Source organism: Aegilops tauschii, chromosome 3 (assembly GCF_002575655.3).
Source record: "Aegilops tauschii subsp. strangulata cultivar AL8/78 chromosome 3, Aet v6.0, whole genome shotgun sequence".
Taxonomy (NCBI): domain Eukaryota; kingdom Viridiplantae; phylum Streptophyta; class Magnoliopsida; order Poales; family Poaceae; genus Aegilops; species Aegilops tauschii.
The window spans coordinates 428,160,845-428,232,933 of NC_053037.3; the positions used below are offsets into that span (position 1 = coordinate 428,160,845).

General features: G+C 45.3%; 5 protein-coding genes and 1 pseudogene across 5 annotated transcripts; 4 read left to right on the forward strand and 2 right to left on the reverse strand.

The window, feature by feature from the left end:
* Positions 1-25,392: 25,392 nt before the first annotated feature.
* Positions 25,393-26,947, reverse strand: LOC109770519 (putative calcium-binding protein CML23). Its single transcript, XM_040402808.2, has one exon. The coding sequence runs from the start codon at positions 26,720-26,722 to the stop codon at positions 26,285-26,287; it is 438 nt and encodes a 145-aa protein (XP_040258742.1). The 5' UTR covers positions 26,723-26,947; the 3' UTR covers positions 25,393-26,284.
* Positions 26,948-27,169: 222 nt separating this feature from the next.
* LOC109770528 (probable calcium-binding protein CML31) lies at positions 27,170-28,050 on the forward strand. The gene has a single exon (XM_020329237.3). The coding sequence runs from the start codon at positions 27,221-27,223 to the stop codon at positions 27,689-27,691; it is 471 nt and encodes a 156-aa protein (XP_020184826.1). The 5' UTR covers positions 27,170-27,220; the 3' UTR covers positions 27,692-28,050.
* Positions 28,051-31,479: 3,429 nt separating this feature from the next.
* LOC109770498 (serine/threonine-protein phosphatase 7 long form homolog) lies at positions 31,480-33,497 on the reverse strand (annotated as a pseudogene).
* A 4,562-nt stretch (positions 33,498-38,059) lies between these two features.
* Positions 38,060-41,332, forward strand: LOC141042443 (L-type lectin-domain containing receptor kinase SIT2-like). Its single transcript, XM_073510745.1, has one exon. It carries the CDS (start codon positions 39,075-39,077, stop codon positions 41,142-41,144), a length of 2,070 nt encoding a protein of 689 aa, XP_073366846.1. The 5' UTR covers positions 38,060-39,074; the 3' UTR covers positions 41,145-41,332.
* Positions 41,333-43,501: 2,169 nt separating this feature from the next.
* On the forward strand, positions 43,502-45,809 carry LOC109770509 (L-type lectin-domain containing receptor kinase SIT2-like). Its single transcript, XM_040402637.3, has one exon. It carries the CDS (start codon positions 43,659-43,661, stop codon positions 45,720-45,722), a length of 2,064 nt encoding a protein of 687 aa, XP_040258571.2. The 5' UTR covers positions 43,502-43,658; the 3' UTR covers positions 45,723-45,809.
* A 2,465-nt stretch (positions 45,810-48,274) lies between these two features.
* LOC109770487 (lipoyl synthase 1, chloroplastic) lies at positions 48,275-51,562 on the forward strand. Its single transcript, XM_020329195.4, has 7 exons — positions 48,275-48,694; positions 48,850-49,031; positions 49,212-49,302; positions 49,388-49,545; positions 50,406-50,577; positions 50,663-50,773; positions 51,231-51,562. Exons 1-7 carry the CDS (start codon positions 48,407-48,409, stop codon positions 51,315-51,317), a joined length of 1,089 nt encoding a protein of 362 aa, XP_020184784.1. The 5' UTR covers positions 48,275-48,406; the 3' UTR covers positions 51,318-51,562.
* The last annotated feature ends 20,527 nt before the right edge of the window (positions 51,563-72,089 follow it).

The following is a 72,089-nucleotide window of genomic DNA, read 5'->3' on the forward strand; positions in this document are numbered from 1 at the left end:
ATAGCAATAGGAAATTTTCCTATGGCACTCTACTATTCAATTATTCATGCATTTTGTTGAAAGGAATGGAGCAAAGCATCCACCTGGACCTACTTTTCAAAGTCCTATGCATGAAAACAAGACCAAGTGAATTAGTGGCAGAATAACATTCTAACTGTACACGCTTTCATATGGTTTCACTTTAGTTCGGCCATGTTTCTTTGCATTCCTCTGCTCCTCCAATTCCTGTGAACCAAACACCCAAGTTGACAGATATCCTGTGTTCAAAAATGCTCTATTTCCCATGTGCATTCCTATCCTATTCCGGTGTTTTTCCTCCTATCCCTGCATTTTTAGAATCATGCAAGCCAAATGAGCCCTTACAGAATTACTTCAGTTATAGGTAGGTGTCGAAGAAAACTTTGTGTGGTTTGTCTTGCTCCTACCGCGACGTCGTCCACCTCACCTGAGCTGCTCCATCGACAGAAGCATCCACCAAACCAGACATCACGACTCCTGACCGTCTTTCATCGCCTCAAATCTTCTTCCCTGCCGCCGGCACCCACCGCAACGGCATCACCATCATCGACTCAGCAGATGAACCTGAGGAGTACACGAGTCCACAAGAGAGGTCGCACTCTTTTGTTTCTGCTTATGTTATGCATTGCTTAATATTACCTGCTACTTTATTGTCCTACTCACCTCTTAGACTCCAAGTCAGGTCCAAATTGATGTTCAAACTTGAGTTCTAAATTAGTTGTGGGGCACATACCGAGGCAGCAATGAATAGTATCTCTGTCTAATATCTGGTTCACCTAGGGTATGCCTATGTTGTTCATCTTAGGTGGGAAACAAATAGTAAAGCAATCATCATCTATTTTTTATTAAATTAAAGCAATCATCAGCCTGCTATCATTATTTTTGGATCCATCCACTGGTTGTTACCATTACTCTAGATTTCTGCATGCTCTCCTTACATAATCTCACTATCCTTTTTTGTATGCATGTCAGATATTGTACACAGTCATGCTGAACAAGTAGAGAAAAAGAGAAGAGTTTTGCGCGGCAATATAATGTCATGCAGACATCGCTCCATGGTGGGTTCAATGGCAAACCCTGTTGGAAATATGCCCTAGAGGCAATAATAAATTGGTTATTATTATATTTCCTTGTTCATGATAATCGTTTATTATCCATGCTAGAATTGTATTGATAGGAAACTCAGATACATGTGTGGATACATAGACAACACCATGTCCCTAGTAAGCCTCTAGTTGACTAGCTCGTTGATCAATAGATGGTTACGGTTTCCTGGCCATCGACATTGGATGTCGTTGATAACGGGATCACATCATTAGGAGAATGATGTGATGGACAAGACCCAATCCTAAGCCTAGCACAAGATCGTGTAGTTCGTTTGCTAAGAGCTTTTCTAATGTCAAGTATCATTTCCTTAGACCATGAGATTGTGCAACTCCCGGATACCGTAGGAATGCTTTGGGTGTACCAAACATCACAACGTAACTGGGTGGCTATAAAGGTGCACTACAGGTATCTCCGAAAGTGTCTGTTGGGTTGGCACGAATCGAGACTGGGATTTGTCACTCCGTGTAAACGGAGAGGTATCTCTGGGCCCACTCGCTAGGACATCATCATAATGTGCACAATGTGACCAAGGAGTTGATCACAGGATGATGTGCTACGGAACGAGTAAAGAGACTTGCCGGTAACGAGATTGAACAAGGTATCGGGATACCGACGATCGAATCTCGGGCAAGTAACATACCGCTAGACAAAGGGAATTGTATACGGGATTGATTGAATCCCCGACATCGTGGTTCATCCGATGAGATCATCGTGGAACATGTGGGAGCCAACATGGGTATCCAGATCCCGCTGTTGGTTATTGGCCGGAGAACGTCTCGGTCATGTCTACATGGTTCCCGAACCCGTAGGGTCTACACACTTAAGGTTCGATGACGCTAGGGTTATAGGGAAAAGATATACGTGGTTACCGAATGTTGTTCAGAGTCCCGGATGAGATCCCGGACGTCACGAGGAGTTCCGTAATGGTCCGGAGGTAAAGATTTATATATGGGAAGTCCTGTTTTGGTCACCGGAAAAGTTTCGGGTGCTATCGGTAACGTACCGGGACCACCGGGAGGGTCCCGGGGGTCCACCAGGTGGGGCCACCGGCCCCAGAGTGCTGCGTGGGCCAAGTGTGGGAAGGGACCAGCCCCTAGGTGGGCTGGTGCGCCTCCCACAAGGGGCCCAGGGCGCAGGAAGGGGGGAAGGGGGAAACCCTAGGCTCAGATGGGCCTAAGGCCCACCTAGTGGTGCGCCCCCCTCTCTCCCCCCTTGGCCGCCCCTCCAAGTCCCATCTAGGGCTGGCTGCACCCCTTTGGGGGGAACCCTAGATGGGGGCGCAGCCCCTCCCCCTCCCCTATATATAGTGGGGGTTTTGGGGCTGCCAGAGACACGAGAACATCTCTCTCTCGGCGCAGCCCTACCCCTCTCCCTCCTCTTCTCTCGCAGTGCTTGGCGAAGCCCTGCAGGAGTGCCACGCTCCTCCATCACCACCATGCCGTTGTGCTGCTGCTGGACGGAGTCTTCCCCAACCTCTCCCTCTCTCCTTGCTGGATCAAGGCGTGGGAGACGTCACCGGGCTGCACGTGTGTTGAACGCGGAGGCGCCGTGGTTCGGCGCTTGGATCGGAATCAACCACGATCTGAATCGCTACGAGTACGACTCATTCATCCGCGTTCTTGCAACGCTTCCGCATCGCGATCTACAATGGTATGTAGATGCACTCCCCTTACCCTCGTTGCTAGATTACTCCATAGATTGATCTTGGAGACGCGTAGAAAATTTTGAATTTCTGCTACGTTCCCCAACAGTGGTATCAGAGCTAGGTCTATGCACAGTTTCTATGCACGAGTAGAACACAAAGTAGTTGTGGGCGTCGATTTTGTCAATTTACTCGCCGTTACTAGTCTTATCTTGATTCAGCGGCATCGTGGGATGAAGCGGCCCAGACCGACCTTACACGTACACTTACGTGAGACAGGTTCCACCGACTGACATGCACTAGTTGCATAAGGTGGCTAGCGGGTGTCTGTCTCTCCCACTTTAGTCGGATCGGATTCGATGAAAAGGGCCCTTATGAAGGGTAAATAGAAATTGGCATATCACGTTGTGGCTTTTGCATAGGTAAGAAACGTTCTTGCTAGAATCCCATAGCAGCCACGTAAAACATGCAACAATAATTAGAGGACGTCTAACTTGTTTTTGCAGGGTATGCTATGTGATGTGATATGGCCAAAAGGATGTGATGAATGATATATGTGATGTATGAGATTGATCATTTTCTTGTAATAGGAATCACGACTTGCATGTCGATGAGTATGACAATCGGCAGGAGCCATAGGAGTTGTCTTAATTTATTGTATGACCTGCGTGTCAATGAAAACGCCATGTAATTACTTTACTTTATTGCTAACCGTTAGCCATAGTAGTAGAAGTAATAGTTGGCGAGACAACTTCATGAAGACACGATGATGGAGATCATGGTGTCATGCCGGTGACAAAGGTGATCATGCCGCGCCTCGAAGATGGAGATCAAGAGGCGCAAGATGATATTGGCCATATCATGTCACTTTATGATTTGCATGTGATGTTTGTCATGTTTACATCTTATTTGCTTAGAACGACGGTAGCATAAATAAGATGATCCCTCACTAAAATTTCAAGATACGTGTTCCCCCTAACTATGCACCGTTGCGAAGGTTCGTTGTTTCGAAGCACCACGTGATGATCGGGTGTGATAGATTCTAACGTTCGAATACAACGGGTGTTGACGAGCCTAGCATGTACAGACATGGCCTCGGAACACATGCGAAACACTTAGGTTGACTTGACGAGCCTAGCATGTACAGACATGGCCTCGGAACAAAAGAGATCGAAAGGTCGAACATGAGTCATATAGTAGATGCGATCAACATGGAGATGTTCACCGATGATGACTAGTCCGTCTCACGTGATGATCGGACACGGCCTAGTTTGACTCGGATCATGTATCACTTAGATGACTAGAGGGATGTCTATCTGAGTGGGAGTTCATTAAATAATCAGATGAACTTCATTATCATGAACATAGTCAAAAGGTCTTTGCAAATTATGTCATAGCTTACGTTTTAGCTCTACTGTTTAAGATATGTTCCTAGAGAAAATTTAGTTGAAAGTTGATAGTAGCAATTATGCGGACTGGGTCCGTAAACTAAGGATTGTCCTCATTGCTGCACAGAAGGCTTATGTCCTTAATGCACCGCTCGGTGTGCTGAACCTCAGCGGCGTCTGTAGATGTTGCGAAACATCTGGCATACACGTTTTGATGACTACGTGATAGTTCAGTGCGTAATGCTAACGGTTTAGAATTGTGGCACCAAAGACGTTTCGAAACGTCGCAGAACATATGAGATGTTCCGAAGACTGAAATTGGGATTTTAGACTAGTGCCCACATCAAGAGGTATGAGACCTCTGACAAGTTTCTTAAGCCTGCAAACTAAGGGAGAAAAGCTCAATCGTTGAGCATGTGCTCAGATTGTCTGAGTACTACAATCGCTTGAATCGAGTGGGAGTTAATCTTCCAGATGAGATAGTGATGGTTCTTCATAGTCACTGCCACCAAGCTATTAGAGCTTCGTGATGAACTATAACATATCAGGGATAGACATGATGATCCTTGAGCAACTCGCGATGTTTGACACCGCGAAAGTAGAAATCAAGAAGGAGCATCAATTGTTGATGGTTAGTAAAACCACTAGTTTCTAGAAGGGAAAGGGCAAGAAGGGATACTTCATGAAACGGCAAATCATTTGCTGCTCTAGTGGAGAATCCCAAGGTTGAACCCAAACCCGAGACTAAGTGCTTCTGTAATGAGGGGAACGGTCACTGAAGCGGAACTACCCTAGATACTTGGTAGATGAGAAGGCAGGCAAGGTCGACAGAAGTATATTGGATATACATTATATGAATGTGTACTTTACTAGTACTCCTAGCAGCAGCAGGGTATTAGATACCGGTTCAGTTGCTAAGTGTTAGTAACTCGAAATAAAAGCTGCGGAATAAACGGAGACTAGCTAAAGGTGAGATGACGATATGTGTTGGAAGTGTTTCCAAGGTTGATGTGATCAAGAATCGCATTCTCCCTCTACCATCGAGATTGGTGTTAAACCTAAATAATTGTTATTTGGTGTTTGCGTTGAGCATAAACATGATTGGATTATGTTTATCGCAATACGGTTATTCATTTAAGGAGAATAATGGTTACTCTGTTTGAATAATACCTTCAATGGTCTTGCACCTAAAATGAATCTCGATCGTAGTGATACACATGTTCATGCCAAAAGATATAAGATAGTAATGATAGTACCACATACTTGTGGCACTGCCACTTGAGTCATATTGGTATAAAACGCATGAAGAAGCTCCATGTAGATGGATCTTTGGACTCACTCGTTTTTGAAAAGATTGAGACATGCGAACCATGTCTATTGGTATATATGCATGAAGAAACTCCATGCAGATGGATCGTTTGGACTCACTTGATTTTGAATCACTTGAGACATGCAAATCATACCACATGGGCAAGATGACTGAAAAGCCTCGTTTTCAGTAAGATGGAACAAGAGAGCAACTTGTTGGAAGTAATACATTTTGATGTATGCAGTCCAATGAATGCTGAGGCATGCAGTGGATATCGTTATGTTCTTACTTCGCAGATGATTTGAGTAGATGCTGAGTGTATTTACTTGATGAAACACAAGTCTGAATTATTGAAAGGTTCAAGTAATTTCAGAGTGAAGTTGAAGATCGTCGTGACAAGAGGATAAAATGTATGTGATATGATCATAGAGATGAGTATCTGAGTTACGAGTTTGGCACACAATTAAGACATTGTGGAAAGTGTTTCACAATTAATACCGCCTGGAACACCACAGTGTGATAGTGTGTCCGAACATCATAACTGCACCCTATTGGATATGGTGCATACCATGATGTCTCTTATCGAATTACCACTATCGTTTATGGGTTAGGCATTAGAGATAACCGCATTCACTTTAAAAGGGGCACCACGCAATTCCGTTGAGACGACACCGTTTAGAGAAACCTAAGTTGTCGTTTCTTAAAAGTTTGGGGCTGCGATGCTTATGTGAAAAAGTTTCAGGCTGATAAGCTCGAACCCAAAGCGGATAAATGCATCTTCATAGAATACCCAAAACAGTTGGGTATACCTCCTATTTCAGATCTGGAAGCAAAAGTAATTGCTTCTAGAAACGAGTCCTTTCTCGAGGAAAAGTTTCTCTCGAAAGAATTGAGTGGGAGGATGGTGGAGACTTGATAAGGTTAGTGAACCGTCACTTCAACTAGTGTGTAGCAGGGCACAGGAAGTTGTTCCTGTGGCACCTACACCAATTGAAGTGGAAGCTTGTGATAGTGATCATGAAACTTCGGATCAAGTCACTACCAAACCTCGTAGGACGACGAGGATGCGTGCTACTTCAGAGTGGTACGTGATCCTGTCTTAGATATCATGTTGTTAGACAATACTGAACCTACGAGCTATGGAGAAGCGATGGTGGGCCCATATTCCGACAAATGGTTAGAAGCCATGAAATCCGAGATAGGATCCATGTATCAGAACAAAGCATGGACTTTGGTGAACTTGCCCGATGATCGGCAAGCCATTGAGATAAATGGATCTTTAAGAAGAAGACGGACATGGACGGTAATGTTACCGTCTATGAAGCTCGACTTGTGGCAAAGAGTATTTTCACAAGTTCAAGGAGTTGACTGCGATGAGATTTTCTCATCCGTAGCGATGCTTAAGTCCGTTGGAATCATGTTAGCATTAGCTGCATTTATGAAATCTGGCAGATGGATGTCAAAACAAGTTTCCTTACCAGTTTTCGTAAGGAAAGGTTGTATGTGATACAATCAGAAAGGTTTTGTCCTAAGGATGCTAAAAGGTATGCTAGCTCCAGCGATCCTTCCATGGACTAGAGCAAGCATCTCGGAGTCAGAATATACACTTTGATGGAGTGATCAAAGTTTTTGGGTTTATACAAAGTTTGTTAGAAACTTGTATTTACAATAAAGTGAGTGGGAGCGCTACAACATTTCTGGTAAGTATATGTGAATGACATATTGTTGATCCGAAATGATGTAAAATTTCAGGAAAGCATAAAGGGTTGTTTGAAAGGAGTTTTTCAAAGGAAGACCTGGATAAAGCTGCTTACATATTAGGCATCAAGATCTATAGAGCTAGATCAAGACGCCCGATGATACTTTCAAAGAACGCACACCTTGACATGATTTTGAAAGAGTTCAAAATAGATCAGCAAAGAAGGAGTTCTTGGCTGTGTTACAAGGTGTGAGTATTGAGTAAGACTCAAGACCTGACCACAGCAGAAGAGAGAGAAAGGACGAAGGTCATCCCCTATGCTTTAGATGTAGGCTCTACAGTATGCTATGCTGTGTACCGCACATGAAGTGTGCCTTGCCATGAGTTGGTCAAGGGGTACAATAGTGATCCGGGAATGGATCACATGACAGCGGTCGAACTTATCCTTAGTATCTAGTGGACTAAGGAATTTTCTCGATTATGGAGGTGAAAAGGAGTTCGTCGTAAAGGGTTACGTCGATGCGAACTTTGACACAAATCCGGATGACTCTGAGTAGTAAACCGGATTCGTATAGTAGAGCAGTTATTTGAAATGGCTCCAAGTAGCGCGTGGTAGCATCCACAAGATGACATGGATATTCGTAAAGCACACACGGATCTGAAAGGTTCAGACCCGTTGACTAATAACCTCTCTCACAAGCATAACATGATCAAACCAGAACTCATTGAGTGTTAACCACATAGTGATGTGAACTAGATTGTTGACTCTAGTAAACTCTTTGGATGTTGGTCACATGGTGATGTGACCTATGAGTGTTAATCACATGGTCATGTGAACTAGATTATTGACTCTAGTGCAAGTGGGAGACTGTTGTAAATATGCCCTAGAGGCAATAATAAATTGGTTATTATTATATTTCCTTGTTCATGATAATCGTTTATTATCCATGCTAGAATTGTATTGATAGGAAACTCAGATACATGTGTGGATACATAGACAACACCATGTCCCTAGTAAGCCTCTAGTTGACTAGCTCGTTAATCAATAGATGGTTACGGTTTCCTGACCATGGACATTGGATATCGTTGATAACGGGATCACATCATTAGGAGAATGATGTGATGGACAAGACCCAATCCTAAGCCTAGCACAAGATCATGTAGTTCGTTTGCTAAGAGCTTTTCTAATGTCAAGTATCATTTCCTTAGACCATGAGATTGTGCAACTCCCGGATACCGTAGGAATGCTTTGGGTGTACCAAACGTCACAACGTAACTGGGTGGCTATAAAGGTGCACTACAGGTATCTCCGAAAGTGTCTGTTGGGTTGGCACGAATCAAGACTGGGATTTGTCACTCCGTGTAAACGGAGAGGTATCTCTGGGCCCACTCGCTAGGACATCATCATAATGTGCACAATGTGACCAAGGAGTTGATCACGGGATGATGTGCTACGGAATGAGTAAAGAGACTTGCCGGTAACGAGATTGAACAAGGTATCGGGATACCGACGATCGAATCTCGGGCAAGTAACATACCGATAGACAAAGGGAATTGTATACGGGATTGATTGAATCCCCGACATCGTGGTTCATCCGATGAGATCATCGTGGAACATGTGGGAGCCAACATGGGTATCCAGATCCCGCTGTTGGTTATTGGCCGGAGAACGTCTCGGTCATGTCTACATGGTTCCCGAACCCGTAGGGTCTACACACTTAAGGTTCGATGACGCTAGGGTTATAGGGAAAAGATATACGTGGTTACCGAATGTTGTTCGGAGTCCCGGATGAGATCCCGAACGTCACGAGGAGTTCCGGAATGGTCCGGAGGTAAAGATTTATATATGGGAAGTCCTGTTTTGGTCACCGGAAAAGTTTCGGGTGCTATCGGTAACGTACCGGGACCACCGGGAGGGTCCCGGGGGTCCACCAGGTGGGGCCACCAGCCCCAGAGGGCTGCGTGGGCCAGGTGTGGGAAGGGACCAGCCCCTAGGTGGGCTGGTGCGCCTCCCACAAGGAGCCCAGGGCGCAGGAAGGGGGGAAGGGGGAAACCCTAGGCTCAGATGGGCCTAAGGCCCACCTAGTGGTGCGCCCCCCTCTCTCCCCCCTTGGCCGCCCCTCCAAGTCCCATCTAGGGCTGGCCGCACCCCTTGGGGGGGAACCCTAGATGGGGGCGCAGCCCCTCCCCCTCCCCTATATATAGTGGGGGTTTTGGGGCTGCCAGAGACACGAGAACATCTCTCTCTCTCGGCGCAGCCCTACCCCTCTCCCTCCTCGTCTCTCGCAGTGCTTGGCGAAGCCCTGCAGGAGTGCCACGCTCCTCCATCACCACCATGCCGTTGTGCTGCTGCTGGACGGAGTCTTCCCCAACCTCTCCCTCTCTCCTTGCTGGATCAAGGCGTGGGAGACGTCACCGGGCTGCACGTGTGTTGAACGCGGAGGCGCCGTGGTTCGGCGCTTAGATCGGAATCAACCGCGATCTGAATCGCTACGAGTACGACTCATTCATCTGCGTTCTTGCAACGCTTCTGCATCGCGATCTACAATGGTATGTAGATGCACTCCCCTTACCCTCGTTGCTAGATTACTCCATAGATTGATCTTGGTGATGCGTAGAAAATTTTGAATTTCTGCTACGTTCCCCAACAAACCCTCCCACCCCCTCTCCAGATTGTAATCCAGAGGAAGATATATGTTCTAAGGCGGATTCAGACGCAGCTGACGACTCCTATTTACCCCCCCCCCAGGTGTTTGCCTTAACTTGGCATGATGATGTTAGTCATATCATGCATATGTTGCCTTGCAGTGCCTACTTTTGGCATCATATATGTCATCTGCTTAGTTTAGACATGTTCTGTACTGCCACCTGTTTAGTTTCAATATCATATATGGGAATTATGCAGTCTCATGTCTTTTAGCCAGCCATAATATATGTGAAATGTGCAATGCCATCCTGTTTAACCAGGCATCATATATTTGAATGATATCTAGCCCATCCTTTTCTTCATTAAATTTCCATTTGTCGACAATGTTTGTACATTAAATTACTCTTCCTGTGAATCAGCCATTTGAGTGGGTGATGGAAAAATCTGGAGTGAAAACAAGGCCTTCAGAGCAGACAGTGCTACCTGTCGAAGCAGATCTCTTGCTGGGTCGTGATAGCTCCTCAGAGATGGATTCAGAGACAGATGACTAGTCATATTCCCCCACCGAGGTGTATGCTCTAACTTGGCACAGTTCTACTGCTCATATCATGCATATGGTGTCTTGCATTGCATAGTTTAGACATCATATACACAATATTCAACACCATGTTCTTAGTTCAGACATCATATATGCGAATGCCCTCTGCTTAGCATATAAATCACATATATGAATTAAATCATGCGATCCTGGTTACTAAGATAACATGTATGTGAATTATGTCATGCGATCATGTTTAGTTAGTCATCATATCTTTGAATTATGTTATGCTATGCCATCCAGTTTAGATAGACATCATATATGTGAAATTATGTCATGTTATCCATTTTAGTTAAACAATATACATGTCAACTATTTAATGCCCTCTTTTTTCCACACTATCTATTGCATCTGTATCTCATACAATGTCTGTACATTCAACTATGTTTCCTGTTTATCAGCCATTTGAATTGGAGCGGGTGATGGCAGTATCTAGCGGAGTAAAAGCACGGTCTTCAAATAAAACAGTGCTACCTCTTGGTGGAGATAGCACCCCGGTTGTACATGCATGAGAACCAGCCCTACCACACATAACTCAGACTCTCGCAGATTTTACCCCTACTTCGATGGACAGAGAACCAGTTTCACCCAATCTAACCCCAACCCCAGCAGATAGTAACCCAGTTCCTGTTGACACAGCACCATCTCCACCACAGAGCTCCCAAACAAGAGCAGTTAGTAAGGCAGCTCCAGTGCCCAAAGCGCCAGTACCACCACGGAGAACCCCAACTCCACCAGTTAGTACACCTATTCATGTGGAGGAAGCACAACCAGCCATTCATAGTTTAGCATCTATCGCATTTGATGTTGTTAAATCCTATGTGCATATCTTCCCATCATGGAAATATTATACTGAAGATGAAGGAAAATGCCAGTGGCAGGTGTTTGTCCAGGAGTTATGTGTAAGTAATGTTATTCATGGCAATTACTTTGCTTTGTCCCATACATTCTACCTGCATGATGGTTATAATATAGCAAATTTTCCCATTTTTCTCTATAGAGAAGGTACTCTGTTCATGTAGAACAAGTGCTTAAACCTGAAGAACAACTGTTCTCATTTAAGATTCCATTGCTATCGTGCATACTGCTTTGCTCTTGTATCACTGTATTTACTCATACAAAATTATTTTAAAATTTAACGATCCAATGGAAACTCCAATGGCACAATAGGTATGTTTACGCATGTTTCTTTAACAGGTTTGCTCTTATAAATAGCTCTGTTGATTTCAATTTCAATTGTGTATACAGTTGACTTCTCATATCATGCACACTACTAGCATCATAACATGGCCAATAGTGTTGTTGTACATGTAGACCCGTGGTACCCATCTGAAATCTTGTTGTGCCGTGTAGTTTCCCACGCTTTGTATTCTTTCAGTGCTGCTTTCTCTTGAACTGATATGATTTGGACCGTGTCTCTATTTTGATTTGGCAAGACAATACAGTGACCATAGGACATAGATATATGTTTGTTTGATGCTTTTATAATGTACTACTTGGCAATAGAAGACTTGGTAGTTTAATCTTGTCCACCTTACTAATGAACTGGTTCACCGAAATGAGTTTCATATACTAGTACATGCTAAACCTGTTATGTGTCTGCTTGCTTCTTCGTGCCTTATTAAGCAATGATAAAGGAAGTAATGCAGATAAGGTTCAGGATCGTGAGATCCTTGTTGGTCTCCAACATAGCTGATAAAACAGCTAAGGAAAACTATCTTGAAGACAGTGAGGCAACCCCAAAGTCCTGTCTTGGTTTACTGTTCAAGTTACTGGCCACTACCGCTTGCACAAGCTATTCAAACTCACTGTCTGAATCAGTTCAGTTTCTTGAGTCTCAACTACAAGCTGAAATACATCGATCAGCTGTGCCGCGACAAGAAGCGGAAGGACTGCGGAAGTCCCTAGAGCATTCAGATGCATACTTTCTCGTGCAACATCAAGCGTTGGAGGATTTTAGCGCCAAACAGGACAAAGCTAATAAGCTTGCTAAGCTTATTGCCAGCATGGTGGATACCCAGGATAACGTTTCTTGAGCTCTTGTGAAGTTGTTTCAGTTATGGACTTGTTTTGCTGCCGCGTTTATTTGCACTGGTGGCCAATTTTGACGGCCAGTGTATGTAATATGCTGCTTTGTTCCCTATATTGGCACTGGTGGCGAACTTTGATGCCCAGTGGATGTAATATATGTAAGAAAAAAGTCCATTTTACTACCCTGAAAAAAGTTGGTGGTTCACATAACCCCCTGATCTTTTTTTGGTTCCCTTACCCCCCTAAACCATCCCAAATCGGGCAAAAACTGTCCCTGGCTGGTTTTGCCCATACCGGATGCTGACGTGGACACAGTCAAAGGCGGTGTTTGGCCTGCGAGTGGGTCCCTCTCAGCTAGACACTCTCACTGAATGTTGGGCCCGGTCAAATATGACACATGGGGCCCACATCCCGGTTGCACGAAGATTAACACGGGACTAATTTAGCCCTAATTGCATCATTAATAGAAGGGGACCCACGTGTCAATGTCTCAGACTAACCCTAGTGATGAAGCGGACCCACATGTCAATGTCTCAGATTAATATAAGGGAACCTAAATTAATGATGCCACATCAGCGCGGTCCTGCTCCGAGGTCGCCGGCGTGGAGGGCTTCAGCGGCAGCGCATCGGCGCGGTCGTGCTCAGGCACAGCCATGCGCAGAGGAGGCCGGGGCGACGGTCTAGGCAGCTGCGGAGGTCGTGGCCTCCCATTGACCAGAGGCGGTCGGCCAGGGGTGTGGATGCGGTAGCAAGGGCCGGCCATGGACGTGGAGGTGGCGGCGCTACAGCGATGCAGGCGGCGCGGGGAGGCGAGGGACGGCCAGATCCGAGGGTGGCGCCCCCATCTGATCTGGTTCCGGCCGGATCCGGACTCTGCCGGCGGTGTGAAGATGGTATGGCAGCGAGCTTGTGGTGGCGGAGTGACCTGTACCTGAGAGAGAGATACAAGGGAAGAGAGAGGGAGAGGAAAGAAAAGGGAGGAAGGAGAAGCGGGGCGCTTGGGGTGGCACCTTGGAATTCCAGCAGTCACTGGCGTCGGTCGGAGGCGAGGCAGGGTTCGGGTGCGAGGGGGCGATGCTTGGGGAGGTAGGCGACAACAAAACACGGTCCACCTGATGGAGGCCCACCCACAGGTCAAAACCACCATTTGACTGTTGCCACGTCAGCACCAAGATGAGTCAAAACCATCCAGGGATTGATTTTGCCCGGTATAGGATTGTTTAGGGGGTGAAGGGAACAAAAATAAAAAATCAGGGGGTTATGTGAACCACCAACTTTTCTCAAGGTAGTAAAATGGACTTTTTCTATGTGTAATAGCTGTAATAGGCTAGCGTTAGTTGCTTGCTTATTTATTTCCTTATTGTCTTGTTTAGTTGTTTGCTTGTAGTCACTGTAGTTCTTTTTCCGCGTTTTTCTGGTGACCACAATAACCTATTTTTGGTAACTAGGACACAATAATCATGGCAACACACAGACTGTTGTAACCATGGGCCTCCTGCGGGCCGTAGGATCCGTGGGCCTTCTATGGGCCGTAGGATCCATGGACTTTCTACGGGTCATATGATCCATGGGCCTTCTACGGGCCGTAGAATCCATTGGTCTTCTACGGGCCATAGGATCCATGGGCCTTCTACGGGGCGTATAATTATTTCGCCAAACATGGGTCATACTATTCGTGGACCATAACGGGCCGTTAATAGGCCGTATTTGATAACGCTATGAAAACAGCCCAACGGGTTAACGGGCAACAAACGGGCCGAATGTAACCACGGGCTGAATTTGACCCACAAATGGAACAGGCCAATAACGAACCGTAACTAACCGAATTCTAGAAATGAGCCCAAGAATAAATGGGCCCTTAGAAGGACGAAAGTTAACATGGGCTGGAAACAGCCGATGGAATAATGGGCCGTTAATGGGTATAAAGCGATACACTGTTCATTATGGGCCAGTTTCATCTCGGGCCTTTAATGGGCCAAGAGTTACAAAGGGCCTCATATGGGCCGAAAGACATCATGGGCCATACATGGGTCGGAAGTTACAACGGGCTGGAATCATATTGGATGGCCCAGATGAAGCTACTGGGCTTCATTCCGATCGGCCGTAACGGGTCGGTAGTTAGGGGGTTGTAAATGGGCTATATACGAATAGGCTGTTAACCGGCTTTCCGTGGGCCGGCCCGTTACCTTTTGACCATGTCAAACGGGCCGGCCTTTTCACCGAAATGGGCCTCTGTTGGGCCGTGCCACGTGTCGACGTATCATAGGCGCCTCCTGTCCAATGAGTGGATGACATCTGTCCCAACGATGAGCCAACACGTGTTTCCTCTGGCCAATGAGAATTTTACGCGTGGAAAATACCCATTGGTCCAGGCTGTTAACGGGTTATCGGATCCAAAACCGGACCCGATAGCTTAACGGCGACCTGTTATGGTGGATGCCATGTGCCGGTCACCCTTGACGAAAGCACTTCTATGACACGTGATTTATCGTCATGGAAGTGGACACTTCCGTGATGATAATTTTGGTAATGTCATGGAACACTTCTACGACAGCACAGGTATGAGTATCTTGATTCTGTCATAAAATCGTCATGGATGTACATGCATGACAGAAAACGTGACCTACTGTGACAAACACGTATCATCATGGAAGTGTATTTTTTGTAGTGGGAGGGGGCGGCGCCCCCTCCTTCCCCTTCCCTCCTTCTCCTAGTTGGAATAGGAAAGGGGGGGCGAATCCTACTTGGACCGGGAGTCCAAGTAGGACTCCTCCCTATGGCGCGCCCGCCTATGGCCGGCCTCCTCTCCTCCCCCCCTTTATATACGTGGGAGGGGGCACCCCAAAGGCACACCAAGCCTTCTCTTAGCCGTGTGCGGTGCCCCCTCCATAGTTACACACCTCGGTCATATCGTCGTAGTGCTTAGGCGAAGCCCAGCGCCGGTAACTTCATCATCACCGTTGCCACGCCGTCGTGCTGATGGAACTCTCCCTCGTCCTCAACTGGATCAAGAGATCGAGGGACGTCATCGAGCTGAACGTGTGCTGAACGCGGAGGTGTCGTACGTTCGGTGCTTGGATCGGTTGGATCGCGAAGACATACGACTACATCAACCGCGTTACTAAACACTTCCGCTTTCAATCTACGAGGGTACGTGGACACACTCTCCCCGCTTGTTGCTATGCAACTCCTAGATAGATCTTGCATGATCATAGGTAAAAAAATTGAAATACTGCGTTCCCCAACAATTATGGCCAAGGCTTACACCAATAGGGCGGCCCTCTTGGCAGACACCTTGACACACCCCAACCAATCCACCTTCATCCAAGGACGTTTCATTCTGGATGGGGTGCTTGTATTTCATGAAGTCCTTCACGAAGTCAAAAGCAAATGGCAAAAGGCTGCCTTCCTTAAGATCGACTTCCATAAGGCCTACGACATGCTACATTGGCCCTTCTTATGAGAAGTCCTCCTTCCCAAGGGCTTCGATGACCGCTGGGTGACGCGCGTCATGCAATTGGTGTCTAGTGGCCGCACTGCCATCAACATTAATAGCGAGGTGGGTCCTTTCTTCCCCTCACTTTGTGGAGTCAGGTAGGGCAACCCCTTTATCCCCTTCCTGTTCACCATGGTGGTTGATGCCCTGGCCGCCATTCTGGTCTTGGCCAAGGCGGCCGGCCACATCCGTGGCATCATCCCGCATCTGGTGGCCCTGGAGGGGTCTCCTTCCTGCAATATGCGGATGACACGATTATCATGGTCGAAGGGTCTGACAACGATATAGCCAACCTGAAATTCCTCTTGCTCTGCTTCCAGCAGATGTCGGTTTTAAGCATCAACTTTGCTAAGAGTGAAGTTATGGTCCTGATAACCCACAAGTATAGGGGATCAGTTGCAGCCTCTTTCGATAAGTAAGAGTGTCGAACCCAACGAGGAGCTAAAGGTAGAACAAATATTCCCTCAAGTTCTATCGACCACCGATACAACTCTACGCACGCTTAATGTTCGCTTTACCTAGAACAAGTATGAAACTAGAAGTGCTTTGTAGGTGTTGTAGGCTAGGTTTGCAAGATAATAAAGAGCACGTAAATAAAATCTAGGGGCTGTTTAGATAAAGACACAACTAAGTTAGTTTTAGTAGAGAGCTTTTTGTCACAAGAAAGTTATTTGTCCCTAGGCAATCGATAACTAGACCGGTAATCATTATTGCAATTTTATATGAGGGAGAGGCATAAGCTAACATACTTTCTCTTCTTGGATAGTATGCACTCATGATTGGAACTCTAGCAAGCATCCGCACCTACTAAAGATCATTAAGGTAAAACCCAACCATAGCATTAAAGTATCAAGTGCTCTTTATTCACATACGCCATGACCCACTTATCCGTGTTTGTGTTTCTATCACTCACACAACACAGACAATAAGCAAACCATGAACATATTGAAAACCCTACATCAGGGATCCCTCACGCTTGTGCGGCACGGAGAGCACCATAGGACAGCACCAATAATAAAACATGCAACTCAAACCAATCACGATCATCAATGAACCCATAGGACAAAGGGGATCTACTCAAACATCATAGGATGGCCATACATCATTGGGAAATAATATATAGCGTTGAGCACCATGTTTAAGTAGAGATTACAGTAGGGAGAAGAGGTGTTACACCACTGCATAGAGGGGGAGAGAGAGTTGGTGATGACGGCGGCGAAGTTGTTGGTGTAGATTGCGGTCACGATGATGGCCCAGGCGGTGTTCCGGCACCACCGGGGGAGAGAGCGCCCCTCCTTCTTCTTCTTCCTTAACCCTCCCCCTATATGGGAAAAGGGTTTCCCCTCTGGTCCATGGCCTCCATGGCGGCGGAGGGGCGAGAGCCCCTCCGAGATTGGATCTCTCTCTCTCTCTGTTTCCTTATGTTTCTGCGTTCCCAGATTCTGGCCTTTCACCGTTTCTTGAATTCCCGGAGATCCGCAACTCCGATTGGGCTGAAATTGTAACACGACTTTATCTGAATATTAGCTTTCTTGCGCCAGAAGAAGGGCACCAACCGCCTTACGGGGTGGCCACAAGGTCCAGGGGCGCGCCCTCCGTCCTTGTGGGCCCCTCGAGCATCGTCTCACGTTGATTCTTTTTCCCAAAAATCACATATATTCCAAAAAAATCTCCGTAAGTTTTTATCCCGTTTGGACTCCGTCTGATATGGATTTTCTGCGAAACAAAAAACATGCAACAAACAGGAACTGGCATTGGGCACTGGATCAATATGTTAGTCCCAAAAATAGTATAAAAGGTTGCCAAAAGTATGCAAAAGTTGTAGAATATTGGCATGGAACAATCAAAAATTATAGATACGATGGAGACGTATCAGCATCCCCAAGCTTAATTCCTGCTCGTCCTCGAGTAGGTAAATGATAAAAAAATTGATGTGGAATGCTACCTATCATAATCTTGATCACATAATCTAATCATGGCATGAATATTAAGACACGTGTGATTCAAAGCAATAGTCTATCATTTGACATTAAGACAACAATACCTCAAGCATACTAATAAAGCAATCATGTCTTCTCAAAATAACATGGCCAAAGAAAGTTATCCCTACAAAATCATATAGTCTGGCTATGCTCCATCTTCACCACACAAAATATTCAAAGCGTGCACAACCCCGATGACAAGCCAAGCAATTGTTTCATACTTTTGATGTTCTCAAACCTTTTTCAACTTTCACGCAATACATGAGCATGAGCCCTGTATATAGCACTATAGGTGGAATAGAATATGATGGTGGAGGTTGTGTGGAGAAGACAAAAAGGGAGAAAGTCTCACATCAACTAGGCAAATTAATGGGCTATGGAGATGCCCATCAATCGATGTCGATGCGAGGAGTAGGGATTGCCATGCAACGGATGCACTAGAGATATAAGTGTATGAAAGCTCAAACTGAAAATAAAGTGGGGTGCATCCAACTTGCTTGCTCATGAAGACCTCGGGCATTTGAGGAAGCCCATCATCGGAATATACAAGACAGGTTCTATAATGAAATATTCCCACTAGTATATGAAAGTGACAACATAGGAGACTCTCTCTATGAAGAACATGGTGCTACTTTGAAGCACAAGTGTGGTAAAAGGATAGTAGCATTGCCCCTTCTCTCCTTTTCTCTCATTTTTTGTTTTTTTGTTTTTTTTGGGCCCTCTCTTTTTTTGCCTTTTTTTATTTTTTATTTTTTCGTCCGGAGTCTCATCCCGACTTGTGGGGGAATCATAGTCTCCATCATCCTTTCCTCACTGGGACAATGCTCTAATAGTGATGATCATCACAATTTTATTTACTTACAACTCAATATTAAAACTCGATACTAGAATAAAGATATGACTCTATATGAATGCCTCCGGCGGTGTACCGGGATGTGCAATGACCTAGCGTAGCAATGACATCAAAACACGGACAAGCCATGAAAACATCATGCTAGCTATCTTATGATCATTCAAAGCAATATGACAATGAATGCTTGAGTCATGTATATGATGATGATGGAAGTTGCATGGCAATATATCTCGGAATGGCTATGGAAATGCCATGATAGGTAGGTATGGTGGCAGTTTTGAGGAAGATATAAGGAGGCTTATGTGTGATAGAACGTATCGTATCACGGGGTTTGGATGCACCGGCGAAGTTTGCACCAACTCTTGAGGTGAGAAAGGGCAATGCACGATATCCAAGAGGCTAGCAATGATGGAAGGGTGAGACTGCGTATAATCCATGGACTCAACATTAGTCATAAAGAACTCACATACTTATTGCAAAAGTCTAGAAGCTATCGAAACAAAGCATTAGACACATGCTCCTAGGGGGATAGATTGGTAAGAAAAGACCATCGCTCGTCCCTGACCGCCACTCATAAGGAAGACAATCAATAAATAAATCATGCTCCGACTTCGTTACATAACGGTTCACCATACGTGCATGCTACGGGAATCACAAACTTCAACATAAGTATTTCTACAAGTCTACAATTACTCACAAGCATGACTCTAATATCACCATCTTTATATCGCAAAACTATTGGAAGGAATCAAATATATCATATTCGGTGATCTACAAGTTTTATGTAGGATTTTATGACTAACCATGTGAATGACCAATTCCTGTCAACTATCTAAATAGATATAAGTGAAGCAAGAGAGTTTAACTCTTTCTAGAAAACATATGCCCACGCTCTAACAAATATAAGTGAAGCAAAAGAGCATTCTATAAATGGTGGTTTTCTATGTGTAGGGAAACACGCAATCCAAACTTCAAATGCTATAAGTGAAACTCATGAAGCATCTATAAAGCCATACTCAAAAGATATAAGTGAAGTGCAAAGAGCATTCTATAAATCAACCAAGGACTATCTCATACCAGCATGGTGCATTATTAAAAGAAAAATAAAAAGCACACGACGCTCCAAGATTTACGCATATCATGTGACGAATAAAAATATAGCTCTAAGTAAAATTATCGATGGTCGTTAGAAGAAAGAGGGGATGCCTTCCGGGGCATCCCCAAGCTTAGTTGCTTGGGAGTCCTTGAATATTACCTTGGGGTGCCTCGGGCATCCCCAAGCTTAGGCTCTTGCCACTCCTTATTCCTTCATCCATCGTGGTCTCACCCAAAACTTGAAAACTTCAATCACACAAAACTTAACAAAACCCTCGTGAGATCCGTTAGTATAATAAAACAAATCACCACTCCAAGTACTGTTGCAAACTCATTCATATTTTATTTTTGCATTGTAGCTACTGTATTATAACTTCTCTATGGCTTATACTACCGATAAAATCGATAGCTTCATCAAAACTAGCAAAACAATGCATCAAAAACAGAATCTGTCTTAAACAGGACAGTCTATAGTAATCTGAACATCAATTCTGTAACTCCAAAAATTCTGAAAATTAGGAAAAAATAAACAATTTGTATAGAATTACTGTGCAAAAAAATTCAGAAGCGTTTGATTTTCCAGTAAAAAGTGTAAATTCACGCGCTACAGCCAAAGTTTCTGTTTTTGCACTACACAAACCAAACAAGCAATCTAATCATCCTAAAGGCAAATCTTGGCACGTTATTTTTATAATACAATGAATTTATACAAGGGGATATTTATTTTTGTTGAAAAGTTTCTGTAATTCAAGATTTGCAAAGTTTCCATGGGCATGAACAAAGTTCAAGGAGCTCCCCCACTTCAACGGCGCTCGTCCTTCTTACTTTCACTTTTCTTTTTTGAAAAGTTTTAGGTTCCCCACTTTATTTTTTTGTTTTTAAAATTTATAAAAGCACTCAACAGAAATAAATGACTCTCTAAAACTTCCGGGTTGTCTCCCTGGCAGCGCTTTCTTTAAAGCCATTAAGCTAGGCATATAGTGCTCAAGTAATGGATCCACCTAGATCCCAAGGTATATCAAAGCCAATTTTAATTAGCAATGATTTCTGATTTAGTAGTGAGCACAAAGTAACATATATCATGCAACAAATAAGTCCAACTCTCTTCCTATGCATCGGCATGTCATAAAAGAACAATTCATGCACATCAAGTAAAGGCCAATACATAGCATAAGCAGTTTCTTGCAATTTTATTGTATTGGAAACATAGAGAGGCGGAGATGTAGTTCCTCTCTCATAATAATTGCAAGTAGGAGCAGCAAGCACATGCATATTATATCTATCAAAATCATCATGTGCAATAGTAAAATGCAACCCATCAATATAACCCTTAATAAGCGCAAACTTCTCCGATATAGTGTAGTTGGGAGAATTCAAAAAGATAATAGGACTTTCATGCCTGGGTGCAATAGCAACAATTTCATTCTTAACATAAGGAACTATAGCAAGTTCATCTCCATAATCATAATTCATATTGGCATCATGACCACAAGCATAGAAAGCATCAAGTTCATCAAAAAGGGATATTTCAAACGAATCAAAGGGATCATAGCAATCATCCTTCGGTAAGCACGAAGGGGAATTAAACAATGTATGTGATAAAGAGTTACTCTCATTAGAAGGTGGACATGGGTGATCAATCCGCTCTTCCTCCTTTTGTTCTTCGCTCTCTTCCTCATCTTTTTCATCCAATGAGCTCACGGTGTCATCAATTTCTTCTTCCATAGTTTCCTGTAAAATATTAGTCTCTTCTTAGACAGCGGAGACTTTCTCACATCAATATCGGCATTATATTCATAATTCTCATAGAAAAATTTCCAGGCCTATAAACATCATCATCAAAAGCTTCATACTTTTCAAACAAAGATTCAATTTCATAAGCACCCTTAAAAGCAACGAATTCTTCTTTCGTTCCACATCATAGTAATCATATATACCATTAGCATAAGAACCCAAGGTTTCATTATCATTAAATTTGCATGAAAAGGGAAGGTGTGGAGCCTTCATCCTAGAGCAACAAGTAAAATCATATCCCAAGCATAGTTGCCGAGCATACCAATGCAACATATGAATTTGATCCCATAATAGTTTCCCTTTTTGAGTCAAGCGATAATCCCTAAAGTATTCACGTTGATCCATCATGTCTCCCATTACATAATTTAATGGGGTTTTCTCAGGATTATTAAAGTAGATATCTTTCACATAATGAGCATCGAGGGTTTTAGGAGGTTCCCCATCTGCATGAGTAGCAAGTACACCTAATTTTTTTGGTATTTCATGTTCCATATCCATAACTAAAGATAGAGAACAACTTAGAACAGCAAATAAAATCTACTTAGTTATAAAGCAAACAAGCACACACGAGAATATTCACCCCACGCTATTGCTCCCCGGCAGCGGCGCCAGAAAAAGGTCTTGATAACCCACAAGTATAGGGGATCAGTTGTAGCCTATTTTGATAAGTAAGAGTGTCGAACCCAACGAGGAGCTAAAGGTAGAACAATATTCCCTCAAGTTCTATCGACCACCGGTACAACTCTACGCATGCTTAATGTTCGCTTTACCTAAAACAAGTATGAAACTAGAAGTACATTCTAGGTGTTGTAGGCTAGGTTTGCAAGATAATAAAGAGCATGTAAATAAAATCTAGGGTCTGTTTAGATAAAGACACAACTAAGTTAGTTTTAGTAGAGAGCTTTTTGTCACAAGAAAGTTATTTTTCCTTAGGCAATCGATAACTAGACCGGTAATCATTATTGCAATTTTATATGAGGGAGAGGCATGAGCTAACATACTTTCTCTTCTTTGATCATATGCACTCATGATTGGAACTCTAGCAATCATCTGCAACTACTAAAGATCATTAAGGTAAAACCCAACCATAGCATTAAAGTATCAAGTCCTCTTTATTCCCATATGCCATGACCCACTTATCCGTGTTTGTGTTTCTATCACTCACGCAACGCAGACAATAAGCAAACCATGAACATATTGCAAACCCTACAGCGGGGATCCCTCACGCTTGCGCGACATGGAGAGCACCATAGGACAACACCAATAATAAAACATGCAACTCAAACCAATCACGATCATCAATGAACCCATAGGACAAAACGGATCTACTCAAACATTATAGGATGGCCATACATCATTGGGAAATAATATATAGCATTGAGCACCATGTTTAAGTAGATATTTCAGCGGGGAGAAGAGGTGTTACAACGCTGCATAGAGGGGGAGAGTTGGTGATGACGGCGGCGAAGTTGTTGGTGTAGATTGCGGTCACGATGATGGCCCAGGCGGCGTTCCGGCGCCACCGGGAGAGAGGGGGAGAGAGCCCCCCTCCTTCTTCTTCCTTGACCTTCCCCCTAGATGGGAGAAGGGTTTCCCCTCTGGTCCATGGCCTCCATGGAGGCGAAGGGGTGAGAGCCCCTCCGAGATTGGATCTCTCTCTCTCTGTTTCCTTATGTTTCTGCGTTCCCAGATTCTGGCCTCTCACCGTTTCTTGAATTCCCGAAGATCCGTAACTCCGATTGGGCTGATATTTTAACACGATTTTTATCCGGATATTAGCTTTCGTGTGCTAGAATAAGGGCACCAACCGCCTTACGGGTGGCCACAAGGTCCAGGGGCGCGCCCTACCCCCTGGGGCGCACCCTCCGTCCTTGTGGGCCCCTCGAGCATCGTCTCGAGTTGATTCTTTATCCAAAAAAACACATATATTCCAAAAAAATCTCCGTAAGATTTTATCCCGTTTGGACTCCGTCTGATATTGATTTTCTGCAAAACAAAAAACATGCAACAAACAGGAACTGGCACTGGGCACTGGATCAATATGTTAGTCCCAAAAATAGTATAAAAAGTTGCCAAAAGTATGCAAAAGTTGTAGAATATTGGCATGGAACAATCAAAAATTATAGATACGACGGAGACGTATCAAGTCCTTAGTTACTCCGCCGAGGAAAGTCAGAGCATTGAAGGCCGTCTCAACTGCCCCCTCGGGGATTTCCCAACCATATATTTGGGAATCTCCATTAGTGACTCCCACCTTTCGGTACGGATCTTCGGCCATATGTGACCAAGATATAACATCGAGTGGAGCGTTGGCAGGGCAGGTGGCTCTCCCAGGTGGCTCGGACGATCCTGATCAACTCGTTCTTGTCGAGTCTCCCCATGTTTATCATGAGCTTCTATAGCCTCCATGAAACCTTGCACGATGAGATCGCCAAATTCATATCAAGGTTTTTTTTAGCGGGCGAGGGAAACAAGCAAAAGTACCACATGGTATGGTGGTCAGACATTTGTTGCCCCAAGGACCAGGTGGTCTTGGCATCATGTCCTCCAAGTGCATGAATGTTGCCCTACTGTCCAAATGGTTGTGGCGTATTGCTAATAACAAGGGCGGGCTCTAGCTGGACATTATCAAGGAGAAGTACCTCCGCGGCCATCCACTTGCCTTCTGCCAACGCGCAGGAGGGCCACAGTTCTGGGAATCCGTCAACCAGCTCCTTCCAGTGCGGCGCATAGGGTCCTCGATCTCTGTAGGGTCGGGAGTGGCGACCCTCTTTTGGTTCGATCGGTGGGTGTCCGACGAACCCTTTGCGGCTAGATTTCCGGAGCTTTTCTCCATCTGTGTGACCCCGCTTGTCTCGGTCGAGACTGCCCTTATTGACTTGGGAGCCTCGCCTTCCGACGGCATTTGGGCCCATTGAGCAGTTGGCCTGGGATGAGCTCCTAGCTCGTGTCACCCTCCACGCTCCCAGCCTTGCCCTTGACTGGATTAGGTGGTGTCTCGAGCCGAGCGGACGCTTCTCTAATCAATCCCTTTAACCATACCATTGCGGCGTCTCCAATGCCGGAACCCCTATATGCTATCTGGACAATCCGGCTTCCGCTTAAGATTAGGATTTTCCTATGGCAATGGATCCGCGGGAGGGTACCTTCAGGGGTGGAGGTGCTCAAATGCAATGGCCCAGGGAATGGCAAGTGCCCTCTTTGCGATGCCGAGGAAGGTTCGAATCACATCTTCTTCAAGTGTGTGACGGTTCGTTTCCTTTGGAGTTGTTTCCGGGAAGTGGTAGGTGGCGAGTGGTGCCACTCGAACCTCCCGGAACTCTTTGAAGAGATTCAAGCCTGCTCTACCGGCACGCGCCACATTAGGTGGCTTGGCGTTGGAGAGCTTGTGTGGACTTTGTGGACGTCCGCAACAAGCTTGTTATTGAAGACTCTCCTCTGTGTCGCTCTTCTGACGCCATCTACAAACTATGTGGTTTTCTACAGCTGTGGAAGCCGCTTAGCCGAGGAAAGGAGCACGCCGCCATCGACCATGATTGCAGATCTTCGCTCGTTGGCTCGTCGCTTGGCACCGCCTCCCCCCTCCCCCCCCCCCCCCCCCCCCCAACCAGATTGGGCCAAATCCTATTTGGCCTGGCGCTGTGGCCTGTGTTGGCCTTTTTTTCTTTTCTCTTTAGGGCTTGTTGACATGTGCCCTCAGCATTAACCTTGCACTTTTTCGCCCGCTGTTTTTCTGTTTTCTTTTGTACTCTGTTCGTAACTTGTGGTATCGGTGGTGGTGCTTTATTTATAAAGTGGGGCGTAAAGCCTTTTTCGGTAAATACTAAATCAACTTTCTCCTCTCCCATTTTATAGATGCATCTCATGGACTTGAATGGAGAAAGCGCTATCAAATTATCTATGGAGTTTGTGACGGTTTATATTATCTTCGCCAAAAGCACATCGTTCACCTAGATCTTAAACCTGCAAATATTTTTGCTAGATGATAATATGATGCCGAAAGTTGGTGATTTTGGTCTCTTGAGATGCTTCAATGAAAATCAGAGCCGAATTTTACTTCAAAATTGTTCGGAACTATGTAAGCTTGCTATCGATCTTGGAAACTCTCTTTTGTTATGTATGAATGCATATTGGTCCCTTTTTCTTATGAATTTGGCTACATAAATATTCGTGTAGGGGATATATGGTACCTGAATTCTATGGCGGACAGATCACATACAAGTTTGATATTTATAGTCTTGGTATGATAATCATTGACAAGGTAAGACAAGGTCGTTCCTGTATAAAGTCTTGATTTCAAAATTACTATAGTATCATATTTCCATTTATGCTGCTGGAAAGATGTTTTTTCTTCGTTGCAACATTTTATAGATGTGTCATGTCCCTCCCAGGTATCCACTGATATTATAGTGGAGCACTGGAAATGGAAGCATTGTCATTTGTTCATCTTTTTTAGTTTGGCACTTTGTTTTTCTCAAAGGATATGGGTGTTGGGATATTAAGCCAGTCTAGTTGGCTACTATAGAACAATACAATTGTATCTGCCGCCGAATCGAAGATAGAAATTAAGGAATTACAATCAGCCAGAGAAAGTATACAAAGTTCAGTTTTTGACTTTTTGTACGTCATGCCATCATCATCATGGTCTTGAACTCGTCGAAGGTGAGCAACCCGTCGCCGTTGAGGTCAAACCGGCGGATCATGGCCTGGCACTCGACGACGTCCAGGTGCAGCCCCAGCCTGCTCATCATCAGCTTGAGGCTGAGCGGGGTGATGCAGCCCCTCCCTTCCATCTCGTACATCCCGAACGCCTCCCGGCACCTGTCCCCCTGTTCCTCCTTGCCGGCGTCCGTCTCCCGCACCAGCCTCAGGAACTCCTCCTCGTCCAGCAGGCCGTCGCCGTCGGCGTCCGCGGAGGCCATCAGGGCCTGCACCTCCTCGGCCGACATGTCGCCGCCCAGGGCCGCCTTCATGCAGAGCCGCAGCTCGGCCGTGGAGATCTTGCCGTCGCCGTCCTGGTCGAACGCCGAGAACACGCGCCTGAACTCATCTGATGCGGCCATGGTGAGTCGCCTGCAAAGATTGATTTGTCTTTCGGTGCTTGATGCTGAGTTCGTCGCTGGTTTGCTGCTGATTGAGATCGAGCTGTTGCGTGTTGGTATTTATAGCTGAGAATGTTGGCATGGGCAAGCAAATGGGAACGGTGTTTGATCAAGTTCAGCAACTAGCCAATTAGTAGCACGTAGTACCGCATTTCTACGGTGACACCAAGAGCGAGTTAAATTTTGGACCAGGGTAAATAAAATGAGTGTGTTCTTTGACGGAATATATAGCACAACTTGGAGGCGAGAACCATGGGTTTTTCAGAACCGCCGTGCCATTTAGAATTGAACTTCAGATTTGTACCAGTGAACTTCTTTTGACTGTACTACGGCACACGTACGCGGTACGCCTACATATACCGTGCGTGCACACGGACTTCTCATCGCACCATCTCAGCTACTGTCGCTCACACAAGCATCGAGCCGTCCACGCATCAGTCCAACACCAGTTAACTGACCATGGTTTCCTCCGGCGAGCGGATGGCCCGTGCCTTCTCATCCTTCGACCGCGACAGCGACGGCAAGATCTCGGCGGCCGAGCTGCGGCTCTGCGTGGAGGCGACGCTCGGCGACGGCATATCGGCCGAGGATGCCGCGGCGCTCGTGGCATCGGTGGACGCGGACGGCGACGGGCTGCTCAGCGAGGAGGAGTTCCTGAAGCTGGTGGCCGAGGAGGAGGGGGGAGAAGAGGACCAGAGACGCAGGGGTTTGAGGGATGCGTTCGGGGTGTACGAGGTGGAGGGGAGAGGGTGCATCACGCCGGCGAGCCTGAGGCGGGCGCTGAGCCGGCTGGGCGCCAGCCGGGACGTCGGCGACTGCCGCGCTATGATCCAGAGGTTCGACCTCAACGGAGACGGGGTGCTCACCTTCGACGAGTTCGTCCACAGCTGGATGCTATCGAGGATAGCGTCCAGGTCTGGACGCTATTAGTAACTGCGTCCAGTCAAGTGATTCGCCTAACCATCAGATTCGACTAAACCGGGTCTTTCCTAAGGTTTAAAACCCTAGTACGCATCAGTCTGCGCTCCTGGAGCTCACCGTATGGTAAGCAATCTCTGGCAGCCGGCAACGCCGATCATCACAGGAGCGGCAAGGTCTCATCAGCCGCTCGCCATTAGGATCCTCCAATTGATTTTGTGCTTGATTCATGTTAACTGTTGTACTGTCCTATTGAATCTCCTTTGTTTTAATCTCTATGCAATTGATTCAATGATTTACAAGCAGACACTCTATAAATGATTGGATTGGTATTCCTGAATTACAATCCTTAATTGGATGGTTTGTGAGAAGCCAAATTTTCAGTCGTGAGTCTATGGTAGATAAATTTAAAATTGTGATATTCACTTGTTGCACGTTCATGTTTGTAGGTGCATATAAGAATATGTTAATCGTTCTGGTTTACGTGGATGGTGAAGTGCAACATGGGTCCATGGGTGTGGAGTATACTATTCCTCCCAAGTTAACATTTCCAGCATCCGAGAATACCACTTTTGAAGATATCAAGAGTGAGACATGTCGAGGACTTGCACATGTTAATGTCAGTGCTCAAACGAACCTGAATATCCAAGCTCGGTTTGATATTGGAGCTCCTGGACCACATTATTTTCAGTTAATTCCAATATATGAGGAAAGAGGGTGGAACATGATTTTTGAGAAGACCAAGTCCCGGACAACATGGCAAGTGATAGAGTTATATGTTAACATCACGCCAAATCAAGACATGTTGAGCCAAGTCAGCGGTGGAAGCAACATACCAATAATTGAAAGTCACTCACAAAGGTATGGAAGTGCAGTGCACTCGTCATTGCATCAAACATCTGTCAGTGGTTTTCCAAATTCTAGTTCATGTGGTCTTGATTTCGACATGGCACATGCTCCATCTTCTACTCATGGTACTGTGACAAATGATTTTTCAACAAGTACTGTCAATGACCCATATGATCAGGAGGATACAGAGACAGAGGAGGATTTTATGGGACATGATGATGATGAGCATGATTCTGATGCCGCACCTAGCCAGAGTTCAGACGAAGATCCAGAACCAAGAGTTATGCATCATGTTAATGCATTTCCATTCATGCGTACATGTGGACAGAATGGCGTGAGAGCCTTTGGTGACATATCTATACTAACGGAGACGACAGTAGATGAACGTTTTTTTGGATGCAAGAAGCACTTTCAAAGCCCATTGTCAGAGCAGCAAATTTTTGATTCAAAAGAGCACCTCAAAATTGCGATTGGTGAATTTCACATAAACATGAACCTGGAAGTGAAGTACAGCACAAGCAGTCAATCTAAACTTGTAGCAGAGTGTATTGATGACAGTTGCATGTGGAGGTTGTATGCAATACCAACAAAATTTGGTTCATGTTGGCAAATAAGGAAATGTCCTTATTCTCACACTTGTCGTGCACCGGCTAATAGAACTGACCATTCTCAGTTATCGGCCTCTATAATTGCAGATGTGATTCGTGAAGCACTCAAGGATGACCTAGAGTTGAGTATAAAAATGTGCGGGCATTGGTCAAACAACGTTACAGAAATGTGAGACCATCATACAATAAGTTGTGGCGTGGAAGGGAGAAGGCCATAGCACAACTTTTTGGTAGCTGGGAAGGATCATACAATCTTCTCATCCCCTTCCTCGAGGCCATTAGAGTAAAAAATCCAGGTACAAAGTATGTTCTTCTATCAAAACCCATGACATTAGAAGGGCATAGAGAATTTCGATGTGTTGCTTGGGCATTTGGACCTTGCATTGCAGCAGTTCCTCACCTTCGACCTGTAATAAGTGTGGATGCATCATTTCTATCAGGAAGATACAAGGGCCGGTTGATAATGGCTTGCGGATATGATGCTAATAATAAGTTAATACCTCTTGCATTTGCCATTGTTGAGAAAGAGGACGCTACGAACTGGGGCTGGTTCATGAGATGGTTGCGGAGGGAGGTAATTGGTGTTGGAAAGTTCATGTGTGTGATTTCAGATCGCCACAAAGCAATCAAATGGGTGTTTAAGCAGCCACACCTTGGGTGGAATGAAAGTGCTGGCGAGTGTGTGCATCGCTTTTGCTCTCAACATGTCGCAGAGAACCTATACAAAGCTTTTCATGATGATGACATTTTGAAAATTTTCAAGTGGGCAGTCAAGAAAAAGAAACCTCGTAGGTTTGAGGAGGGCATGTCATCTATTGAACATACTTGTCCCGATGCAATAACATATCTTGGAAAGGTCGGTAAGTATTTGCAGGAAGACAAAAATGAGCAAGAGAAGCCTGAGAAAGTATTTCAATGCAAGGATGGGGGTTATCGGTGGGGGATCATGACAAGCAATGGGTCGGAGTCCTTAAACAATGTGTTTAGGCTTTCCCGAAGGCTTCCGGTGGCAGCAATTGTGGAGGAGACATTTTCAAAGTGCTTAGAGTGGTTTGTAGAAAGAAGGCGAAGTGCTCTTAACTTGGTTGACGGAGGCAACCAATGGTCCGAACGGGTGGACAAACTATTGGTTAAAAGGGGCGACAAGGCAGGACATATGCATGTTATTTCATATGGTGATGAAGTTGGAATATTTGAGGTCAAGATTGATAATGAGAGGGTTGCATTACACAATGGAGATCATGTTCTTTTTATTCATAAAGACTTTAAGTACAAGGTCACTCTGCAACCAAATACTGCTCCATCTTGTGACTGCCTAAAGCCAAACCTGACCGGTGTGCCATGTGCTCATTTGCTTGCTGTTTGCAAGTACAGGAATCTAAATGAAAATCAAATAGTTCATTCATATTATTCTTCTGAAGTACTTGCAAACACTTGGGCTGGACAATTTCATCCTTACGGGAACCAAAATGAGTGGCCAACATATAATGGCCCGATTATTGTTCCTGATGAGAACTTAATAAATCGTGGGCGGCGTCAACACAAAAGGATTCCAATGTACATGGATGAGATGCAGGGAAGGAGAATGGGACACCAAGCCCGACGTTCGACAACAGACAATAACCAAACAGGTATATAAACTAGTTTTGTAGTGGTGGTTTAGATGCAAACTTGTTTTCACCTGATTTTAATTTTGTGTATTTACTATTCTGTAGGTACATCGTGTAGCCAAGGACAGACCACTTGTCGAGGACAGACCGGACAGAGGTCGAGTCAAGGGAAGAGCACATCATCCAAAGGAAAGAGGCCGAGTCAAGGGAAGAGCACATCATCCAATGGAAAGAGGACATGTCAGGGGACGAGCATATCATCCAGAGAGAAGAGGTCGAGTAATAAGAAAAGCACATCATGCAACCAATGATGGACGTGCTTACTGATTTGCCTTTATGGTTGCACATTTGCCTTAAGATGTAATAAACAAAATTATACTCCGAATACGAGTTTGAGATTATTTTCTGGATGTGAGACACGAACCAACAAAAATAAGTTTGAGTGAATTTTCTCCTTTCACCATAGCAATCCGGAATTTTCACATGAATGCGTGGCACAACAAAGCCAAAAAGGTTTTACAGTTTCCTGTGCCATGTCTCCAGCTGCCACTATTTTACATGCCCTCTGTAGTTTACGACCAAAAGATGTTCATTTAACAGGAACTAGAGCAACAACCTAAAACTGAAGGAATTAGCATAGTCCTAAATTGATGCCTACTAGTTCTAACCAGCTCATTAGAGTTGGTCTGTTGCGTAACTTCACCTACATCTTGTGTTGTAGATTCTCCATCGCTCACTGCTCACCAGCCTTCAAGTATGTTGTAAAACCTTTGCCGGAGTATATCCATTCATTAAACACATCAGAGTTGCTCTCTTTTGGGGGGCTTGGTGGGTGAGCAATATAAGAAACATCATCGTCAGATAGAATATCTTCAATCTTCAGTGGTAACCTAGCCTCAGTGAGCATGCTTTGCAGCCTAGGCTCCAAGTTCAGATCTAACAAATTTTCTACACAGGACCTCAATACAGATTTCCCTATCTTCTTGCATCCCCTAGTAGTAGCACATTTGATCCCCCATGCGGCATTCTTTAACTCACGTAACCCCTGCAAGTGACAAAACAAATATTGCATTACACATTTATTACTATATAATGCAAATAATACAATGAAAGTGTTGCACACACGTACAATTCGAGCTAGTGGCGGACCACTAGGCATGTAGCCAGTCCATTCAATGCTATCTCGAGGATATGGAATAGGTTTATCTAGGCCGCCCAAGCACTGAGAATCGAAGAATACTGTGTACATACCATTTTGTTGGAACCAATGTCTGTAATCAGGTAAACTAGCTACATCAAAGGGAATTTCCTCTGGCAACACACTTGCTTGAATGCGATCATATTCTTGAACATAATTGGTATGGAATTCCTCCCAGTTATGCGATTTTCCTGCAGAATGCTTAATTTTTCGCAGTCTCCGAACCTCTGCCTCACCACGTGGAACAAAAGGTGGAATGCACTGTCTTAATCCAAATTGCCGCATAACCCTATCTGGATAGTGAAACTCCACAATCCAAAAATGCATGAGTGGTACTCTAGAAAACCACCAATCAGAATCATCATGAACTTGGATGGGTATCTGCTCCAGAAGATCATCATATGGTTGCCAATGAACTGCACCTTCTCGAATCAAATCAATCTGATTCCGATAATATTCAGTACCTATATATATTTCATTGCAAGTTAAGAAAATTATTTGTGGAAATGATGTGTAATAAATTTAGTTATTAGAATACAATACCAGCATTATGAGGGACATCAAACGCATGTGCAGCACACCACTTTGCTCCAAAAACAGGATTATAATCCAAATGTACTTCTTCATCTACCTCTTCATCAGGTTCCTCTCCTTTCGGCTTCTCAAAAATAACTTTAGGACGACCAAGTGGCAAACGGGACCAAGACCATAATTGCAGCAGCAATAAAGGCCCTGAAATTTCCAGTCTCTCCTTCTCAGCACACATGCTCAATTGTCTGTACAACAGAGCCAGAGCAGCTGCTCCCCAATTATACTATGTTGGCTGTCCTAAATTTTGCATAAATTGGAGATACATAGCTGGCACTCCATCTCCAGATGTATCCGTAAAGACTATGGAGCCAAGGATTTCTAGAACAAGTGCTCGAGCATGCCAATTAATCTCCCTATCCATTGGATTATCCGGCAACACATGGAAGCGTTCTCGTAGTTTGCCCAAATTTAGAGAGTATTGTGAATCCCTAACAACAATATTATCATCACCTTTTCGCCTTTTCTTTTGTTTCATTTGTTGTTCATCCACGGGAATCCCAAGCAACCTCTCAACTAATTCCGACCATGGTGCATCAGCTATGCCAACAAGTGGTTTACCATGGATAGGCAGCCCCCACAAACAACTGATGTCTTGCAGTGTAATAGTCATTTCTCCTACAGGTAAGTGAAAAGTATTTGTCTCGGGCCGCCAACGTTCCACCAATGCTGATATCAAGTATTTGTCGACATTGATTTTCCTCATCTTTGCAATCTGATAAAAACCAAGGTTCTCTAAAGCTGGGCTACATAGAGGATCAAATGGGATGCCAACACGGTGACACCGTACGTTCAAGGAAATATTAGGCTGCATTAATACATACAGAAATCAGTTTAAGCCAAACACTAAGTGTAACATACCACATGCAAATTCAACAAAGACTCACATTTTCCCAAGCTTTGGATATTTTATGTTGACTATGAGGCATCCATAATAAATCACTAAAACACCCATTTGTATTCATTTCGGTCCTGTCACAAGGTAAAAGGAACAAGTAAGCCTTCCAGTGCATTGCATCAATCATTTGCATTTATTCTTCAGGATACTCCACTAGATAAACCTCAGTAAATCATATTCTCTCTCAGTATGAGCTATGCTTATGAAACCAATGAGAAATCATTAAAGCTGCTGCATCAACAATATCAATCATTTACTGTCAACTACATACTCAGCACGGTTCATTCCACATAAGGAGATGGAAGTGCTGAACACTAAGTAGGTAGACAACAACAATAAGCCACACATGACATACTGACAAATGCAGCTATGCAGCAACGATGAATTCAAAAGGATCATCCACACAGTGGAAACGTAGCAAATACAGTCATCCATCAGCATCTGATTTAGAATCATGGAAATGACGCAATCATAAGCACACTCACCATAGTAAACCAGATTTTGAAGGTTCTCTTTGCTAACTTTCTTACATACATTGCTTTTAATCTCGGCAAAATTATTGGACACCAAAAGAGCCAATAGTGCATTGTTATGTTCAGGAATAGACTTTTTTTCACTCAGTATCAATGTCAATCTATTAATCAGAAGAAGAGACAAATACCATGCAAGAAATAGAAGATATTTTCTAGCATCTACTGCAGTGTGCTATTCAATTGGAGAGGAAGAACATACAGCTTGAGGGGAAAACTACAGAGCCTACCGTCCTGTGCTCCGGCGGGTGATGATTGAGGCTGCGAGGAATGCTAGGACGAGGAACGGAACTGTTGTGCTGAACGCGGTTGAGAGAAGAGAGAAGGGCCGTCAACTCCGTCAAACTCGCCGTGGTGGCACAACCTAGTTTGACCTTGAGGAGGTGGACGAGGAGATGAGGCAGAGGTGGGAGGCTACCACGAGGTGTTCTAGGGGATGACAGGGAGGCGGCCTTGAGGAGGTGGGCGAGAGATGAGGTGGAGGGCGGAGGCGACCGTGGAGAGGTGGTCGAGGGGATGAGAGGTGGAGGGCGGCGGCGGCGGCGGCGGCGGCGGCCGTGGAGAGGTGGCCGAGGGGGCGATGGGGCGATGGGCCGAAGCTGCTGGATTCTGGATGGAGCCCAACCTAAACGTGGACGTGATTGATGCTAGCGTCCAGTCCAGGACGTCGCTTATACTAGCGTCCGTGCATGGACGCCCTATTGCCTAGCGTCCTTACTATTTCTAAAAAATGTAATTATCCTTTCCTCGTTTCATAATTCCGTAACTACTAATTACTATTAATAAAAAATTCGGAGTTCGTGACCATGATGGACTCGTAGGGGACTCCGTTGGCGCCAACCGTGTGCGTGCTTTGTTCGCCCGGACGTGACGTCTTGCGCCTATACATAGTACGAGAGAGTCGTGTATGTGTTGTGTGTATCGCGATTTCTTCAAAAATTGAATACAAGTACAAAATATGCAAGTACTACGCGTGGTACAAGAGTATTGTGCATCCGTATAAACTGTTGGAATGGGTGCCTACCCTCCATATCATGGTTAGGGCTGCTTTGATTTGGATGATTACAGAAGGATAAAAATAGAAAAACAAAGAATTGCAGTTGCATCTTCACTTAGGGCATGTCCAACGCCGTCCCTTAAAATGCCCGCGTACACATAGGGCATCTCCAACGCCGTCGCTCCAAACGCCTGCCTATGTCTGGGCCGAGCTGTTCGGACGTAGTTTGTCATCCAACCGGACCCATATTTATTAGCGGACACGACCGTTTCTCTGAATTCGCGCAAACTGGACACAAACTGGAGGAAGTTTATGGGCATTCGGACCTTTGCCGCATAGGACTCTGACACCCTCGGGCCACTCAAATCCCCTTCCGGGCCACTTTTCTTCCGCTCTGCCCCGGCTCCCCCCTTACTCTGCATCAACACCCTCCTCGTCCGTCGTTGCAATTGTACCTCTCCTTCCGCCGCCCAGGCATTACTAGACGTCTGCAACCCTCACCATCATGCTTGCCCGCCTTAGACTACACCGCCGTCCACCTAGGACACCTACGTAGTTAGGTACCCTCTGCCCCTGCCGACGCCGTCCATGGCAGACACCACGCCATTCAAATGTCATTGAGCTTTTTTTTTTACCTCTCTTTATTTCCTAGAGTAAGCACCATGACATGGTAATAAGCAATAAGGAAGCCAAAATATAAAAGTATTTCCAAGGTTGCAGGGCATGATTGATTAATTAATCTTTCCAAATCTAATCCTGGTGATGGAGGATGAGTTGATGTGTGATGCATGATTTCTCAAGCCCACCATTCTGCATGTGGACCATACAGAACCAGGCAATATTTTATTTTTGGCAAACCGGTGGATAAAAACCGGTGGTCAAACCAGCCCAACATGCATAATGAAAAGAAAAATGACATGCTTGCAGCAGGAATAGAACGCAGGTCTCCGTGAATATCGGCCTCTGGTTTGGCCCAATACCCGCCTCGCCCATACAACTTTGTAGTCCAGTCGAAGAAACTGAATTACCAACCCCTAAAAAAAACTGAATTGCCTCAAAAAAGAAACTAAAAAGTATTTGACCTCTTTTGTTTAGGGAATGTATTTGATCTGTTCTTACTAATTTATATGTGAACAAAACATATTCTTTAGAGCCTAAAAAACCAGCAAAGAACCGGTAGACTGCAGTCCGATCGATAAAAATCTAAACTGACAGGCTCACGGTCTGGTTTTTTTAACTACGGCAGTGACATTGACATGGTGGAATTCAAAGAAGCTCTAATGCGCATCCCTCTTATCCATGCTAGGTTATTTGTTGTTGAGCAATTTAAACATATCTGATCTAGACATGATCATATTTTTATGAATATTGAAAGCAGTTTCAAGAAATAAAAATAATTAATAATTTGATTGGTGTGCACGAGCTGACTAGCCTTTGTTTTCTGGAGTTGAAGAACAACTAGGGTTGTGGGTCTAATAGTAGCAGGGATGTCCTCATCAGAGGAAAAGAACCTGCAACAAAATTACATGAAAATATATTCCACAAGTAACCTCCATAACCGAAGAAAAAAAGTATCATCAACTCCCTCTGTTCCAAGTGTCGCTGTTTTGGGATAACTTTGCACTAAATCAGCGACACTTAATATGGAACAAAGGTAGTACATAGCTTTTCAAGATTAATCGATATCATAACACAAAACTGCCAATATGTACGTGTACCCCTAAAAACTAAACAAAAAACAGATTGGATGATATTTGCTCAGTGAAAAAAAACTTAATACAAACTTCTGCTGAACTGAAACCAGAATAAAAAAATACCTTCATTACACTCATGAATCACCATTTCTACCTCAATGGCGTCGTCCTCTCTACACCAAAGCGTAGGATCATCGAGGCATACATCAGTCGCGTCGCCTCGCCCCCTCGCGTCGCCTCCCCCTGGGCGACGCCAGGGGCCCCGAAACCCTAGCGCCGCCAGCACCCTCTAGCGCCTCCTCCTGCCGTCGCTGCCGCCGACGTGGGCCGCGGTGGCGGCGGGCCCGGTGCCGAAGGCACCTGGGCGGGTGGACGCGGCGGATCTCATCTAAGGCGGCATGGGCGGTTCCTCTCGTGCGATCTGAAGGCGGCGGCTGGGGCGGCGACCCCAGGCCGTGCGGCGGTGGCCGAAGCACCATAGCCGGCGGAGCGGCGGCCCTCAATGGACGGCGGCGGTGGCAGCGCCCCATCCGGCGGGGTGGGCTGTTCTGGTCGGGATGGTGACGGCGGAGACTGTGGATCCAACGCCCCGATTGGATCCGTCACGGGGAGGCCTTCCGCCAACCGGCGGCGTGTGGAGGGGCCGGTGAGGAGACGCCGGATCTCTGCCGGAGTACCGACAGCGACGTACGTCTTCGTGGCGAGGTTCTGCTCGGTTCCAGCCAGCCGCGGGGTTGGGAAGACGTGGCTTCCGGTGAAAATCGCGCCTGGCTGCGGTCTTGGCGGACGATGGCGGCGTCTCGGACGTCGTTCCCTTCTTGAGGCATCGTCGTTGCAGGCACGTCAACCTGATCGGGAAGTTCCGGGGGAAACCCTAGATCTGGGTCTACCGGATCGGACGATGACGGTGCCTTCGGTGTCGTTCTCCCTCCTGGGGGCATCGTTTTGGAGCAAGTGCTGGTTGGAGGGGACAAGAGGAGGAGCGGTGTTTCATCTTGCCCATTGATGACGGCGGATCTCGGCGGCGTGGCGCAGTGAAGACTCGGCGCCCGATGAGCGGAGATGGACTCGCGCAGGAGGGTGACGCTGTCTGGCGTCGGCGGCAGCTAGACCGGGCAAGGTAGATGCAGCAGTACAACTCTGAAGATGGATTGGTGGCAGGTGGCTGCGGCAGCCTCATACTCGGCAGGCGTCCTGGTTGAGGAGCACGCCGGACTAGTGGGTGCCCATACCCGGCAGGCGTCCTGGTTGGGACCTCAAGTCTTAGATGTTAGGTTTGGCTGCAAGGTCTATTTTGTAATAGGCCTAGACTTTCAGCGCCCCTTCATCAACTGGATAGGAGTAGCGACAGATGTTGCTTAGACGATGGCTTTAGTCTTACTGTTGTATGACTTTGTAAGATCTTGTGTCAATAATTAATAAAAGGGTCTGTCTAGAACTCAGTCGACTGAGACTTAACCAAGTCTCAGTCGAGTGACGTCAGCATAGTTCTTTTGCTGCAAACGGCACGGCTAGATGCTACAACCGATGATGAAAAATGTTGCAACGGTTTTACCAGCAATGAAAATTGGTGCTGCAGCTGGTGTGATTAAAATGCTACAACCGTCAATGCCAGATGTTACAACCGGTGAGACGATATGCTACAATCGATGAGGGACAACATGCTACAACCAACAAGACGAATGCTGCAACCGGTAGAAAAAAAGTTGCAAGCGTTGAAAAAAAATGTTGCATGGTCGACTGAGACTTGGTTAAATCTCAGTCGACTGATTTTTAGCAAGCCCGTTAATAAAATGGTTGTATGCATCGTCCAGATGCAGAGGCCGGGGGTCATCCTCTTTTTCTAAAAAAAACAAAGCGTCCCATCGTTGCTACATAAGAGAAATCAGCCAAATTTTGTCTGGCTTCCACTGGGTGACCAGCTAGCAGGAGTTCAAAGTCAACAGCCGTTCCAGTTTGTGTTCATTGACAGCCTGTTGTAGTGACGAGAAGGATCAGAAAGCAGCAGCTGAACCACACAAAGAAACCCACGGTACTGGAAACCCTACCACTGGTTGCCTACAAGAATACAACAACGAAAAATATAGCTTGACTATTTGGTTACCAGCAATGACAAAATGCTCAGTTGAAGGAAACATTTAACAACTAAATGATGTGGGATATGCTTGGATTCTCTGAAACTTATTTATGTGCCGACCTATGAGTCCTTGGCGGCTTTAATTATTTTATTGCTGACCTGGGCAACATGTCTCATTTTCATTCAAACTCATCTTCAATATTACTAGATGCATCCTTATAGACTAGGAAGAAGCAAGCACGAAGGAAGGAACTAAGAAAAGTATGCAGAAGACTCGGACAACAAGTGGTGCCTAAGTAACTACAAGTAGCCCAACTCCGCTATAATGAACAGCCAAACAAAGTAGATGCAAGTGCACCACTGCAAACCACATCGCAGATCCACAAAATACAGAATTGCAGACATGCCTAGCAAGAAGATTATTTTCTTCAAACTAGTCATAAGCCTTAGCCTTGCTGCTCGCAGTACTGGCAATGAGGACGATCAATTTGTATACTCAGGCTTCACCGGCAGCAACCTCGCCCTCGATGGCAATGCCAGGATCACGCCGAGCGGTCTCCTCGAGCTGACCAATGGTACAGCTCGGGTTAAAGGCCATGCATTCCATCCAAACCCCATGCGCTTCCACAAATCTCCCAATGGCACGGTGCACTCTTTCTCTGTATCGTTTGTGTTTGCCATCCTCTCCGCCGACCCTGACTTGAGTGGTCATGGCCTTGCCTTCTTCATTGCACCAACCAGGAATTTCTCAGCTGCATTCCCAACCCAGTACTTGGGCCTCTTCAGTGACCAGAATAATGGTGACCCAAACAACCACATTTTTGCGGTTGAGCTTGACACTATCCAAAATTATGACTTAGAAGACATCAACAGCAACCACATCGGCATCAACATCAACAATCTTCACTCTGTGCAATCTCATGATGCTGGCTATTACAGTAATCAGAGTGGCATCTTTGAGAGGTTGGCACTCAATAGCCACAAGGCGATGCAAGTGTGGGTGAACTATGATAGAGAGGCCATACAGATCAACGTGACCATGGCCCCCATCAATCTGGCAAAACCTGAGAGGCCACTGCTTTCAACCACTTTTAATCTCTCGACAGTAATCACTAGTCCAGCATATATTGGCTTCTCATCCTCTACAGGCACAGTCAGCGCGCAGCACTATGTGCTTGGTTGGAGCTTTGGCATGGACAGCCTCGCTCCACCCATCGACATTTCCAAACTCTCTGAGCTGCCTCGTCTTGGTCAGAAGGCTCAGTCCATGAGATTACATATACTTTTACCAATAGGAATTGTGGTGTTCCTCTTTGCAGTAACTGCTACCATCTTTCTGCTCATACGGAAGAATCTAAGGTATGCTGAGCTATGTGAAGATTGGGAGGTTGAGTATGGGCCGCACCGGTTCTCGTACAAGGATTTGTTTGATGCCACAGAAGGATTTAAAGACAAGAACCTACTAGGTGGTGGAGGGTTCGGAAAGGTATACAAAGGGGTGTTGCGTATATCAAGATTCAATATCGCTGTGAAGAAGGTGTCGCACGACTCAAAACAAGGAATGAAGGAATTCATTGCAGAGATTGTTAGCATAGGCCGCCTTCAACACCGCAATCTTGTCCAATTACTGGGATATTGCCGGCGAAAAGGTGAGCTTCTTTTAGTATATGATTATATGCCAAATGGAAGCCTAGACAAATACTTATATGGCAAAGATGGAAAGCCTACTTTGGATTGGTCTCAGCGGTTTCAAATCATCAAATGTGTATCAAATGGATTACTCTACCTTCACGAGGAGTGTGAGAAAATTATCATACATCGAGACATCAAGGCAAGCAATGTGCTCATCGATACCGAGATCAGTGGACGAATAGGTGACTTTGGTCTTGCAAGGTTGTATGACCATGGTAGCGACCCAGAAGCCACACGTGTTGTTGGCACCATAGGATACCTAGCTCCAGAGCTTGCACGCACTGGCAAGGCAACCCCATTTACGGATGTATTTTCCTTCGGTGTGTTCATTCTTGAGGTCACCTGTGGGCAAAAGCCCATCATGGAAGATACGGAGGAAGGCCATCTCATGCTAGTTGACTGGGTGCTTGAACATTGGCATAAAGGTTCACTCAATGATGCAGTGGACATCAAGCTTCAAGGCGAATATGATGTTGGTGAAGCATGCTTAGCACTAAAGCTAGGATTATTGTGCTCTCACCCATTTACAAACATAAGGCCAACTATGAGGCAAATCATGCAGTACCTCAACAAGGAAATGCCACTACCGGAGTTGATGCCAACACATTTAAGCTTCTGCATGCTGGCTTTGATGCAGAGCGAAGGTTTCAACCCTTGCATCATATCACATTCTTCATCAGCAACGAGCTTTGGCACAATGTCAAGCCTTTCAGGAGGAAGATAAGTAGATGGCACACATATGCATCAATACTGCAGGGTGTGCTTGCTCATATGTTTGGCATGCACACATAACCGGATTTGTGACTGCAAGTTCTACAGTTCTTAAGTTTCACACCAGTTATTTTTATGTGGAGATTGTGTATATAAATTTGATATTTGTTCAAGGCCTTGTAATAAATGGCACAGTGGGTACATGGAGACAGGCTAAATCAAACAGGCACACAAACACGAAAGGAAGTGCTAGTCTATTAAGTTTCACAACAAAATTACATGGAGACAGGCTAGTTTATTATAGTTCTTGTTGCAAAACAAGCTAGGGTGAAGATATTGTTAATAGTTCCATTACAAAAACAAGAAAGAGCTAGAGTGAAATTGTAATTTTTTTGTTCTAGATATCATGTTTCATTCCCACCCCCCTTGTAAGAGGCAAGGTGTAAACATGGCTTCCACTCAACAAGAGGCGCGGAACAAAGAGTAAGAATTTTAAGGTATATACTAAAAAAAATATCTTAAGACACATTGTCCAAAGAACTATCTTAAGGGAAAATGACCGTTGCTCTCACTTCCTGCGTGCCAACTGGTGACCGCGTTGGCGACCAAGGGTGGGCTCTCTGGAAAGAGGTACTCTACTGCAATAAAACTCAGGAAATTTTCTCTGGCAACTGGTTAGGGGAAGGCTTCCCAGTGCAGACCAGATCCTCAAGCACCACGGCCCTGGGGATGGGAAATGTACCTGATCTGGTGAAGATGAGTATGTGGATCACATCTTCTTTAGGTTTGTTAGGGATGCAATCAGGTGCAAGTGGTCACCTGTGGACTTTGCACGTTAGGCAAGGGGTTATCCGGGAAAGCTCGTCGGGTTACTTGGCTCGGTTTCGCCGCTCTGCTTGGCCACTCTGGAACATTACGAACAAGACCCTTATTGGGGGCATCTTTTTTAAACACCCAGCTGACACCTTCTACAAATTGATCATCTTTTTGCACCTATGGAGACCTTTGTGCAGGCAGCAGGATGCGTCGATGCTTGACCTCATCTCCAGTCTCTGGTCGCAGACAGCTTCGCTTCGAGTGGCTGCTGATGTGGCAAGCGTCGTCGACTCAGGTTAGCTAGTGGATCTTTGCGCCTGGACCCTCCCTTGGCTTTTATCTTCCTTTTTATTTCAGCCTGTCTCAGCTTAGCTGTTGAGCTACTGCCTCTGGCCTGCGCAGCCCTATCTGGCATGGTTAGTATGACTTCAGAGGAACTGGCTACAGTGATGAACTGAAACCAAAGTCTAGAGAGCGATGCATTTGTTGGAACTTTCTAAATGATGAAGAAATGTGGATACTGAAAATCAGCAAGGAGACTTCCATTGGCGAGAACTAGCCTTCAGAGATACATCGAATAATACCAGTTTTGTGCAGTTCACGCTAACTTTAATATCGCTATCTGGTTAGCAGTTGGCTAGTGTGTTGAACAATAAACTATATGATGGTGACATTACTTTTGACCAAATGAGATAATGAACATTTCATGGAAATTAGACCGTAAAGATCTTATTGAACTACAAAACATGATAAACACCCCCTTTGTCAAAATGCTCTTAAAGTAACAACCACGAGTCCACCACTAAAAGCTAGTATCATATTGGATTTCTCTAGCAGATAAAAAATTATCAATCCCTGTGATAATACTAAACCTTTCAAAGAAAGTTTTAGGAAATCGTCTGGTCCAACATGTGTTTGAAAAAATCTGAACTAGTAATTAATGCCATTGGCCAGTTGCTATTGATAGGGACTCTCCCACAGATGACTAAGACCAACTTCCAAGTCATGCTAGCTGGCTGAGTCAATTCCACTAAAAGCTAGTATCATATTGGATTACTTTAGCAGACAAAAAATTATAAATTCCTGTGATAATATTAAATCTTTCAAAGAAAGTTTTAGGAAATCATCTGGTCCAACATATGTTTGAAAAAATCCGAACTAGTAATTAATGCCATTGGCCAATTTCTATTGATAGGGACTATCCCACAGGCGACTAAGACCAACTTGCAAGTCATGCTAGCTGGCTGAGTCAATTCCACTGAAAGCTAGTATCATATTGGATTACTCTAGCAGACAAAAAATTATAAACCCTGTGGTAATATTAAGCCTTTCAAAGAAAGTTTTAGGAAATCATCTGGTTCAACATGTGTTTGAAAAAATCAGAACTAGTAATTAATGCCATTGGCCAACTGCTATTGATAGGGACTCTCCCACAGACGACTAAGGCCAACTTGCAATTCATGCTAACTGGCTGAGTCAATTCCACTGAAAGCTAGTATCATATTGGATTACTCTAGCAGACAAAAAATTATAAATCCCTGTGATAATATTAAACCTTTCAAAGAAAGTTTTAGGAAATCATCTGGTTTAACATGTCTGTCATGCTCGCTGGCTGAGTCAATTCCGCTAAAAATGAAGAACAGGCTCCTAGAAGTCCTAGAAGTAGAGGGCAACTGGAAACCATTGTTCACAGTTATACTTGCAAAATACTATGTTCTTGCATATTCTTGAGATGTCATGGGTCACACCCATGCTTGACAAGAAACATAAGTGTTTCATTCCATGCCAACTCTTCTTCCTGTTCATTTGCCTCAACCGAGCACCCTTCACCATTGCTAATGACCAGTTTGTCTACTCCGGCTTCGCCCAAGCTAACCTCAGCCTTGATGGAGCTGCCACAATCACACCAGATGGACTCCTTGAACTAACAAATGGCACCTTTAACCTCCAAGGCCATGCTCTATACCCAACTCCTCTACACTTCCGCACGTCGCCTAGTGGTTATGTACAGTCTTTTTCTATCAGCTTCGTCTTCAGCATCCTCTCCGCCTACCCTGACAAGAGTGCTGATGGCATGGCCTTCTTCGTCACCAGAAACAAGAATTTCTCCAGTGCGTTGCCAGCCCAGTACTTGGGGCTCCTCAATAACCAGAACAACGGTAAAGCAAGCAACCATATATTTGCGGTGGAGCTTGACACCAATCAAAATAGTGAGTTCCAGGACATCAATGGCAACCATGTTGGTATCAACATAAATAGTCTCCACTCTGTGCAATCCCATGATGCTGGCTTCTTTGATGACAAAACTGGTATGTTCAAGAACTTGAGCCTCATTAGCCGTGAGATGATGCAGGTGTGGGTAGAGTATGACGGAGGAGCTACAAAGGTCGATGTAACTTTGGCTCCCATCAAAATGGCCAAGCCTGCAAGACCATTACTGTCAACCATCTATGATCTCTCAACAGTTTTCACAGACACGGCATACATTGGCTTCTCGTCCGCAACTGGAGTCATCAAGTCAAGATACTACATACTTGGCTGGAGCTTCAGCATGGGAAAGACTGCTCCTGGGATTGACACAACCAAGCTGCCACAGTTACCTCATGTTGGCCCAAAGCCTCACTCAAAGGTCTTAAAGATTGTCCTGCCAATAGTCATTGCAGCATTCATCCTTATTGCTGGAATTATCATCATTTTATTTGCTCGAAGGAAATTGGCATATACCGAGCTACAAGAAGACTGGGAGATCGAGTTTGGGCCACATCGATTCCCGTATAAGGATTTGTTCATAGGCACACAAGGATTTAATAATAAGAACATACTCGGAGCAGGAGGATTCGGAAAGGTGTATAAAGGCATACTTCCTACATCTCAATTGGAGGTTGCGGTGAAGAAATTGTCACATGATTCAAAGCAGGGAACAAAGGAATTCATTACTGAGATTGTTAGCATGGGCCGCCTTCGTCACCGCAACCTCGTGCAGTTACTTGGCTATTGCAGGGGAAAAGGTGAACTCCTTTTGGTCTATGATTACATGCCAAATGGTAGTCTTGACAAGTACCTGCACTGTGAACAAGAAATGCCCTTACTAGATTGGGCAATGCGGTTTCATATCATCAAAGGAGTTGCATGTGGCCTGCTCTACCTCCATGAGAAGTGGGATAAAGCTATCATCCACAGAGATATCAAAGCAAGCAATGTGCTTCTCGATAGCGAATTAAATGGGCGACTAGGAGATTTTGGCCTTGCAAAATCGTATGATCATGGTACTGACCCACATACCACACGTGTGGTCGGTACCATGGGTTACCTTGCCCCAGAACTGTTACGCACAGGCAAGCTGTCTGCTCTTACGGATGTTTTTGCCTTTGGCATATTCCTTCTTGAGGTCACCTGCGGGCAAAGGCCTGTCAAGCAGGATGCAAATGGCGATCGAGTTATGTTGGTTGACTTGGTACTTGAGAATTGGCAGAAAGGAACAATGGTGGAGATAATAGACCAGAGGCTCCAAGGCAAGTGCAAAACAGATGAGGCATGCCTGGTCCTGAAGCTTGGTCTATTGTGCTCACAACCCTTTGCTAGCACAAGGCCTAGCATGCATCAAGTCATGCAATACCTCAACGGAGACATGCCATTACCAGAGTTCGCACCAACCGATATGAGCTTCAGCATGCAAGCCTTGATGGAAAACAGGGGATTCAACCCTTCTAGCGTGTCAAATCCACAGCTCATGACAAGCATTGCTACATTGTCAGGCCTCTCGGGAGGGAGATAAAAAAAATTCCTAGCCCTTAGCACTGTTATGGGTGTTTCATTGTATATTTTTCATGGGGCCTTTAGCTATATATGGGGAAATACATCCTACTACTAGGTTGTACTCCCTCCGTCCCATGATATAAGAGCATTTTGCAAGCTCGAGCATTTTGCAAGAGCTTGCAAAATGCTCTTATATTATGGGACGGAGGAAGTACCATTTATGATAAATACTACAGTACCTATAATGTGTCAAAACACATATATAACCATGTGTAATATTCCATTGTATAAGGAATTTTCATATATTGTTCTACGGTCTCATGGAAATACAAGTTGCAGCCCTAGTATTTTTTTTCTTCCCACCACACGTGATCCCTCAGATCGATCCTTTTTTAGTGGTGTCGCTAGTTTTTATTCAATCAAAAAAGATTTTGGGACACAAGCAATATCAGGAAGATTTAGAAGCCACACACGGGCGCGCTGGATCTAGTGACACGGCAGCTTTAGCTAGAGAATGGGCTTCATAATTTGTACCTGTAGTCTTGTGATCCACGCTAAAATCTTCATACTCTTCCATAGCACTGCGGTACTCGTCTTGTAGATGATTTACAGTTGCCAAACAGTTCGTTGCCACACCGATCTTGCTAACATATAGGTCGTCCGCAAGCTCCATTGCCTCTTAAATTTCTTGCTCGGTTAAATCCTGTAGAACCACTGCCCCGTCCAGATTGCCCGGAACTTCCTAACTGGATCGGACAATGAAGAATTCTACCTCATTCCCAGTCCAGATTGCCTGCCCGGAACTCCCCAGTTGGATCTGGCCCGATTGGATCGTCCATGCCCCGTCCACATTACAGCGCCTCCGGGTGGTGCTTCTGCCCCGTTGCCCTCACCCCTCAGCACCGGTCGCCACCACCTCCCCAGCACGGGCCAACGCCCTGCACCCGGACTCTGCTCCGCCCCGCCGTCCAACATCAGCCGCCGCCAGCAGCAAGCCTCCAGATCCTCGGTGGTCCCCCACCGGCGTGCTCCTGTCCACGCTGCAGGCCAGGTCGCCACCACCCTCCTGTATCCACGTGCCCGTGCTTACTAGCGCTGATGGCTCTGATTAAGATCTCGAGCTCGGTGCGCTGCTTCAGGAGGGCTTCCGCGGTCGCGGCTGCCGCATTGTAGATCGCTTTAATTCCCCGGCGAGAGCATAGACATGATCTCCTCTCGACTGCGAGCGGGGGCGGCGGGTGTGACGGAAATGTTGAGCCTCCAGATCTAGGGCGCTGATAAAACTGAGCCACCAAAGCTCTCACGCCAAATTGAGCTCCTCGGCCCCGTCGGATCACACGCATGGACGTATCTGATCGTTGGGCGTTAGGGCATCTACAGTCGGCGCCTCAAACCAGCCTTAAACATCTCTGCGGATGGCCCGGCCACTGGCCCGTCAAGAAGATTTAGACGGCTCTTAAGTTGGCCTCAAACGTTCAGGCTGACCGGCACCCCTAATATCCAGCCTAGATATGTGTTGAATATGGGGCGCACGGGCGCGTCCGTCATGTCAAACTGGCGAAAGCGTCCTACAGGGAATCGGTCGGAAACCTGGCGGTTCCACAGACGCCTCCTTTGCTGCTACTGTGGGGGTGTGATCACCGCGTGGCACCGCTCCGACACGCCGCTCGAGGCCAAATTCAGTTATTTAAGTCGGCTGGCGTCCCCAACCCTAGACACATCCACCTCCGCCTTTTCGTGCCGCCAGCTCAAGCCCATCCACCATCTCTCTCCCGCTCTTCCCACTCCATCTGACATCGCCATGGTTCGGCAAAACAAGACCACCTATGCTATGCTCACGCTGGAGCGCCGGTTCTAGATTGAGCAGGAGATTTGGGCGAAGCATGCCACATGCATCGCAGCCGACTTGCCTCCGGACTCGCCCGAGCAGGAGGATGAGGAGCAGCTGGAGGCAGGGGAGGATGAGGAGCAACAGCCGACTCCGATGGAGGTGCCGGATCCGAAGAAGGAGGAGCTGGCGCTGGCTCCGGCTTCGGGCTTCAACATGAAGGACGCGGAGACAGAGTTCATGGGTGTGCAAGCGGTCGAGATGGCGGAGCAACAGGCCATCCCAGAGCCCATCCAGGATGAGGCATATGTGAAGGCTAACCTCAGTTAATTTGGCAAGGACGGGCGGCGACCGACGCGCTCTTCGACGAGATCGAAGCGAAGATGTATGCGCAGGTCAACGCGGAGGAGCCGCAGGAGCCGGAGCTGCGGTTGCCGCCATGTATCCGGAGCTGGGCACGGAGATAGTGGACATCACCGACAAAGATAAAGGTAGTACTGTATCTGATCTACTGGATTTTATCGTTTGCACGCTTTTCTAGAAATGATCACAGATTTATAGTATGATGAAGTATCTGGACGCAGAGAAGCAAATTTAACACGTGATCAGTCACTATTTATGGATGCGGGCCTTTGAGGCGTTGCAAGTCTTCCTTGTGTTCATCGGCAGCGTACCAAGAAAATACTTGTACCTCTTCTACCCTTCACTTTCACTTGTAGACGTCTCGTGGTTTGCGAGAGATTGGCCGCCCACTCCGAGGGGTAAAACTGGAACGGGGGCAAAATCTTACCCCTCGCTCGAGCTCATCGCCTGCACCTGCACGGCGCCACGGCTAGACAAGCCTGTGCAATCGGGCGCCCGATTCGCCGGCCACGATGCACAGCTCGCTCGCTCGGCAGGTGGGCCCGCCGATCCGGCCTGGCTGCGCGGACCAGGCCCGCCGCGATCGATCCGGTTCGGTCCGGTGCCACGCCGAGGCCGCGCCGCCGGTGTCCGTCGCTAGGACGGGGCCGTACACCGGGAGGGACCCGGAGGTGAAGAAGCCGGCGTGGCTGAGGCAGAGGGCGGCGCAAGGGGAGAAGTACGCGCGGATGCGGGAGTCGCTCGGCGAGCTCAAGCTCAACACCGTCTGCGTCGAGGCCCAGTGCCCCAACATCGGCGAGGTATTCTACACGCACCGGTGCACGCCTCCCGCCGCGGCAGTGCTTCGCTCGTGCGATTCGATCCTGCGTGCCTAGCATAATACGATCGGGACGAGGAATTTCTGCCGCTTTCGAGTGTCGGGTTTAACGAAATCTGCTGCTTTTGCGGGGCGCAGTGCTGGAACGGAGGGGGAGGGGCCGGCGGGGAAGGGGACGGTATTGCCACGGCGACCATTATGGTGCTCGGCGATACTTGCACGCGCGGTTGTCGATTCTGCGCCGTGAAGACCAGCAACAAGCCTCCGCCGCCGGATCCCATGGAACCTCTGAACACGGCCTTGGCCGTTGCAAGTTGGGGGTAAATTTCTGCTGATTGCTCATACAAATTTACCACTATTGGCTTGTCATCTTTGAGCGACTGATTTAGTAGGAAGAAATAACGGTGCAGTTTATGAAGTTTGGATTTAAACCAATGCAAATATGCTAATTTACGATGCATGATTACACAGAATATTTGACAGAATGTTGTTCTTTCCAGAGTAGACTATGTTGTGCTGACAAGTGTTGATAGAGATGACTTACCTGATGGGGGAAGTGGCCATTTTGCTCAGACAGTGAGAGCTTTGAAGGTTTACCTCATATTCTAGTTTGGTGTGTCTTTCATTTATCTTTTTTCAAAATACCATGCTAAAGATTTCTGGACTTCCTATACAGGAGCTCAAACCTGGGATATTGGTGGAATGCTTAACCTCGGATTTTCGAGGTGATCTGGAGGCTGTTTCCTCTTTGGCCGATTCTAATCTAGATGTCTTTGCGCACAACATTGAAACTGTGAGGAGTCTGCAGAGAATTGTGAGGGATCCTCGAGCAGGGTAATTTGATCCATTGATTTTAGTGGCATAACATTGTATGTTAGACTATTGTAAAATTGAAGTTTGAAGCACCAATAACTTAATTCCCCTGATTAACTGACCTGTTAGATTACCACTCATCAACAATTCCGAAACAGCAAGTACAAAAAATTGCTACTTTCGGTTTCTTTCTTGTTTAGCTATACAATGGCTAGAGGTTTGAAACACTGTATGCATAGTCCTGGCTGAAACCAACCTAACAAAGTTAAACAAATATTTATTATAAATTCATTTCATTTGTCTTGTTTACTTGACTAATATGCGTAGTCCTGGCTGAAACCAACCTAACAAAGTTAAACAAATATTGCTTCTATTCATTCTAGTGTTCTGACACTGCAATCAGTTCTACCACATAACTGTACTACAGCAATGTGATCAACCTCAGGCAGTGTTTTAGTCTGGATGATGTATCTTCAAATTTGACCTCTGAGCAACTATGAATCTAATTTCTATCCAGCTGCACAAACCTTATCAAAATGTTCTCAGATGTGTACCATATCAGAGACCATAGTTTCGATCAAAAGCAGAATGTTACTGTCTATTTGATTAGTGAGCTACTATCGTTATATCACTTTATTGCCAGATATTGGATTATTTCTTTTAGCTGGCCAATTGTCATTCCCTAGTACCTGGATGTCTTCAGTTTGCATGACACGGTGTGTTTTATTTGAGTTTTGCTAAAATGCTAACGCTAATGATGAAGGTGCCTAGTACAGAAGTTAGTATATTCTGGCAATGTCCAGTTAGCCCTTGTATCTTCTTCTTCTTTTCTCATGGTATCTGGTTCTGGAAGGATCTCTTATGACCTCTCATTTTTACAGATATGAGCAGAGCTTAGCTGTCCTAAAGCATGCAAAAATTTGCAAAGAGGGGATGATAACCAAGTCTTCTATCATGCTTGGTCTTGGGGAAACTGACGAGGAGGTGAAACAAGCCATGATTGATTTAAGGGCAGTTGGTGTTGATATTCTCACATTGGGCCAATATTTGCAGGTTAGCCCTGTACCCATATTTAACTTTGGTGTAGCATGTAACTAAATCCTTCTCTTCTTATAAACCAAACTACTTGATGTTACAGCCAACAGAAAAACATTTGACGGTTAGGGAGTATGTGATGCCTGAGAAGTTCCAGTTTTGGAAGGAGTATGGTGAATCGTTGGGTTTTTGTTATGTTGCTAGTGGACCTCTGGTAAGTGCTACATGTCGTTGATTACTCCTGTGTACTGCTGCTCTGAAAAAATTGGTACTACTATGCATAACTGAAGTTCTGGAAATATTATCTTGATTGCCCATGCTATATAGTTAATCAAGAAATACAGTTCTGGTCCTATTTCTAGTTCTTTGATCCAATAGTGGAGTGGGCATGTAGTTTCATAATAGCCCGTACCAGTGAATTTTATAAGATGAACGGGTGGACAGGCCCCTGTTTCATATAGTGAAATCCGTAAAAAAAAAATTAATAGTTCAGGAGTCTGAAACAAGCAATAAAGAACAGACTGAGCTCAAAGGCAACAGCCTCTGACATGCAGCAACGGATGCAATACAATGGTCAAACGCCTTGGACTAGGTTTTGCAAGCATACAAACGTAGCCCCTAGCAGTGCAATTTGCATGAACTCACTTTCTTTGTTGTGCGATTCTTGTCAGGTCCGGTCTTCGTACCGTGCAGGAGAGCTCTTTGTCGAGAATTTGGTCAGAAATAAGAAGTCTAAGCCTGCATCGGCCTCCTCTTAAGTCTCAACCAAGATATGTCGACCTACAAAAGCAATCCATCGGATTCTTCCACTTTGTATGTTCAGAGCAGCACCAGAAAAGCGGGGGCGGCACAATCATTCTATTATTCTGAAAGTTTGTCCCCTGCTTTTCTTTTTTGAATATGCACACACACTTTTGATATTTATCACTGTAGATGCCCGGATGCCATTTTTGTTGTTGTATCATTACCTTTGAAAGAATATAGGAAAAGCTATTCATGAGTAGTCCACAGCTGTCCCTCTGTCGTTTGATTATGCGATGCTTTATGCATCACTTAGGAGAACGCATCCAGCACTTTCATGTCTTAGGTACTTCCGGTGCACCTGTATGTTTTGGCCTATTTAAAAGTTAAACATTTTTTTGGAGATAAAATCACAACACTGACACTACATATATCTATTATGCTATAAAATTATAGAATCAAAATCTATATGTAGCTTGAGGAACAAAAACACTTAATAGTGTTAAATTGGCCGAATTCATAGTTCAATTTGAACTAGTTGCTATTCATAGCTAGATTTGTCTCTCTTTTTTCTAGTTTTCTGAGTGATGTTTTGAATTTGGATTTGAAATTTTGTGACACAGGTGATATACTATCCTGTCTTTGTTCCTAGAATTTTCCATGACTCTTATTGTGAAGTTCTCATAATCATATACGGGGGTGCTGGAATTTTGGTCACTCTTATTGTGAAGTTCTCTGATATAGGAGTGCCGGAAATACTCCAAACTCGAGAGCACGTGATAGGTTGATATGGAATGTGTTTTAGGCTTGCTTTATCTTTACTGTTCCTTTTGTTTTAGTTTGTGTAATAATTTTGTTGCGGTTTCTTTAATGGAAATGGACGAGGCTTGTTGTTTTAAAGAAAAGGTTCTTAATAGTCCTCTGGTAGAGCACGTGATACATTGTTAACAAACTTTTTTTGCAGAACATTTTTTAGAATCTACCACAAAATTTACAATATGTACAGATCAACCAAAAACGAATTATATTGTACGCGAAGCTTGTTGAAGCATGATAGCACAATGGTAGGCTGACTGACTCCACAGATTTAAGTCCACCGAAAGATAAAAGATGGTCACATCAGAAGCTTCGTAATGACCTAGTTGAGCATACGTGGAAGTGGTTTTCTTTTTTATGTTTCAATCATATGTCTTCATGTTTTATTTGGATTATTTTATGTGTTTCTTGTGCAGATTTCATTCATATTTGAAATTTTCGAAAATTATGACTTTGAAATATTGTTGAATTGTGCTCGGATAGAAATATACTCCCTCCGTTCCTAAATGTAAGTCTTTTTAGAGATTTCACTACAAACTACATACGGATGTATCTAGACATATTTTAGAGTGTAGTTCACTCATTTTGCTCCGTATCTAGTTCATAGTGGAATCTCTAAAAAGACTTATATTTAGGAACGGAGGGAGTAGAAGTTTGAACTGGTACTACATTGGCGTGTGGTGTGCCAACCAAACATTCAATACGCTTTGGTCGATTGAAACTTCAATAAATAGTTTTTGATAAGCTTTAATATGACATGTAAGGAAACTTTAGAACAAATATGAACTTAATGAATCGATCTATTGCATGTTTAATATTTGTGATATATCTGTGATTTCAACACTTTTGTTTAGTATTTGTCTGTTCAGCATATCGGCATAGTTAGGTATTTTCCGGTTGCTTTGAGATGTGCTTTCGGCGAGATGATGGCCTGCTCCATTTTTTTTTTCCTCCACAAGAAGGCATTTATGGCGTATGCCACCGCCTCCGCGAACATGTCACTGCTGTCCTGCCCGACTGACCACTGATCGTCGCTGGTGAGACCCCGGTTGCTCCGGTGGCGTGGAGCCCTGGGCTCACCGGCGGTGAGGCAACGCAGAGGCAGAGGAGCTCCAGCTGTCCCAACACTGGGGGCGTCGGCTCTGCCCTGCAATCCTGGGCCTGGGCCGACTGTGAGGATGAGGATGGGTTAAGCCAGGCACTACGAGGCCACTCTCTCGGTAGGGAGAAACGGGCCAAGGCTTACATACAAAAGCAGCCCATCAGCTCAAAAAAAAAATCGAGCGAGGGAGGTCTCTCTCTCTCTCTCTCTCTGGGAAAAAATAAGGCAGGGCGACATAATCATTCCATTCTTCCGAAAGCTTATACCCTGCTTTTCTTTTCTTTTTGGATGTGCATAAGCTTCTTTTGATCTTTATACTAAAACTGGCCATGATTTCGGTTGTTGTACCATTACCATCTGGACGGCACACGAAAAGGTGTTGGGTGTTGGTGAAGAATCCATATGAAAAGCTGCCTCTCCGGCTTGATTATGCAATGCTTTACCCATCATTTCTCGTCAGAGGAAAAAAGAGAAAAACGGTTAACTTGTACTTATCCCCATATGCATGTCTAGACAGGCTGCGGCTCATGAGTTGAAATGTCCTCTCTCCATCCATCCCAAAGCCCGGCGCCGTCTTCGCCGGCCCTCTCCCTGCGGAGGAGTTTGAGTCGGGCCCTCCCCCTCTTCCTGTCCCGCTCCCGTGCGGCCGCGCCGGGCCGCACCGGGGCGCCCCTGCGGCTCGAGCAGGCCCCCTGCGCCTCCATCTCCTCTCGCCGCCGCCGGAGGCGTCGCCGGGTAAAGCCCTGGCGGCGCGGCGACGACGGGACCCCTCGGTCGCCGTTCTCGAGAGCGGGGGCGGCGCTGCTCCGCTGCTCCAAGCGATGATGCTGCGGGAGGGTGGTGGTGTTGGGGAACGTAGTAATTTCGAAAAAATCCTACGCACACGCAAGATCATGGTCATGCATAGCAACGAGAGGGGAGAGTGTTGTCCACGTACCCTCGTAGACCGAAAGCGGAAGCGTTAGCACAACGCGGTTGATGTAGTCGTACGTCTTCATGATCCGACCGATCAAGTACCAAACGCACGGCACCTCCGAGTTCAGCACACGTTCAGCCCGATGACGTCCCTCGAAATCCGATCCAGCCGAGTGTTGAGGGAGAGTTTTGTCAGCACAACGGCGTGGTGACGATGATGATGTTCTACCGACGCAGTGCTTCGCCTAAGCACCGCTACAGTATTATCGAGGTGGACTATGGTGGAGGGGGGCACCGCACACGGCTAAAAGATCAACAGATCAATTGTTGTATCTCTAGGGTGCCCCCCTACCCCCGTATATAAAGGAGCAAGGGGGGAGAGGCGGCCGGCCAGGAGGGGGGCGCCAGGAGGAGTCCTACTCCCACCGGGAGTAGGACTCCCTCCCTTTTCCTTGTTGGATTAGGAGAGGAGAGGGAAGGAGAGAGGGGGAAAGGAAAAAGGCCCCCCCCTCCTTGTCCAATTCGGACTTGGGGGGAGGGGCGCGCGGCTGCCCCTTGGCCGCCTCTCCTCTTCGACCAATTGGACCCATGAGGCCCAATAACCTCCGGGGGGGTTCCGGTAACCCCTCGGTACTCCGGTATATATCCGATAACCCCCGGAACCATTTCAGTGTCCGAATATAGTCATCCAATATATCAATCTTCATGTCTCGACCATTTCGAGACTCCTCGTCATGTTCGTGATCACATCCGGGACTCCGAACTATCTTTGGTACATCAAAACATATAAACTCATAATATAACTATCATCGTAACTTTAAGCGTGCGGACCCTACGGGTTCGAGAACTATGTAGACATGACCGAGACACGTCTCCGGTCAATAACCAATAGCGGAACCTGGATGCTCATATTGGCTCCCACATATTCTACGAAGATCTTTATCGGTCAGACCGCATAACAACATACGTTGTTCCCTTTGTCATCGGTATGTTACTTGCGCGAGATTCGATCGTCGGTATCTCAGTACCTAGTTCAATCTCGTTACCGGCAAGTCTCTTTACTCGTTCCGTAGTACATCATCCCGCAACTAACTCATTAGTTACAATGCTTGCAAGGCTTATAGTGATGTGCATTACCGAGTGGGCCCAGAGATACCTCTCCAACAATCGGAGTGACAAATCTTAATCTCGAAATACGCCAACCCAACAAGTACCTTTGGAGACACCTGTAGAGCACCTTTATAATCACCCAGTTACGTTGTGACGTTTGGTAGCACACAAAGTGTTCCTCCGGTAACGGGAGTTGCATAATCTCATAGACATAGGAACATGTATAAGTCATGAAGAAAGCAATAGCAACATACTAAACGATCGAGTGCTAAGCTAACGGAATGGGTCAAGTCAATCACATCATTCTCCTAATGATGTGATCCCGTTAATCAAATGACAACTCATGTCAATGGCTAGGAAACATAACCATCTTTGATCAACGAGCTAGTCAAGTAGAGGCATACTAGTGACACTCTGTTTGTCTATGTATTCACACAAGTATTATATTTCCGGTTAATACAATTCTAGCATGAATAATAAACATTTATCATGATATAAGGAAATAAATAATAACTTTATTATTGCCTCTAGGGCATATTTCCTTCAGTCTCCCACTTGCACTATAGTCAATAATCTAGATTACACAGTAATGATTCTAACACCCATGGAGCCTTGGTGCTAATCATGTTTTGCTCGTGGAAGAGGCTTAGTCAACGGGTCTGCAACATTCAGATCCGTGTGTATCTTGCAAATTTCTATGTCTCCCACCTGGACTAGATCCCGGATGGAATTGAAGCGTCTCTTAATGTGCTTGGTTCTCTTGTGAAATCTGGATTCCTTCGCCAAGGCAATTGCACCAGTATTGTCACAAAAGATTTTCATTGGACCCGATGCACTAGGTATGACACCTAGATCGGATATGAACTCTTTCATCCAGACTCCTTCATTTGCTGCTTCCGAAGCAGCTATGTACTCTACTTCACACGTAGATCCCGCCACGACGCTTTGTTTAGAACTGCACCAACTGACAGCTCCACCGTTCAATGTAAACACGTATCCGGTTTGTGGTTTAGAATCGTCCGGATCAGTGTCAAAGCTTGCATCAATGTAACCATTTATGATGAGCTCTTTGTCACCTCCATAAACGAGATACATATCCTTAGTCCTTTTCAGGTATTTCAGGATGTTCTTGACCGCTGTCCAGTGATCCACTCCTGGATTACTTTGGTACCTCCCTGCTAGACTTATAGCAAGGCACACATCAGGTCTGGTACACAGCATTGCATACATGATAGAGCCTATGGCTGAAGCATAGGGAACATCTTTCATCTTCTCTCTATCTTCTGCAGTGGTCGGGCATTGAGTCTTACTCAACTTCACACCTTGTAACACAGTCAAGAACCCTTTCTTTGCTTGATCCATTTTGAACTTTTTCAAAACTTTGTCAAGGTATGTGCTTTGTGAAAGTCCAATTAAGCATCTTGATCTATCTCTATAGATCTTGATGCCCAATATATAAGCAGCTTCACCGAGGTCTTTCATTGAAAAACTCTTATTCAAGTATCCGTTTATGCTATCCAGAAATTATATATCATTTCCAATCAGCAATATGTCATCCACATATAATATCAGAAATGCTGCAGAGCTCCCACTCACTTTCTTGTAAATACAGGCTTCTCCAAAAGTCTGTATAAAACCAAATGCTTTGATCACACTATCAAAGCGTTTATTCCAACTCCGAGAGGCTTGCACCAGTCCATAAATGGATCGCTGGAGCTTGCACACTTTGTTAGCTCCTTTTGGATCGATAAAACCTTCCGGTTGCATCATATACAACTCTTCTTCCAGAAATCCATTCATGAATGCAATTTTTACATCCATTTGCCAAATTTCATAATCATAAAATTCGGCAATTGCTAACATGATTCGGACAGACTTAAGCATCGCTACGGGTGAGAAGATCTCATCGTAGTCAATCCCTTGAACATGTCGAAAACCTTTTGCAACAAGTCGAGCTTTATAGACAGTAACATTACCGTCAACGTCAGTCTTCTTCTTGAAGATCCATTTATTCTCAATGGATTGCCGATCATCGGGCAAGTCAACCAAAGTCCATACTTTGTTTTCATACATGGATCCCATCTCAGATTTCATGGCCTCAAGCCATTTTGCGGAATCTGGGCTCACCATCGCTTCTTCATAGTTCGTAGGTTCGTCATGGTCTAGTAACATAACTTCCAGAACAAGATTACCGTACCACTCTGGTGCGGATCTTACTCTGGTTGACCTACGAGGTTCAGTAACAACTTGATCTGAAGTTTCATGATCATCATCATTAACTTCCTCACTAATTGGTGTATGTGTCACAGAAACCGGTTTCTGTGATGAACTACTTTCCAATAAGGGAGCAGGTACAGTTACCTCATCAAGTTCTACTTTCCTCCCACTCACTTCTTTCGAGAGAAACTCCTTCTCTAGAAAGACTCCGAATTTAGCAACAAAAGTCTTGCCTTCGGATCTGTGATAGAAGGTGTACCCAACTGTCTCTTTTGGGTATCCTATGAAGACACATTTTTCCGATTTGGGTTCGAGCTTATCGGGTTGAAGCTTTTTCACATAAGCATCGCAGCCCCAAACTTTAAGAAACAACAACTTTGGTTTCTTGCGAAACCACAGTTCATAAGGCGTCGTCTCAACGGATTTCGATGGTGTCCTATTTAACGTGAATGCAGCCATCTCTAAAGCATAACCCCAAAACGATAGCAGTAAATCAGTAAGAGACATCATAGATCGCACCATATCAAGTAAAGTACGATTACGACGTTCGGACACACCATTACGCTGTGGTGTTCCGGGTGGCGTGAGTTGCGAAATTATTCTGCATTGTTTCAAATGAAGACCAAACTCGTAACTCAAATATTCTCCTCCACGATCAGATCGTAGGAACTTTATTTTCTTGTTACGATGATTTTCAACTTCACTCTGAAATTCTTTGAACTTATCAAATGTTTCAGACTTATGTTTCATTAAGTAGATATACCCATATCTGCTCAAATCATCTGTGAAGGTGAGAAAATAACGATATCCGCCACGAGCCTCAATATTCATCGGACCACATACATCTGTATGTATGATTTCCAACAAATCTGTTGCTCGCTCCATAGTACCGGAGAACGGCGTTTTAGTCATCTTGCCCATGAGGCACGGTTCGCAAGTACCAAGTGATTCATAATCAAGTGGTTCCAAAAGTCCATCAGTATGGAGTTTCTTCATGCGCTTTACACCGATATGACCTAAACGATAGTGCCACAAATAAGTTGCACTATCATTATCAACTCTGCATCTTTTGGCTTCAATATTATGAATATGTGTATCACTACTATCGAGATTCAATAAAAATAGACCACTCTTCAAGGGTGCATGACCATAAAAGATATTACTCATATAAATAGAACAACCATTATTCTCTGATTTAAATGAATAACCGTCTCGCATCAAACAAGATCCAGATATAATGTTCATGCTCAACGCTGGCACCAAATAACAATTATTCAGGTCTAAAACTAATCCCGAAGGTAGATGTAGAGGTAGCGTGCCGACCGCGATCACATCGACTTTGGAACCATTTCCCACGCGCATCGTCACCTCGTCCTTAGCCAATCTTCGCTTAATCCGTAGTCCCTGTTTCGAGTGCAAATATTAGCACCAGAACCAGTATCAAATACCCAGGTGCTACTGCGAGCATTAGTAAGGTACACATCAATAACATGTATACCACATATACCTTTGTTCACCTTGCCATCCTTCTTATCCGCCAAATACTTGGGGCAGTTCCGCTTCCAGTGACCAGTTTGCTTGCAGTAGAAGCACTCAGTTTCAGACTTAGGTCCAGACTTGGGTTTCTTCTCCTGAGCAGCAACTTGCTTGTTGTTCTTCTTTAAGTTCCCCTTCTTCTTCCCTTTGCCCTTTTTCTTGAAACTGGTGGTCTTATTGACCATCAACACTTGATGCTCCTTCTTGATTTCTACCTTCGCAGCCTTTAGCATTGCGAAGAGCTCGGGAATCGTCTTATCCATCCCTTGCATGTTATAGTTCATCACGAAGCTCTTGTAGCTTGGTGGCAGTGATTGGAGAATTATGTCAATGACGCTATCATCCGGAACATTAACTCCCAGTTGAATCAATTGATTATTATACCCAGACATCTTGAGTATATGCTTACTGACAGAACTATTCTCCTCCATCTTGCAGCTGTAAAACTTATTGGAGACTTCATATCTCTCAATCCGGGCATTTGCTTGAAATATTAACTTCAACTCCTGGAACATCTCATATGCTCCATGACGTTCAAAACGTCGTTGAAGACCCGGTTCTAAGCCGTAAAGCATGGCACACTGAACTATCGAGTAGTCATCAGCTTTGCTCTGCCAGACGTTCATAACTTCTGGTGTTGCTCTTGCAGCAGGCCTGGCACCCAGCGGTGCTTCCAGGACCCAGCAAGATAAGATGCATAAAAGATAAACATCACATGCAATCAATATAAGTGATATGATATGGCCATCATCATCTTGTGCTTGTGATCTCCATCTCCGAAGCACCGTCATGATCACCATCGTCACCGGCGCGACACCTTGATCTCCATCGTAGCATCGTTGTCGTCTCGCCAATCTTATGCTTCTACGACTATCGCTATCGCTTAGTGATAAAGTAAAGCATTACAGGGCGATTGCATTGCATACAATAAAGCGACAACCATATGGCTCCTGCCAGTTGCCGATAACTCGGTTACAAAACATGATCATCTCATACAATAAAATATAGCATCATGCCTTGACCATATCACATCACAATATGCCCTGCACAAACAAGTTAGACGTCCTCTACTTTGTTGTTGCAAATTTTACGTGGCTGCTACGGGCTTAGCAAGAACCATTCTTACCTACGCATCAAAACCACAACGATAGTTTGTCAAGTTGGTGTTGTTTTAACCTTCGCAAGGACCGGGCATAGCCACACTCGGTTTAACTAAAGTTGGAGAAACTGACACCCGCCAGCCACCTGTGTGCAAAGCACGTCGGTAGAACCAGTCTCGCGTAAGCGTACGCGTAATGTCGGTCTGGGCCGCTTCATCCAACAATACCGCCGAACCAAAGTATGACATGCTGGTAAGCAGTATGACTTATATCGCCCACAACTCACTTGTGTTCTACTCGTGCATATGACATCTACGCATAAAACCAGGCTCGGATGCCACTGTTGGGGAACGTAGTAATTTCAAAAAAAATCCTACGCACACGCAAGATCATGGTGATGCATAGCAACGAGAGGGGAGAGTGTTGTCCACGTACCCTCGTAGACCGAAAGCGGAAGCGTTAGCACAACGCGGTTGATGTAGTCGTACATCTTCATGATCCGACCGATCAAGTACCGAACGCACGACACCTCCGAGTTCAGCACACGTTCAGCCCGATGACGTCCCTCGAACTCCGATCCAGCCGAGTGTTGAGGGAGAGTTTCGTCAGCACGACGGCGTGGTGACGATGATGATGTTCTACCGACGCAGGGCTTCGCCTAAGCACCGCTAAAGTATTATCGAGGTGGACTATGGTGGAGGGGGGCACCGCACACGGCTAAAAGATCAACAGATCAATTGTTGTATCTCTAGGGTGCCCCTGCCCCCGTATATAAAGGAGCAAGGGGGAGAGGCGGCCGGCCAGGAGGGGCGCGCCAGGAGGAGTCCTACTCCCACCGGGAGTAGGACTCCCTCCCTTTTCCTTGTTGGATTAGGAGAGGAGAGGGAAGGAGAGAGGGGGGAAGGAAAAAGGGGGGCGCCGCCCCCCTCCTTGTCCAATTCGGACTTGGGGGGAGGGGCGCGTGGCTGCCCCCTGGCCGCCTCTCCTCTTATACCAATTGGACCCATGAGGCCCAATAACCTCCGGGGGGTTCCGGTAACCCCCCGGTACTCCGGTATATATCTCATAACCCCCGGAACCATTCCAGTGTCCGAATATAGTCATCCAATATATCAATCTTCATGTCTCGACCATTTCGAGACTCCTCGTCATGTCCGTGATCACATCCGGGACTCCGAACTACCTTCGGTACATCAAAACATATAAACTCATAATATAACTATCATCGTAACTTTAAGCGTGCGGACCCTACGGGTTCGAGAACTATGTAGACATGACCGAGACACGTCTCCGGTCAATAACTAATAGCGGAACCTGGATGCTCATATTGGCTCCCACATATTCTACGAAGATCTTTATCGGTCAGACCGCATAACAACATACGTTGTTCCCTTTGTCATCGGTATGTTACTTGCCCGAGATTCGATCGTCGGTATCTCAATACCTAGTTCAATCTCGTTACCGGCAAGTCTCTTTACTCGTTCCGTAATACATCATCCCGCAACTAACTCATTAGTTACAATGCTTGCATGGCTTATAGTGATGTGCATTACCGAGTGGGCCCAGAGATACCTCTCCAACAATCGGAGTGACAAATCCTAATCTCGAAATACGCTGATACGTCTCCAACGTATCTATAATTTATGAAGTATTCATGCTATTATATTATCCTTCTAGGATGTTTTATATGCATTTAAATGATATTTTATATGATTTTTGGGACTAACCTATTAACCTAGAGCCCAGTGCCAGTTTCTGTTTTTTCCTTGTTTTAGAGTATCACAGAAAAGGAAAACCAAACGGAGTCCAATTGACGTGCCACTTGACGGATATCATTTTTGGACCAGAAGAAGCCCACGGAGTACCAGAAGCAGGCCAGAAGAGTCCCGGGCTGCCCACTAGGGTGGGGGGCGCGCCCACCCCCCTGGGGCGTGCCCCCTGCCTCGTGGACAGCTCGGAGACCCCCCTGACGTGAAATCAACGCAAAACTCTTCTATATATACCCAAACTTCTAGAAAGAAACCTAGATCGGAAGTTCCGCCGCCGCAAGCCTCTGTAGCTATGAGAAGTCAATCTAGGCCCTCTCCGGCACCCTGCCGGAGGGGGCCATCATCATCGGTGGCCATGGAGGAGTATCCCGGAGGGGCCATCATCACCATGAAGGCCAAGGACCAGAAGGTGGAGGCCATGGAGGAGGAAGCACAACGGGGAGAACCTCTCCTCCTCTCTTCCTGTGGCGCCGGAGTGCCATCGGGAGGGGAATCATCGCCACGGTGATCGTCTTCATCAACATCACCATCATCATCACCATCCTCATCTCTTTTACGTGGTCCACTCTCCCGCACCCCGCTGTAATCCCTACTTGAACATGGTGCTTTATGCCACATATTATGATCCAATGATGTGTTTCCATCCTATGATGTTTTGAGTAGATATCTTTTGTCTTTGGGTTGATTGATGATCTAGATTGGTATGAGTTGTATGTTTTACTTTGGTGCTGTCCGATGGTGCCCTCCGTGTCGCGCAAGCGTGAGGGATTCCCGCTGTAGGGTGTTGCAATACGTTCATGATTCGCTTATAGTGGGTTGGTGAGTGACTGAAACACAAACCCGAGTAAGAGGGATTGTTGCGTATGGGAATAAAGAGGACTTGATGCTTTAATGCTATGGTTGAGTTTTACCTTAATGATCTTTAGTAGTTGCGGATGCTTGCTAGAGTTCCAATCATAAGTGCATATGATCCAAGTAGAGAAAGTATGTTAGCTTATGCCTCTCCCTCATATGAAACTGCAATAGTGATTACCGGTCTTGTTAACGATTGCCTAGGACAATTCCGCACACCGATCCACCATTATTCCACACTCGCTATTTATAATATTTAGTAATATATTCTAACTTTATGATAACAGCACCTACTTTTATATTTTAGCTCTCCGATACCATGCAAAGTTATCCTCTTCATACCCACAACGTAGTTTTATTTCTCGTTTCTAGTTGGAAGCAAACGTTCGGTGCACATAGAGTCGTATCAGTGGCAGATACGGCTTGAGAGAATATTGATCTTACCTTTAGCTCCTTGTGGGTTCGACACTCCATACTTATCACTTCCACCTTTGGAAATTGCTACGATGATTCCCTGCACTTGGGGATTATCAAGCTCTTTTCTGGCGCCGTTGCCGGGGAGCAATAGCGTGGGGTTGATATTCTCGTGTGTGCTTGTTTGCTTTCTTCACTAAGTAGATTTTGTTTTTCCTTTTTGTTTCTGTTTAGTTGTGGGTGAAACATACAAATAATTTAAAAGAATGAAAATACAAAAAAAATTACTTGCCTCTCATGCTTAAAAAGTTTTTCAAAAAGAGAAGTGATTGGAAAGTTATGCATTGAAGAAGTGAGGGTCGACCTTGAGCACTTGTGTTCATGCTCACGGAAACAATGTCGAATTTTTCATGGAAGTTTCTCTGTAAATAATTATCCCCTTGTATATATCCATTGTATTATAAAAATAATGTGCCAAGCTTTGGTTTTAGGATGATTAGATTGCTTGTTTACTATGTGCAGAACAAAAACAGAAACTTTGGCTGTAGTGCGTGAATTTACATTTTTTACGGGAAAGTCAAATGGGTCTGAAACTTTTTGCACATTACTTATGTACAAATTGTCAAATTTAGTTCATAATTTTAGGAGTTACATAAGTTTGCTAAACTTCCAGATTACTACAGACTGTCCTGTTTAAGACAGATTCTGTTTTTGATGCATTGCTTGCTTGTTTTGATGAAACTATCGGTCTCTATTAGTGGATTAAGCCATTGAAAAGTTATATTACAGTAGCTATAATGCAAAAACAAAATATGAATTGGTTTGCAACAGTACTTATAGTAGTGATTTGCTTTGTTATACTAACGGATCTCACAAAGTTTTTGTTAAGTTTTTGTGGATGAAGTGTTCGAAGAACGAGGAGTTACCGATGTGAGAAGAATAAAGAGAAGCAAGAGTTCAAGCTTGGGGATGCCCAAGGCACCCCAAGTAAATATTTCAAAGGATACTCAAGCATCTAAGCTTGGGGATGCCCCGGTTGGCATCCCATCTTTCTTCTTTAACAATTATCGGTATACCTCGGTTTTTGTTTTGTTCACATGATTTGTGTCCTTTGTGTTTTTCTTTTTCTTTAAGAACCATGCTAGTATGAGATGTCCCTTCATCAATTTATAGAATACTTCATGTGCTTCACTTAAATCTTTTAAGTATGATCTTATCGAATTGCTCTTTGTGCTTCACTTAAATCTTTTGAGTATGGTTTTATAGAATGCTTCATGTGCTTCACTTATACATTTTGAGCTTGGATATTGGTTAGTTGTAGAATGCTCCATGAACTTCACTTATATCTTTTGGAGTATGAATAATACTATCATTTAAAGTGGGTTTGGAAGAGTGTCAACTTTAGGAATTAGTGATCCCACTATTTTGGAGGATGTTGAATCTTAGTGAGATATTTATGAAAGTGGATTTGGAAGAGTGTCAACTTTATCTAGTAATGATTCCACTATTTCGGAAGAGGTTCCAATTGATTATGAGAACAAAGTTGCTACCATGATGCTACTGAAAATTATTATGAGGGAGGAATACATGCTTGTAGGAGTTGCAATAATATCAAGTTTCCTCTCTATGTGCTTAAAGTTTTGAAGTTATACTTGTTTTGCCTTCCTATGCTAATTGATTCTTGTTCCCATAAGTTGTGTGCTCACAAAATCCCTAGGCATAGGAAGTTGGTTAGAATCAATTGTGATAGTCATATTCTTCATGATGCTCTCTTTATGTTTCAATTCTTATCTTTTATGTGAGCATCATTGAAATCATCATGCCTAGCTAAAAGGCATTAAAGAAAAGCGCTTGTTCGGAGACAACCCAATATTTACCCTTACTGTTTTTGTGTATCTACATGATTAATCTACTGTAGTAATCATGTTTTATAGCTTTTGTTTCAATAAAGTGCCAAGTAAGACCTTTGGGAAGACTTGGGAGAAAGTTAATGTGATCTTGCTGTAAAAAACAGAAACTTTGCGCTCATGAGAATAGATGTCATTTTTTACAGAAGAGTGCTTTTGAGTTGATTGTTTTTGCAGAAGATTAATAGACAAATTCCTCACGTCCACCAATTTATTTCATAATTTTTGGAGTAGCAGAAGTATGGTTTATGTTCAGATCATTACAGATTGTTCTGTTTCTGACAGATTCTGTTTTCATTGCATAGTTTGCTTGTTTTCTGATTTCTATGACTTATATTCCTCAATATAAATTGTAGAAATGATATGCTACAGTAGGCATTGTGTGAGAACAATTATGAACCTTGTGTTTGACAGTACCAAAGTGAATGGTTTGCTCTTTATCATACTAACCTATCTCACGAAGTTTGGTTAAGTTTTGTGTGATTGAAGTTTTCAAGTTTTGGGTGAGATACCGATATGAGGAGAATAAGGAGTGGAAAGACCCTAAGCTTGGGGATGCCCAAGGCACCCCAAGGCAATATTCAAGGAAGACTCAAGTACCTAAGCTTGGGGATGCCCCGGAAGGCATCCACTCCTTCGTCTTCAAAACTATCGGTATACCTTACTCGGAGCTATATTTTTATTCGTCACATGATATGTGTTTTGCTTGGAGCGTATTTTCAATTTTACTTGCTGTTTGAATAAAATCATTGGATCTGAAATATTAAATGAAAAAGAATCCTCCCATGGCTAGTTAATTATTTGACTACTCGGTGTTCTTCACTCATATCTTTTGGAGTAGTTTGTCATTAACTCATGTGCTTCATGTATATCCTATGAGTAAATGGTTGAATAAATTGAATGTCATAAATCTGAATTTATATATGTTTCATATACTTATAACATGGGGAGTAATGACTTCACACATAATAAGTATAGGTAGTAAACTTATTGAAAGTTAGCAAACGTAGAATTGGTCACTTGAACAATTCATGAAAGAATATTGAAGGGAGAGGGATTTCACATATGAATATACTATCTTGGACATATTTTGTAATTGTGAGCACTCATTAAAATATGACATGCTAAAAGGTTGATGTTGGACAAGGAAGACAACGTAATGGGTTATGTTTTCTTATATCTGAAATAAATTATATTGTCATGGATCGCCCAACACGTTGAGCTTGCCTTTCCCCCTCATGCTAGCCAAATTCTTTGCACTAAGTAGAGATACTACTTGTGCTTCCAAATATCCTTAAACCAAGTTTTGCCATGAGAGTCCACCATACCTACCTATGGATTGAGTAAGATCCTTCAAGTAAGTTGTCATTGGTGCATGCAATAAAAATTGCCCTCTAAATATGTATGATTGACTAGTGTGGAGGAAATAAGCTTTATACGATCTTGTGATGTGGAAGAAATAAAAGGGACGGACTGCATAATAAAAGTCCATATCACAAGTGGCAATATAAAGTGACGTTCTTTCGCATTAAGATTTTGTGCATCCAACCCTGAAAGCGCATGGCAACCTTTGATTCCCTCTGCGAAGGGCCTATCTTTTACTTTTATCTCTTACCCTTATGCAAGAGTCATGGTGATTTTCACCTTTCCTTTTTACATTTTATCCTTTGGCAAGCACCTTGTGTTGGAAAGATTCTGATATATATATATATATATATATCCAATTGGATGTAAGGCATCATGAACTATTATTGTTGACATTACCCTTGAGGTAAAAGGTTGGGAGGCGAATCTATAAGCCCCTATCTTTCTCTGTGTCTGATTAAAACTTTGAACCCATAAATATCGCGTGAGTGTTAGCAATTGTGAAAGACTAAATGATAGTTGAGTATGTGGAGTTTGCTAAATCAAAGCTCTGACATAGACTCTTCCTGAAAATAAGATGAATTGCAATTGTTTGATGACTGAGAATATTGTTTGTTAGTTTTCAAGAAAGTTTACGATCTATACTTTAACACGTGAATTGCTTGTTACTTGATCATGAAAAGTTTTATGAGATGAGCTATTGTTATGACATATAATGATGATAGAAAAAGTGATTAGAATTATCATTGATCAAACTTAAGCACTTGCTAGCATTCACACTTCATAAATTATTTCTTTTATCATTTACCTACTCGAGGACGAGCAGGAATTAAGCTTGGGGATGCTGATACGTCTCCAACGTATCTATAATTTATGAAGTATTCATGCTATTATATTATCCTTCTAGGATATTTTATATGCATTTATATGATATTTTATATGATTTTTGGGACTAACCTATTAACCTAGAGCCCAGTGCCAGTTTCTGTTTTTTCCTTGTTTTAGAGTATCGCAGGAAAGGAAAACCAAACGGAGTCCAATTGACGTGACACTTGACGGAGATCATTTTTGGACCAGAAGAAGCCCACGGAGTACCAGAAGAGTCCCGGGCTGCCCACGAGGGTGGGGGGCGCGCCCACCCCCCTGGGGCGTGCCCCCCGCCTCGTGGACAGCTCGGAGACCCCCCTGACGTGAAATCAACGCAAAACTCTTCTATATATACCCAAACTTCCAGAAAGAAACCTAGATCAGAAGTTCCGCCGCCGCAAGCCTCTGTAGCCATGAGAACCATCATCATCGGTGGCCATGGAGGAGTATCCCGGAGGGGTCATCATCACCATGAAGGCCAAGGACCAGAAGGTGGAGGCCATGGAGGAGGAAGCACAAGGGGGAGAACCTCTCCTCCTCTCTTCCGGTGGCGCCGGAGTGCCATCGGGAGGGGAATCATTGCCACGGTGATCGTCTTCATCAACATCACCATCATCATCACCATCCTCATCTCTTTTACGCGGTCCACTCTCCCGCACCCTGCTGTAATCCCTACTTGAACATGGTGCTTTATGCCACATATTATGATCCAATGATGTGTTTCCATCCTATGATGTTTTGAGTAGATATCTTTTGTCTTTGGGTTGATTGATGATCTAGATTGGTATGATTTGTATGTTTTACTTTGGTGATGTCCTATGGTGCCCTTCATGTCACGCAAGCGTGAGGGATTTCCGCTGTAGGGTGTTGCAATACGTTCATGATTCGCTTATAGTGGGTTGGTGAGTGACTGAAACACAAATCCGAGTAAAAGGGATTGTTGCGTATGGGAATAAAGAGGACTTGATGCTTTAATGCTATGGTTGGGTTTTACCTTAATGATCTTTAGTAGTTGCGGATGCTTGCTAGAGTTCCAATCATAAGTGCATATGATCCAAGTAGAGAAAGTATGTTAGCTTATGCCTCTCCCTCATATGAAACTGCAATAGTGATTACCGGTCTTGTTAACGATTGCCTAGGACAATTCCGCACACCGATCCACCATTATTCCACACTCGCTATTTATAATATTTAGTAATATATTCTAACTTTATGATAACAACACCTACTTTTATATTTTAGCTCTCCGATACCATGCAAAGTTATCCTCTTCATACCCACAACGTAGTTTTATTTCTCGTTTCTAGTTGGAAGCAAACGTTCGGTGCACGTAGAGTCGTATCAGTGGCAGATAGGGCTTGAGAGAATATTGATCTTACCTTTAGCTCCTTGTGGGTTCGACACTCCATACTTATCGCTTCCACCTTTGGAAATTGCTACGATGATTCCCTGCACTTGGGGATTATCATACGCCAACCCAACAAGTACCTTTGGAGACACCTGTAGAGCACCTTTATAATCACCCAGTTACGTTGTGACGTTTGGTAGCACACAAAGTGTTCCTCCGGTAAACGGGAGTTGCATAATCTCATAGTGATAGGAACATGTATAAGTCATGAAGAAAGCAATAGCAACATACTAAACGATCGAGTGCTAAGCTAACGGAATGGGTCAAGTCAATCACATCATTCTCCTAATGATGTGATCCCGTTAATCAAATGACAACTCATGTCAATGGCTAGGAAACATAACCATCTTTGATCAACGAGCTAGTCAAGTAGAGGCATACTAGTGACACTCTGTTTGTCTATGTATTCACACAAGTATTATGTTTCCGGTTAATACAATTCTAGCATGAATAATAAACATTTATCATGATATAAGGAAATAAATAATAACTTTATTATTGCCTCCAGGGCATATTTCCTTCAGGTGGCTGGCCGTGGCTGGGCGTGCTCGGCTCGGCTGGACTTGGTGCTCAGTCGGGCGTCGCTCGACGGGCGGTGGAGGCTGGATCTCGGGGCGGCGGCCCCGGGACGGTGGTGGGTGACGATGACTGCAGTGTTCACGCGGGCGAAGCAGTGGCCGTAGTATGCCAGCCGGTTTTCGGTCGTGGGGGTGCGGCTGCTGGTGAAAACCATGCCTGACTGCGATCGGGGTGACGATGGCGGCGTCCACGGGCGTCGTGACCCTGTTGAGGGCATCGTCGCTGCAGCTCGTCTCCTGACTGAGTTTCCGGCTGTGGGGACTCGTGGATGGAGCTAGTCCAAGATGGTGGCTGACGGTGTTGCCGGGGCGGCGGCCCCGGGTTCGGTGGTGGCGGCTTCGGCCAGGGGTGGTGCGTGTCTGGCCGCTGTGGATCGTGGGATCCCGTGGACAGAGTGAGGTCGGTCTCCGCAGAGGTGGTGGTTAGTGGGCGGCGGTCGGTGGTGGCAGGTTGTCGGCACATCTCCGGGAGAAATCCTTGCTCCGGTCTTCACCGGAGCCGACAACGGCGGCGCCTGCGGTGCCGCGATCTTTCTTGGAAGCGTCGTTGTGGAGGTGCTCCTCCTTCAACCCATGGCTTTGGCTCCGGAGGGAAACCTCATATCCGCTGGATCGAGTGATGGAGGCGTCATAGCGTCTTTCTCCTCCTCGGTGACATCGTCTCGGAGCCGGCTACGACTGAGAGACTGGTGGATGATGGCATCTTCGCCGTCGATGGCGGCATCTTCGCCGCGTGGTTTGCTGAGGCAGCGCGCTGGTTTCTGTTTGGCAACGATGATGGCGTCGAGAGGAGCTTGGGTCGCGGCGTGGTCTTCGGTAGTCGGTTCTTTCCGGCGTGTCCGAGGTGCTCTTCTGTGGTTGCTTGATTGCTTTGAAGTCGGAGCTGCGTTGGAGCGAGTCCGGGTGGTAACGATGACAGACACTCGGCGGTCGTTTGCGGAGGGCACGGTCGGTGCAAGTCCTGCATATTTCCCTTTTGTTTCTCGTCGTCGAAATCGGAGCTGTCGGTTGCTTGCGAGTGTGGCCATCTGTCGGCATGTGCCGTCGTGGATTCTGTTCCATGTCGGTGGCCAGGTTGGCTGGTGGTGCCCATGTCATGTGGGTTGTGTTGTATCGGTTTTAGCCCGGTTTTTCATCAATTAACCGGGCAATTCTCTTCTTCTTAATCAATGAAAATAGCAAGTTTTTTGCCTCGTTTCAAAAAAAATAAGAAAAAAGAATGTTCTCTGTATTCGGCATTGCCGACTGCGGACTCCAGTGCGTACATAGTATCAACCTGGGTGTGTTTTCAGACACGACACGCACACATCGGCACATGGACGTGGTATCCTACCACTACCACTCTACCAGTACCAGGCAATTCCGTTCCACTGCGCGCGCAGGCCAAAAAAAAGCAGAGCTGTAGAAAAGCAGCAGCAGCAGTAGTACTGCACAGTGTCATTGCGTTCGTGGTTGTGGGCTCGTGGCAGGTCGGCTTTACCTAAAAGGCTAAAGCAGCTCGTGTGGTGTGGTTAAATGGCCGCAAGACACGGCGGTCTGGCTCATGAGTGAATCATCACATATTGTTCTTGTCCCCGGAACAAGGAATGGTTGGGGTAAAAAAGAGAAAGATGTGAGGCGGCTGTCATTTCTCTATCTGTGTCGCTGCTGCTGAGTTGATCCGTGCCTTGGGCTTGGAGCTTAGGGCGCGATCTGCATTCTTCACGGTACGCTGATGTACATGTACGGCGCACAATGTCAAGGAGCCGATAAATGTTGAACGGACGGTAAGTGGTTGCTTTGGTTGCACCGTGTACGGTGACGCCGCATCAGTCGGGCTTGATCCGTGAATGGTCGCGGCAGGCTGGCTTGGCACGTACTCGGTGTCACCCCCAACGGGTCCACGGTAGGCAGGAATAACTTGAGCTCAAGTGATAACCGAGCTTTCAGTGCGACTCTGTCGGAGAGCAGTTGTTGAAGGTACACACCGAGGAGAGGAGAGGAGAGGAGAGGACCACTAGCTAGCACTAGGCAGGATGAAGATGGAAGAAGACGGCGCATGGTCCACGGCCCGTGATCGGGTGTCAGCAGGCGATCAGGTCGGCCATCGGGTCTCAGAACGGGCAAATTTGACAAATTTAACCTGTAAACGAAATCAAATCACATAATAAACTGCCCGTGGAACTATTTCATGCGGCTGACTTTTTTGTGTGACGCCCGACACGAAGGCGCCACACTACATTGTGCAACGCCTCACAGATAGGCGCTACACGTCTGGCCAGCGTTGCACCCCAGACTGCCTAAAAATTGCTAAGTCATTGTGCAGCGCCTAAGAGTTAGGCGCTGCGCTGTATAGTGTGGCGCCTAGCTCTCAGGCACTGCACTAGTGGTTGCACTACAAAATGAAGCAATCACTAGTGCAACGCCTAGAAGCTAGGCGCTACACTACTATAGTGTGGCGCCTAGCTCTCAGGCGCTGCACACTGACTTAGTAATTTTCAGATCACACAGGTGCGACACTGGCCAGGCGTGCAGCGCCTATCTGTCAGGCGTTGCACAGTGTAGTGTGGCGCCTTCGTGTCGGGCGTCACACAAAAAGGTCAGCCGCGTGAAATAGTTTCACGGGCAGTTCATTCTGTGATTTGATTTCGTTAGTAGGTCAAATTTGTCAATTTTGTCCTCATAACGTTCAGACAAGTCCTGTGCCGTGCCGTGCCGGCGCCGCCGTGAGGACGCCTTACGGACCACGGAATATGTTGGACCGGAGACGCCGGTCGGCCAAGAGGTCCTCTAGCCACGGGCGCACCGCACGCGCTCGGGTCGCTACAAATCTGCTGCCGGAATCTGATCCGGG

What these genes read in the sequence shown, in the direction of transcription:
- LOC109770519 (XM_040402808.2), bottom strand. Translation starts at nt 26,722, where the DNA reads ATGGCCGCATCAGATGAGTTCAGGCGCGTGTTCTCGGCGTTCGACCAG.
- LOC109770528 (XM_020329237.3), top strand. Translation starts at nt 27,221, where the DNA reads ATGGTTTCCTCCGGCGAGCGGATGGCCCGTGCCTTCTCATCCTTCGAC.
- LOC141042443 (XM_073510745.1), top strand. Translation starts at nt 39,075, where the DNA reads ATGCAAGTGCACCACTGCAAACCACATCGCAGATCCACAAAATACAGA.
- LOC109770509 (XM_040402637.3), top strand. Translation starts at nt 43,659, where the DNA reads ATGTTCTTGCATATTCTTGAGATGTCATGGGTCACACCCATGCTTGAC.
- LOC109770487 (XM_020329195.4), top strand. Translation starts at nt 48,407, where the DNA reads ATGCACAGCTCGCTCGCTCGGCAGGTGGGCCCGCCGATCCGGCCTGGC. An exon ending in TTGGCCGTTGCAAGTTGGGG is followed by an intron (nt 49,032 to 49,211) that starts GTAAATTTCTGC and finishes TGTTCTTTCCAG; the next exon opens with AGTAGACTATGTTGTGCTGA. An exon ending in CATTGGGCCAATATTTGCAG is followed by an intron (nt 50,578 to 50,662) that starts GTTAGCCCTGTA and finishes TTGATGTTACAG; the next exon opens with CCAACAGAAAAACATTTGAC.